The 72,089-nt window shown below is 40.3% G+C and overlaps 2 protein-coding genes across 2 annotated transcripts; both read right to left on the reverse strand.

The window, feature by feature from the left end:
• Positions 1-28,535: 28,535 nt before the first annotated feature.
• On the reverse strand, positions 28,536-34,374 carry LOC136764926 (interferon-inducible GTPase 5). The gene is made up of 3 exons (XM_066719313.1): positions 34,236-34,374; positions 30,641-31,272; positions 28,536-29,994 (listed from the first exon to the last, which is right to left on the reverse strand). The coding sequence occupies exons 2-3, from the start codon at positions 31,264-31,266 to the stop codon at positions 28,794-28,796; spliced, it is 1,827 nt and encodes a 608-aa protein (XP_066575410.1). The 5' UTR covers positions 31,267-31,272; positions 34,236-34,374; the 3' UTR covers positions 28,536-28,793.
• Positions 34,375-65,601: 31,227 nt separating this feature from the next.
• Positions 65,602-71,438, reverse strand: LOC136764927 (interferon-inducible GTPase 5). The gene is made up of 3 exons (XM_066719314.1): positions 71,300-71,438; positions 67,707-68,338; positions 65,602-67,060 (listed from the first exon to the last, which is right to left on the reverse strand). Exons 2-3 carry the CDS (start codon positions 68,330-68,332, stop codon positions 65,860-65,862), a joined length of 1,827 nt encoding a protein of 608 aa, XP_066575411.1. The 5' UTR covers positions 68,333-68,338; positions 71,300-71,438; the 3' UTR covers positions 65,602-65,859.
• Between the last annotated feature and the right edge of the window lie 651 nt (positions 71,439-72,089).

Genomic DNA, 72,089 nt, shown 5'->3' on the forward strand with positions numbered 1-72,089 from the left:
TGAAAATAAAAAGATTGCTGTGGAAAGGGGGTTAGACACAGAAATCCAATTTAATAAGACAATGAATGTCTATATGTATATATGTAGGCCAGTGGCGACTGGTGACTCAAACAATTGGGGAGGACAGGAGGAAAACCAACCCACTGCGTCATGTGATTTTACACTAGTTGGCTACTTATCTCTACTTTCTTATGTTCAAGTTATGTTCTTATGTGTCAAATGGAGCAATAATCCAACTAGCAACCTAATGCAAACTTACCATACAACTAAGGTAAGGTGATGCCTCGTGTGTGCGTAATGTGTCACTATAAGCCTACTATACTTCTCGATCAAAAAGGGAAACCTAAATCTGAAAAATCTAAAAGTGGTTCACAATTTGCACTTATAATTTTTATTTTCTAATATGGTACTGTATCTGTCGCTATCTATCACTTTACCACCAGTTCGTCACACTCACGTACAATACAGTGGTAGAGAATTGAAGATGACATTTGGAAATTATCATTGAACGCGATATCAATATTGTATTCTGGTTGTTGATTGATTAGGGAGGACGTCCTCCCTTGGAGCATCAGTTTTGGCCAATAACAGATTAGAATGAAAAAAAATGAAGTGGATTAAATTGATATAAGAGATCCCGTCCTAATGAGGACAGCAGGAGCCCGTCCTCTGCCCCCCACCACCACTTCACACAGCTGGCCCTTCCCCTCTGCCCCTCTGCCTGTCGCTGTTGAAACATTTGAACAGAATTTCAATAATGGATTTTTTCCAAAGAAAAGATAAATTATTTTATAAATGATACTTAGATTTGGTAATGGTTTATTTCAGACAATTACTTTTTTGTATTTTGATCTCCCTCTTGCCTCTCAAAAATAGAGGAGGGTCAACCTCCTCTGCCTCTATGGACCATCCTCCTCTGCTGTAGGCTAGTTAAAGCAATATATATGCAAATGGTGTTTATTGCTTACGGATTTCTCAAACTATTGGCTAAATATCTTTTTCAAACTACCATAAATACATGTTTATTTGGTTTTACAGTCATTATCATAATTATTTACCATTATTTTTTAACATTGTTATGGTGCTTTAGTTTGCGCTTGAAGCTTACGACTCCACAGTGATTGTCATGCGCAGCGGCACAGTGCACACTACTATTGAGCGCCTTTAGCTTCATTCAATCAGCACAACATCAAGAGAATCATCCACTTGTTGAAGGGTGTAGGGAGCAAGTGTGGAATTTAGGACACACCCAAACACACCCCCATTGAGAAACACAGGGCTCATAATCCAATAAACATGTTTTACTAAAACCCTCATACCAATAGAAAGTGTTTTTGAACGCTGTGTTGCATTTGAGTATCCTTGGTTTTGATTTTTTATTTCCGCTATGACTGAAGACTACCGTATACTATGGCATAGAGGAGCATTTTTAATGAAAAGTTAAATAACTCATTTTTTCAAAACTCACAATAGCAATTAAAATAATGAAAAATAATAAATGTTTGCTGAAGATGTTGACTTGGATATCAGCAAACAAAAAATGTCTCCAAATGATAAGCAAGGTCAGATGATAGTAAAACATCTAAAGAAAATTAGTGAAAAACGCATCTTTCAGACAATGCTGGATAAAATTGAAACTACATGGTATTTATACAACTATTTCAAATCCTACATTGTGTTTTGGCTATGTTTCGTATTGCAATACGTTTAACGTTTTAGTATTAAATAAGTTACACTTTTGAGGGCATTGTTAATTATATATATTTTTAAAATACTGCTGCCTGCATTATAACCTGCCACTGTTTGATCAGCACTATGGAGCACTGAGCAGGACTTGTAAACCTGAGAGAACCTGATGTGTGTAAAATGCAAATATAAGCTAGACCAGCACACTGTTCACACTATCATATTATTTGCTCTAATGTATAGAACATGCATATTTTTCTATTTGTGTGTGAAATTGCTCATATACACCGATCAGCCATAACATTATGACCACTTGCCTAATATTGTGTAGTTCCCCCTTTTGCCACCAAAACAGCCCTGACCCGTCGAGGCATGAACTCCACTAGACCTCTGAAGGTGTGCTGTGGTATCTGGCACCAAGACGTTAGCAGCAGATCCTTTAAGTCCTGTAAGTTGTGAGGTGGGGCCTCCATGGATCGGACTTGTTTGTCCAGCACATCCCACAGATGGATCCATTGGATTGAGATCTGGGGAATTTGCAGGCCAAGTCAACACCTTGAACTCGTGATTCATCAGACCAGGCCACCTTCCTCCATTGTCAGTTCTGATGCTTACGTGCCCATTGTAGGCGCTTTCGGCAGTGGACAGGGGTCAGCATGGGCACCCTGACTGGTCTGCGGCTACGCAGCCCCATACACAACAAACTGCGATGCACTGTGTGTTCTGACACCTTTCTATCAGAACCAGCATTCACTTTTTCAGCAATTTGAGCTACAGTAGCTCGTCTGTTGGATCGGACCACACGGGCCAGCCTTTGCTCCTCACGTGCTTCAATGAGCCTTGGCTGCCCATGACCCTGTCGCCGGTTCACCGCTTTTCCTTCCTTGGACCACTTTTGATAGGTACTGACCACTGCAGACCGGGAACACCCCACAGGAGCTGCAGTTTTGGAGATGCTCTGACCCAGTCGTCTAGTCATCACAATTTGGCCCTTGTCAAAGTCACTCAGATCCTTACGCTTGCCCATTTTTCTTGCTTGTATCACATCAACTTTGAGGACAAAATGTTCACTTGCTGTCTAATATATCCCACCCACCGACAGGTGCCATAATAACGAGATTATCAGTGTTATTCACTTCACCTGTCAGTGTCATAATGTTATGGCTGATTGGTGTACCTTGGTCTTTGTTCTACTGTATAGAACATGCACATTTTTATATATTTCCTGTTTTCTACCAAATTGTATTTAATTTATTTGTACAATGTTTGTTTGTGGTTGTTATTTATGATGAAATGTAATGTTAAGTTTATTATGTAAAATGTAAAAATGTAGAAATCTTGCCTTATTTGACACAATTTCTCTCTGACAGGGAGAGATTTGAGGGATCCATGCTAGATAATTTTTGTTTTGCATGCTAACCAAAAAAAAGTAACTATCGGCAGATATATTGGTAATTGGGAAATTCCATAGTTTATTGTGCATAATTAACCACTCCCAGTATAGCATTCTTTGCCATTGTTTTGGGTAAAATAACTGACTTTAGATTTGGAAAGCAGATGCAATGATTCATTTGTTTCCCTCACAGATTCTTTCACAGAAGCGATTAAAAAAAAAAAAAAAAAAAAAGCAAAAGGTAAACATTTAGTTATTAGAGATACCAAAAATGTAATGATGTATTTATTAAATCAATGTGTGGACATAATCTGAAACTAAAGTCTTAGCAAACAAATGTATTTATTTTCAGTGATAAACTGACAAAAAAGCTTTAATTTCAGTTTCAATTAAATAGAATTATGTGAAATATTCTAAATGATTACACTTCATTGATGTTTATAACCAGTTTCTATGTTTAATCACTTGACATTTTCAAAATTCAGTACCATTCCTAAATTCACTAAAACTTCTATTCACAATCATTGTCTAGTCTTTAGAAAATATGGTATTGGTATTGTAGCAATTAAGAGAAAAAAAAAAAACTAATTTACTAACAGGCTTGGCTGGTTTGACACAATAGGACAAAATTAATAAAAAAACACTGGAATTGTGTGGAATTTAACATGCTTTCCATGGAGGGTAACTAATACATGTAATCTCCGCACACAATGTAGATGTGCTAATCCAGTTGAACTCAATGAATAATAATAACAAAACAAAAGTGTTCTATGGTGCTTACCACAACCCCCTCTGATTATAAACATAAACATACAGACGGGTGACAAATTAAAGGAAAAACCAACATAAAGTGTCTCAGTAAGGTGTTGGGCCAACGTGACCCAACAGAACAGCTTCAATGCGCCTTGGCACAAATTCTACAAGTCTCTGGAACTCTACTGGAGGGATGGAACAAAACTGTGTCTTTGTGAATGAAGCTCCTGCCATTCGTTTCCCAATAATGACCCTCTTTCAAAGTCACTTTCAAAGATCCTTTCCTCTTGCCATCTTGATCCAAAATTGAGGTCAACTGGGCCTGCCCAGAATTTTTATACATCCCACAGAGCATGATAGGATGTTAATTGCTTAATTGTATCATCCCAGTACACCTGTTTGGAGGCATCTGCATTCATTATGTTCCTCCACTGATTTTTTCAGGTTTTTCCTTTGTCACACGTCTGTATATAAGCTACATAAACATACACAAGATACATACATATGATCTCATTCCAATTCTGTAATGTCTTATTCACACATTTTGTTTCCACAATCATTGGCAGCAATTGGATTATATGTATGTATACTGTCTTAATCTATTGATTTAAATATCTCTGTTTTAAAGTAAATATTCTGTAGATAACTGACATATTATTTATCTCCTGAAGTGAACCAAGATTTTAGTAAAGAGGTACATTTTTGAAATTTTGTTTGGCTTTTTTCCTTTGAACTTGTGCATAATACTGCTGCCACTCCTATGGTAACAAATTTTCATTCTTGGAGACTTAGGATATGATCATTGCTTGTTCTTTCATTGCTTGCAGTGACTGAATGCGTTCCAGATACCCATGTTTGGCTTCATACTTCTCTCCTTGTATCAGCAAATCAATGTACTCTGGAGTGGAGAGTGGGTTGGGCTTCAAGGCTATTTCTTGCAGTCGCATGTGTCGCGTTATGTTGGGTGTATTTTGAGAAGAGCATGTTGGGCTCTGAGCTGAAGCACTGATCTAAAGAACTTTGGGGGGGGAGAGGTCTTATCAGATTTCCTTAGCTCATCAGCTTGGAACTGGTTTGCATCAAAGTGACAGTTTTGAGGAGGATGGCACCGAGAAGAGGCCAAATAGTTTGGAATTCTGCTATGAGATGTCTGGAGAAAGGGGCCTGTAGGTGATAAAAACTCTTTGAAGTGGATGAGAGCCGAAATCCCGACATAGAGCTACGAACCCGGGCCAACCGGCATTTCCAAAAGATGGCATGGATTGACATCAGTCATTTCTGTGTACTGGAATGGACGTTAGTAAAAGTTATGATGATCTGGTATCATTTTAAAAGACGAATATCTTTCTGCCTACAACTCACAGCCACGCACACATAAGGAGCACACACAGAGTACACACACACGCACACATAAGGAGCACACACAGAGTACACACACACGCACACATAAGGAGAACACACAGAGTACACACACACACACAGACGTTCTGCACAGTCCTCACAGCCTCAGCTCTCCCAGTCCGGCTGTTATTGGCCCAGCAAGAGTAACTCCCACTTTGGGGCGGCTGGACCATGCACAGCTTGAGTTCTGGGCCCATATGGTGAGTTATGGTTCCATTAACGATACAGCAATAGAGCGCCGGTGGGATGAACTGTGTCGAGCAGGACAGGGTGAAGTCTGAGCCCGCTGGGTACAGACCCTCCAGGCAAGGAGGAGGCGGGGGGGTGGACTGTGAGAGAGAGGCTTTCTGGGCCATCTAGGAACAGACAGGTGTGTTGAATGAGAGAAGAATGCAGCTGTGGGGGAATCAGGCAGTGATCAGTACAGGCTGGCTGGAAGTCAGGAAGCAGCCAGGGAATGGGTAAGCAGAGAGAGGGGAAGGGGGATTGGTGTTTAATATAAACTCAGTGAAACACACAAACTCACACTCAGACAGCGGCCTTTTATGCAGCTCTGTCCATCTCCTGCCAGAGGAGCACAGAGGGAGAAGCGCTGCTGGAGTCTGTCTGAGAGACTCTCTGTATGTTTATATGAAGACCAAGAAAGAAAACAAATGAAGCCAAGGAACTCTTCAGGAATGCCATGACGATGAGGAGCTGCACTGGGGGGGAGCTGTGATGAACTTCTGGACAGACAGAGATAGAGGGACAGAAGGACGGATGGAGCTCAACCTGGGAGCAACACAGCCCCCTGTAGGTGGCCATCTTGGAAAAGAGTGAATAGGAGTCCAGACAGGACAGAAAGTGCACAGGAGCCAGGCACACGGGGATGTATTGCACAATTCGTGGTTATTGACGACAGATAGATGGGTGGATGGATGGAAAAAGGAGATTATCCTGGATACGGTCAAGGACTTTCAAAGTCCTGAAAAATGTATGTGCGTGTGATTGTGTGGGAATATATGAGTGTGTGTTACTTTTGCAAATTAGTACGAGGAAATGTTTGTACACTGACAGGTTTGCTACACAGCACTTGTTCTGTAAGCTATTTGATTGATTTGCATACAAAATAGTTCCTGTATGAATGAGTCACATCAAATATCCTCTCTGCTCTGGGAGTTTACAAGAAATTAACCTGAGATTCCATTGCCAAGCTTTCAGGAGAGCCCCCTTTCTCTACCGCTGCAACTGTGACAAACTTAGTTCAGTTTTAATCACTCAGGGTATAAAAAACACATTGTTTAAATGTCAGTTTATTTGTTTGCAGTTATTCTCATCAGCACACATTGTTCTGCTAAAAAGGTTAGATATGAGGTACCCAAGTTAAGAGGAAATAAACACCCATACTCCAAAATAACATGTATTTCTCCCCATTTCTCTTCATTCATCCACAGTGCAGAAGTAGTAACACACAGAAAGCCCATTGATGTAACCAAACACTGAGCAAACTGCAACCATTTTCTGTGTGACGTTTCCTCAGTAACTCAGTAACATTTAAGCCCCAATATTATAAGCTTCAAAGTATTTATGAGCCAGTTTTACAGTGATAGCTGAAAGTAATCCGTTTTCTGTATTTGATTAGGCGTAGAGGAGATCAGCGCTGGGTGGCAGTATCCCGGTTGCCCCTTCATACAGACCCGACCAGTCGAGCTGAGATGATCGATTCTAGACAGGGTTTCCTCATCCGCAGTTGGGATGAGTGGAGAAGTTAGGAAACTGTTGCCCTGTGACATAAAACGTGCTGCTGTAACTCCCTCACAGGAACAGTGCCCTCTCTAGATAGGACAGACAGATTGAGTCAGAGGCCCCAGGGTGGCTGTGTGGCCCTCCTACAGGACTGCTCTCCATTGTTGGTGTGCCCAAGACCTCTGGATCTCCATTCCCAAAGAACTCAGGGACTGCACTCTTGGTGCAGTTAACTCATCCATAAAGACAAGGCTTGTGTGCAAAGGCAGGTTCTGTGAATGTGTTTGACACCTTGCTGCTGCAAAGCACGTTCAGTGTGTTCTATCATGACTGTAGGCACTATGTAAAATAAATGCTATTATTATGAGGAACCTGACCTGTGGCTTGAGTCCAAACAGGTTGGATGAATCTGAGTGTTCATGCCGCTGGAAGTGTCATCACTTCAGTTGATAGTGGTCTGCGGGATTTTTCAGACTTGGGGGAAACCTGGAGTATAGCTGCTGTCTGGGAAATGCATTGTCCACAGTATTTCTGGAATAACGGTGGTACAATGTGAGGAGACAATTAGGCACTTTAAAATTTTGAAACTCCCCCGCCCGCACGGTAAGATGTGATGACATGTGGGCTGGGAGTTGAGAGACATTGAGACTGCTCAGGAGGAGGGATTACACAATGCTGTCTGCACTTTCTCTTTCATTCTTTACTAGACTCGTGTTTCTTCTGATGTATTGAATGATAGCGCAAGATGTAGTTGTGATCTTAATGTAAGTGACTACTATGAAATTTGAGTCTGTTATGATCTGAGAATAAATATGTTTCACTGCAGGGTGAGGAGACATTGGGGCAGTTCAACACACTGACACACGCTTACTGAATCAAACACAAACACACAGTTACACAGTCACTTACACAAACACACACAGACACCCATATTCAGGGAACATGGGAAAGAACAATAAAGGCATTCATTTGATTAATTGGAAAAGGGGAACTCAGCAATTTAAAATTAATTTTGAACGATTTGGTCTTTCTCTTCTGACACAGCTGTAACCAAGAGGAAATCCAGCGCGGGCCCAACGTTTAAACACCCCTGTAATGATATAGGTTGATATATAGTATATAAGTTGTAAGTAGAACAGTTTAGTGTTTGGCCTTGAAGGAGAGCAGCATATCTGAGTGAAGCAGAATGCGAGACCAGTGATTTGTGCCCCACAAAACTTTCCAGTCGCACTACAAGAAAAAGTAGAGGAAGAGTTAAACAGAATGGAAAGATTGGGTGTAATAGAAAGAGCTGAAGAACCAAGTGCATGGGTTAACAGCATGGTCACAATATGGAAGCCAGAACGTGAAAGAGTGTGAATATGCATGGATCCTAAAGACCTTAATACGGTAACTGAGTGAGAACACTATCCAGTGAGAACAATTGAGAGAGTTGTAGCAAGAATGCCGAAAGCCACAGTATTTAGCACACTCGACGCCCAGTGTGATTACTGGCAAGTACAACTGGATGAGGAGAGCTCAAAACTGTGTACATTTAACAGCCCTATTGGAAGAGATCGCTACAAAAGAATGCCATTTGGCATTAATTCAGCACCAGAAATGTCCTAGAGAATAATGACACACATCCTGGAGGACCTAGAAGGTGTGGAAGTTATTATGGATGACATTCTAGTCTGGAGAGAGAATGAAGATAAGCACGAGAAAAGACTTCAAAACGTATTACAGCATGTGAAAGAAAAGAACATTAAACTCAATCCAAGTTCAGAGTCACAGAAGTAAATTACATGGGACACACACTCACAGTTGAAGGTCTCCAACTAGACGGGAAGAAAGTGGAGGCAGTGAGGAAAAAGCACAAACCCACTAATAAGGCAGAATTACAGCAATATCTAGGAATGGTAACATATTTAGGACAATTTCTCCAGCATCTTTCAATAGTTATGGCCCCTTTGAGGAAACTTCTTGAAAAAAAAATGGAGTGGTGCTGGAATGAAGAACAAGACAGGAGCTTTCATGAGTTGCAATGCTTGGAGACTGAAACACCAGTGTTGAGATACTATGATGTCACAAATCCAGTCAAATTAAGTGTTGATGCTTATAATTTCAAGAAGACCACCCCATAGCCTACGCTTCCAAATCATTCTCAGAAACTCAATGCAAATATGCACAAATTGAAAAGGAACCAGCAGCAATAGTGTTTGGATATGAAAAACTTGATCAGTTTCTGTTTGGAAAAAAATTTGAGGTTGAAACTTCTGTATGAATCCACTGGAATCAATAATGAAAAAGCCATTAGCTGAAACACCACTCCGCCTTCAAAAGATGCCGTTGAATCTTCAGAAATATAGCATGACAATTAAGTACAGAAAAGGCAAGCAACTGTATGTGGCGGACGCCCTGAGTAGAAATTACTTGGACCACACACATGATTAAGAAGAAGAAGAGGATGACATACAAGTGTGAATGGTGTTATGTCTTCCAGTGGCAACTGAGAGGCTACAAGAAATACAGAAAGAAACAGAAAAAGATCAGATCCTGAGAAAAGTGAAGTCCCTCATTTTAGAAGGCTGGTCTGAACAAAGAGTGGAGGTACAAGATGAAGTTCGACTGTACTGGGACAATAGAGGTGAGCTTACCATTGAAGATGACTTAATTTCCAAAGGCAATACATTTGTAATACCAGCCAGTATGAGAACACAGGTGCTACAGAAAATACACACAAGCCACCAAGGTATGAAAAAGTCAAAGAGACTGGCTAGAGATATCATGTATTGGCCAGGTATAGCAGCACAGATAGCAGACATGATAGGAAAGTGCCCCACATGCAATACGTACTGGAGACAAAACTGCAAGGAGCCAATGATAGGACATTAAATACCTGAGAGGCCACGGCAAAACGTGGGCACAGACATTTTTGAGTTTGAGGCAGAGCAGTACTTACTGTTAATGGATTATTACTCAAACTACATTGAAATTAACAAACTAACAAGTACCAAAAATCCAGCAGTAATTAGTTGTTGTAGGCAACAATTTAGTAGACATGGAATTCCAGATGAGGTTATATCTGACAGTGGTCCCCAGCACACTGCTGCACATTTTCAACAATTTAGTAAGGAGTATGGATTCAAGCATATAACAGCCTCACCTACATATCCTCAGTCCAATGGAAGGGCTGAAAAAGCAATGCAAATAGTAAAAAAAAATAAAGAAAGCCAAAGCTGACCATGAAGATCCACATCATGCACTGCTTGACTACCATAACACTCCACTAGATGGACCACCCTCACCAGTTCAGTTACTCATGGGAAGACGGACAAAAACTAGACGTCCTAAATACATCTGCAGTACAGTACATTAAAGCACGACTACACTACAGTGCAGTTCACTAGTGCCTGCCCAGCTAACCGAATAACGTTGTGGCAACATTGCAATCAAATGAACACAGAGCAAAGTGATGTTCTGACCACAGAAACTTGTCGACTTGTCGGGGGATGTTGTCAAAACGCTCAATAATAAGAATAATAACTGAAAAGTATACAGTACAGGAATTCATTAACTACATTACTAGCACAACAACTGCATGTGGTGTTAAAAGTTACAGTCAATGTATCTGTATTGTTTGGTATTTAGCTTCTGTGCCCGGAACTGTGCTGACTCTTCTGTCCACACGGTCTGACACAGTCGCTGTGTTAACAAACGCTGCTCTCGCCTCTCGCACAGGAAGCGTTTCTGCTTCACCAGGAGGCTCCACATGACTGTTTAAGACTTCAGTGACAGTTTTGAAATGATTGCTGTGTCTGTTGTGTGTGTATTGAGTGTCCGGTGAGGGTGTGGGCCGGTACCTGTAGTCAGCGGTGTGTACTGAGTGTCCGGTGAGGGTGTGGGCCGGTACCTGTGGTCAGCGGTGTGTACTGAGTGTCCGGTGAGGGTGTGCGCCGGTACCTGTGGTCAGCGGTGTGTATTGAGTGTCCGGTGAGGGTGTGGGTCGGTACCTGTGGTCAGCTGTGTGTATTGAGTGTCCGGTGAGGGTGTGGGTCGGTACCTGTGGTCAGCGGTGTGTACTGAGTGTCCGGTGAGGGTGTGGGCCGGTACCTGTGGTCAGCGGTTTGTATTGAGTGTCCGGTGAGGGTGTGGGCCGGTACCTGTGGTCAGCGGTGTGTATTGAGTGTCCGGTGAGGGTGTGGGTCGGTACCTGTGGTCAGCGGTGTGTATTGAGTGTCCGGTGAGGGTGTGGGCCGGTACCTGTGGTCAGCGGTGTGTATTGAGTGTCCGGTGAGGGTGTGGGCCAAGGTAAAAATTACAAACGTCACAAAATGCATGAAACTGAATCTCACTCCTTAAGCAAGAAAGATTTAAAGAAAAGATAATTTGAATCTGGCACAGACTGACTGGGACAGTGTAAATTATTCAAATCTAGTAAATCTGATAATGCCACACCTGTAATGTCATGCTTCAATATGTAAGACAGTATAAGAGTAAAACTCTGATTGTAAGTAATTTCGCTTCCATCATACCGTCTGAAAGCACTTCCCTTTCCATGTTATCTAAAGAGTCATTGATATCTAACAATGGCATTCTGCTGGTTTCTAGTGAAGACTCAGTTGAAGTCTGAGGGACATCTTTTGCATGTTAATGAGGGAAATAAGTATTTGATCCCCTATCAATCAGCAAGATTTCTGGCTCCCAGGTGTCTTTTATACAGGTAACGAGCTGAGATTAGGAGCACTCTCTTAAATCTCAGCTCGTTACATGTATAAAAGACACCTGTCCACAGAAGCAATCAATCAATCAGATTCCAATCAAACTCTCCACCATGGCCAAGACCAAAGAGCTGTCCAAGGATGTCAGGGACAAGATTGTAGACCTACACAAGGCTGGAATGGGCTACAAGACCATCGCCAAGCAGCTTGGTGAGAAGGTGACAACAGTTGGTGTGATTATTCGCAAATGGAAGAAACACAAAATAACTGTCAGTCTCCCTCGGTCTGGGGCTCCATGCAAGATCTCACCTCGTGGAGTTTCAATGATCATGAGAATGGTGAGGAATCAGCCCAGAACTACACGGGAGGATCTTGTTAATGATCTCAAGGCAGCTGGGACCATAGTCACCAAGAAAACAATTGGTAACACACCACGCCGTTAAGGACTGAAATCCTGCAGTGCCCGCAAGGTCCCCCTGCTCAAGAAAGCACATGTACAGGCCCGAATGATTCTGAGGAGAACTGGGTGATAGTGTTGTGGTCAGATGAGACCAAAATCGAGCTCTTTGGCATCAACTCAACTTGCCGTGTTTGGAGGAGGAGGAATGACCCCAAGAACACTGTCCCCATCGCCAAACATGGAGGTGGAAACATTATGCTTTGGGGGTGTTTTTCTGCTAAGGGGACAGGACAACTGCACCGCATCAAAGGGACGATGGACGGGGCCATGTACCGTCAAATCTTGGGTGAGAACCTCCTTCCCTCAGCCAGGGCATTGAAAATGGGTCGTGGATGGGTATTCCAGCATGACAATGACCCAAAACACACAGCCAAGGCAACAAAGGAGTGGCTCAAGAAGAAGCACATTAAGGTCCTGGAGTGGCCTAGCCAGTCTCCAGACCTTAATCCCATAGAAAATCTGCAGAGGGAGCTGAAGGTTCGAGTTGCCAAACGTCAGCCTCGAAACCTTAATGACTTGGACTCTGCAAAGAGGAGTGGGACGAAATCCCTCCTGAGATGTGTGCAAACCTGGTAGCCAACTACAAGAAACGTCTGACCTCTGTGATTGCCAACAAGGGTTTTGCCACCAAGTACTAAGTCGAAGGGGTCAAATACTTTTTTCCCTCATTAACATGCAAATCAATTTATAACTTTTTTGAAATGCGTTTTTCTGGATTTTTTTGTTGTTATTCTGTCTCTCACTGTTAAAATACACCTACCATTAAAATTATAGACTGATCATTTCTTTGTCAGTGGGCAAACATACAAAATCAGCAGGGGATCAAATACTTTTTTCCCCCACTGTATATATATATATATATATATATATATACACTCAACTAAAGGATTATTAGGAACACCATACTAATACTGTGTTTGACCCCCTTTCGCCTTCAGAACTGCCTTAATTCTACGTGGCATTGATTCAACAAGGTGCTGAAAGCATTCTTTAGAAATGTTGGCCAATATTGATAGGATAGCATCTTGCAGTTGATGGAGATTTGTGGGATGCACATCCAGGGCACGAAGCTCCCATTCCACCACATCCCAAAGATGCTCTATTGGGTTGAGATCTGGTGACTGTGGGGGCCAGTTTAGTACAGTGAACTCATTGTCATGTTCAAAAAACCAATTTGAAATGATTCGACCTTTGTGACATGGTGCATTATCCTGCTGGAAGTAGCCATCAGAGGATAGGTACATGGTGGTCATAAAGGGATGGACATGGTCAGAAACAATGCTCAGGTAGGCCGTGGCATTTAAACGATGCCCAATTGGCACTAAGGGGCCTAAAGTATGCCAAGAAAACATCCCCCACACCATTACACCACCACCACCAGCCTGCACAGTGGTAACAAGGCATGATGGATCCATGTTCTCATTCTGTTTACGCCAAATTCTGACTCTACCATCTGAATGTCTCAACAGAAATCGAGACTCATCAGACCAGGCAACATTTTTCCAGTCTTCAACTGTCCAATTTTGGTGAGCTTGTGCAAATTGTAGCCTCTTTTTCCTATTTGTAGTGGAGATGAGTGGTACCCGGTGGGGTCTTCTGCTGTTGTAGCCCATCCGCCTCAAGGTTGTACGTGTTGTGGCTTCACAAATGCTTTGCTGCATACCTCGGTTGTAACGAGTGGTTATTTCAGTCAAAGTTGCTCTTCTATCAGCTTGAATCAGTCGGCCCATTCTCCTCTGACCTCTAGCATCAACAAGGCATTTTCGCCCACAGGACTGCCGCATACTGGATGTTTTTCCCTTTTCACACCATTCTTTGTAAACCCTAGAAATGGTTGTGCGTGAAAATCCCAGTAACTGAGCAGATTGTGAAATACTCAGACCGGCCCGTCTGGCACCAACAACCATGCCACGCTCAAAATTGCTTAAATCACCTTTCTTTCCCATTCAGACATTCAGTTTGGAGTTCAGGAGATTGTCCTGACCAGGACCACACCCCTAAATGCATTGAAGCAACTGCCATGTGATTGGTTGGTTAGATAATTGCATTAATGAGAAATTGAACAGGTGTTCCTAATAATCCTTTAGGTGAGTGTATATATATATATATATATATATATATATATATATATATATATATATATATATATATATATATATATATATATATATATTAGTATATATACATCGCATACATACCATTACGTTTAAGACACATTAAAATTTCGATTTATTAAATTCATAGTTTTACAGCTCCATGGGTGATTACATAGCATGGATTTCCATGTAGTCAACCGCACGCTATACATTCTTCATTATAAATACTAGTAGTAGTACGCTACACGTTAAAACATATTGTTTATCTATTTTACTAATTTATATTTTACACCAACTTTGTATTTCTGACACTTTTTCCTAACACCAATAAACGTACAAATAAGCTAAAAAAATTATTCATTCAAGCATAGATATAACTGTATGTGGTGTGATGTAAACATGGCAACTTTAATTGGTATGTTATTCAATTTAGAAAAGTATCAGAAATAACTAACTGGTGAAAACTTTTGATGAATATACCAAAATTAATATTATTCCGAGATGTCGCTAAGATACATGCTTAATATATAGTACAATTTATTTCTTACCTTCTGTTCACGTGCTTCATTTCCATACACGTTCCTTTCAGCAAAAAAAATAAAAAAATCTAAAATCTGACTTTTTAACAATAAAACACCAATTAAATCAAATTACACAGGTGTGTCGACACAATCAATGGTGGGGGAATTGGTGGGGGAGGAAACAAGTAAACACGCATAAGTCCGATCATGTGGATCATTCAGCATGGATTCTGTGCAGACTCTAACCAATTTAGCCGATGATGATCTATGTGGACGCATTTTTTTTATTTTTTATTATTATTATTATTATTTTTATTATTATTATTATTATTATTATTATTATTATTATTATTATTATTTTTATTATTATTATTATTATTATTATTATTATTATTATTGCAGAAAGTGACCAACAAAGCAAAAACTGCAGCAGTAAAAAAAACGCAGAATCCATCATTGCAGCCAGGAGACAGTCTGAGGGTAGTACAAGTTTCCCAGACAGAAGTTATGTAGGAAAAATTGACAGCGAGGATGTTAGTGATGTGCCTCCATACAAATTGAAAGGGAAGATTAAATTGATAGAGAGAGAGAACAAGGATTTGAAAAAGAAAACAAATTGCTTCGGGACAAAGTTCTTGAAGGAAAATTTACATGCATTGATCCATATGTGCATCTTACTTAAAAAACCCAATGGTTGAGAGCTAGTTTGAAAGTAGCAATGTCTTTTGACTGTTGTATTGACAAGTCCTAGCTGGACGTAGGTGCCAACTAAGGTAAGGGCTGATCCGTTTAGGTTTTGTTAAATAATGTATTATGCAGATTATTTAGGTTTTTTTTTTAATGCAAAGTAACTGAACATACTTTCATTTTGTACAACAGTAGGACTATGGATTATCCTACTTCACTGAACATCATATGAAATATAACATTTTTGTCCCTCATTCTTATACCACACACAATTTGTTATAGGTTAAAAATGATGCAAATTTGAGCTTAGTGTGTGACTTTTGCTTTATTAAAATAATTATATTAAGTTGCTAAGGTTTCTCTAAGAATGTATTTTTCAGAATTGTACACTGCTAAAATCCTTGTGTTGACTGGTTGAACTGTCCTGTCAATCCTTAATATTAAATTTAGAAGTTCTAAGTAATTTCAAATTGACTGGTAGCTTTTTAATTAGGGGTTGCTAATGGGGATTAGATAAAGAATGTCCTTTGAAGTATATAGCCTAATATTATTTGAGGTTTTATTTAGCACTTCAGTAAGTATCGTGATTCGGTTGTGATATTGTGATGAATCGAGATGTATTGAATCGTAATGTGTATCGTGATATATATCGTATCTCAAGGTACTTGCCAATACCCACCCCTAGTGAAAAGAGAGAACCTTTGGATCAACACAGACTGGAAGCCATATTCAGTAAGTTTTTAAATACTATTTATAAACATAAATTGTGTTTTATTGCAACTTTTTTTCCCTGCTTATCTCTTCACTGCCACTTTGCAATAAATTAATACATTTGTATTTGATAGAGCACCCTTTGCAACAGTTAATTATCACTACATAGAAAAATACATTGTGCTATCCAAGGGCATACCAAAACTCCAGACTCTACTTCTTTATGAGCACAATTTACATGATATAATTTATTTATTACTGAACTTAATTCTTTTCCAACCTTTTCCATAAGTGCTGGAACCAACTGCTGTACTGAATAACCTCAGGACTTCTGTTTTAGACCATCTGTATACTTTTGCTGTTCACACAAGTTTATATATTTATATTATGTTTTAACAAATATTTTAAGTAAAATTTAAGATGCTGCATTAGTGATACTGAGTTACAGAATATTTGGTATTTTTTGTAAAACTTTATTCAGTTCTTTTGAATGTAGTCTGGGATGTCATATTTATCATTTGTTTTATTTGCCTTTAACTGCAATCCAGACTCTGTTCCCTGGAGTAAAACGTTCCGAAATAGGACGAGTGATGAACGGAAAAATAAACGAACTCCGCTACAAGTCTCGCCAAGTATCACCACCATCAATGTCTTTGGTTTTTAGTGATTGAGGGGACCTTCACATGTTACTTTCAGTTTCAAAAAGCTGTATGACCTTTACATTTATGACTTACACAAGTGGTGACTCCAGGCCTTTTGGACAGCAGTGTATTCTGATTTTCGTAACAACCCAGGTTTCTGTAAGTTAATTGACCAAATTATTTGATAAACCATAACAATAAACACTTACCCCAAAGGCCAAGTAGTTTTTCAGATACTGGACATTGAATCAAGTGGATCTGGAGGACCTCCTACCCTGCTGGGTTTTGTTCCAACCAAGCTCTCAATAACTTAATCAACCCTTAATTGAACTAATTATTTGCCTGTTTAGAGCCTTTTAATTATTCAAAACAGTTGTAGTTTCAAGTTGAATATAACACTGTGTAAGGCACTTGAATTCACCAACTTTTTATGAATTGCACAATTTTTAAAAAGTCAAATGTATGGGTGCAATTAGGTAATTGTGAGCTCAGTTGTGACAAAACAGTATGGTAGGCGGTCCTTCAGGACCAGGATTTGGAACCACTGATCTATATGAAATCTCAAATAAAATGGTCAAATAGATCAGTTAAGTCCTGAAGTTGCAATATCAACCTGAAGATATTGTGGCCCACAAGGCCTGGAGTTGGGCACCATTGACTTAAAGCATCCCATTTGGCCTGAATCCAACCTATTTATACAAGCCACCAAAGTAACCTTATCTTTGCCTGTGGCATTTTTTTATTTATCTGTTCTTACTTTTGGATACCAATTTTTAAGTTATTCATAGTGATATCCCAACTGTAGGAGTATCTGGCATTATTTTTATGAGGAAACTTAGGAAGCAAATTGCTGTTCCTTTATTGAATGGAAAAAACAGTGTCATACAAATCTTACCAATTGACCTAGACATCAATAAATGAATCAATAAAAAGTAACATTGCTTACTGTTTCATGTGTTTGTCAGTTTTTTTATTTTGCATTTTTTGGCAAGTAAAATATCTGTGAACAACTTTTTTTTTGTTCCTTGATAAAGGTGGGACAGAATTATTAACTTCAAATTCCTACAAATCAGGTTTAAAACAAAAAGCATTTAAAAGACAACAGATTTATTTTGTAAATGTTTTTACATTGCATTCCTGAAATTATTTGTAAATGTATTAGATGCTGCTGGTAGAAAACAGTGGCCTGCAATGTATAATACATATATTTTACCAGTATATTTATTATAACATGATATATTTTGCAGTCTGATTAAATATATTAACAGTATCATATGCATACACAATGGCATATATTATTATATATTTTGCAGTATTTAAATTGTAAGTGGACATATATTTAGTAGTATAAAATACTGTCGTAGTATATACAAAATATAATTAAGATGTCAGTTAATGTTACATTAAACAATATACAAAAAATATATAAGAATATACATTTCACTATATTATTCTTATATAAATTAGTATATTTTACCATATATTTAATTATAAAATGACATACTAAAGTGGCAAAAATTGATATATAAAAGTGTATTTTTACCATATATTATAAAATACATTAAATATATTTATAAAATATCTTAAAATAAATTAAATATATTTCAAAAATATATTTTAAATATATTTCATTGTTGTAAGGGAAATATGCCCAAAATAAGGGACACATTCTATAACAACATAACCCACCAAACCTGTGACAAAACTAAGAAAAAAGAAAAACGGTCAGTCCTCCTGGGGGAGGGACACACAGCCACCCTGGCTGCCCAATATGTCAGCGCCTACCACAGCCTGAGGGACACAGTGACACACGAGCACCGGCTGTAAATGTAATGTAAATACTCGTTTGTAATGCATGTCGTTGTATTTCAAAAAAGGAATCTGGAAATAGTAAACCTATTTTCTTTATTTGTATGTATTAAAGATCACATTTTATTACATTGTCTTTTTCTGTACTTCATTACATCTTATTGTGATTCATAATTCTATTTTTTTTTTTCCGTATGTATGTATGTATGTATGTATGTATGTATGTATGTATGTATGTATGTATGTATGTATGTATGTATGTATGTATGAATGTATGTATGTATGTGTGGAAGGAAAGTTAGAAATTCTTTTCTCAGACCTGTTTTTCTCTCTTGTATACTTAAGAAAGATAAGGTCAAGCTAGAAGGTCAGGAGGCCATAAGGTAGTTTGATTTCTCTTTGTTATTTACGATGAGAACCTTGGAGACAATGTCAAACGGTATGACCTACGTGCCTGTTCCCTAAAACCATGTGTAGACCTATGAACTCTGTTCTATAATGATAAATGTTCTGCTTAGTTAGCCTTTAAGATAACATAGTAATGACTTTCTAGCATGTATGTATGTATGTATGTATTTATGTATGTACGTATATGTATATATATGTAGCGTTATGATGGGTTATTTTGATAAGAGCATTTTAGCTCTGAGCTGAAGCACTGATCCAAAGACGACCTCTCCCCCCAAAGTTATCAGATTTCCTTAAAGCGTGGGACTGGTTTGCATCAAAGTGACAGTTTTGGGGAGGATGGCACCGAGAATAGGCCAAATAGTTTGGAATCCTGCTGTGAAATGTCTGGGGAAGGGGGCCTGTAGGTAATAAAAACTCTTTGAAATGGACGAGAGCCGAAATCCAGACACAGAGCTACGAACCTGGGCCAACCGGCATTTCCAAAAGATGGCATGGATTTACATCAGTCATAAATCAAGCCCCCCTCCAATAAGACACTGGGGGCTGAAACCGAAATCCAATCTCAAAAACTCAAAAACCAATCACCTATTGATCTGACAGACTATAAAGAACAGCGCACAGTCTCTCTTTCTCTCTCTCTCTCTCACCTGAACCAGAAACTCGCTGCCACAGCTCAACCTGTAGCTCTGTTGCCCTAACCGGAACCAGAAACCAACCAAGTCTTTGCCGGCAACAGAAGAGTTAAACTGGGAGAAGGAGATTGAGCCGTACAAATAATTTTTTTAAAGGACTTTATTAAATAAAGAACTTTACAGACTGCGCATGCCTGCCTGTGCCCACCTGATCAGTGGAGTTTTACAGCTGGACAAGTCGACTGTATACGAAAGTGTCAGTCATTTAAATAGCTATTTGCGTCTTAAGAAACTTGACCCTTGGAACAAACAGGGCCCTGCTTTCCTCAAAGACTTTGTCTTCAAGTAACTACGGTGGAAACCCTGCCAATTATTACAGAAATTGAGTTCTACAAGATTCCAGGATTTAATTGAAATTTATAAGTGTACCTTACGCTACATAATTGGTGCCCCGTGTGAGGAATCTTAGACTGAAAAGAACTAATTTCTGTAATAGTTATTGGTTAGCTTTGTCCAGAAATCCAGATTCCAAAGTTTTTGAAACAAGAAAACTTTTGTAGGCGCAATACACTGTTTGTACTCTAGAACTGCCCACGTGGTATGTGTATGTTTCCTGAAGACTCTGTATAGGAAGTTGAAGAAAGTGTTTTTGTGATTATTATATAATGTTTTATATTAATACTAGCATTAGAAGTAGTTTTGTATACAGACTGAGCAGATTCGATTTAGCAGGACAAGTAAAGGGTCAACAAGGTCGATTTGTTAGAAACTCCTGTCAGTAATGAAAGATTACACAGTGCCGAAATAGCCTACAGATGTCTGCTGAGAATTTGTTTATGACTTAATCGTTTCTCCAGATAGGCAGGAATTGTTTCTGTTAAAGAACGATTGACACTAGGTAAACGACGATGACCGAGGGATCGCATCTTCCTAGTGCACATCAAAGACTTACATCTGCTTTGGATCCATCACCTCTTCACGGGAGGACAGATCATAAAACGGACCCAGACCTGTATCTTCTGATTGGATGAACGGCCATAAGATGTTACGTCATTTTTCCTATAAAGTTGTACTCATGTTTGTAAACATTAAGTCTCACTGAAGGAATTATTTCTGACGTGGAGCTTCCGAGCCGGCTCGATTAAAGTTCTATTTGCTTTATCTCTGCGACTTCTCCACTTATTTCCGAGACGGTTCTACAGTGCTACTCCAGTTTCCGAAGCCCAAGAAGCATCTTACCATGCTAGTCTGCGCATTGCTAAAACAGGTAAGCCCCACACTATTGGTGAAGAACTTTGTTTACCATTGGCAAAAGAGCTGACGCATATAATGTGTGGAGAAAAAGCTGCTAAACAGCTCGACCTGGTGCCCCTTTCACTCGCAAAATTATTGATATGGCAGATGATGTCAGAAATATGCTGCATTAAGATGAGCAGATGCTTTTCACTACAATTAGTTGAGTTTACTTAGTTGCTGATATGGCCAATTTTCACATTTATATATGAGTTTGAGGGCATGTCCCATGAGGACTTTCTGTTCTGTAAGCCGCTACCAACAAGAACTACAGGGGAGCATATTTTGCTTCTGAATTAATTAATTTATCGAAGAGAATGGCATCGACTGGAAAAATGTGTTGGAGTTTGTACAGACGGTGCCAGAGAGATGACAGGCTGACACAGCGGTAGTTGCACAGATTAGAGAGGTCACTCTGGATATACTTCAGCATCCACTGCAGGGCACCTCAGGATTTCAAATTTGCGCTAGACTCTCACTCATTCACTCAAAGTAGTGAATTTTATCAAAGCCTGACCAATGAATTCACATCTGTCCAGTATGCTTTGTAATGAAATGGGCAGTGAACAGTGGACTCTCAAAAAATCAATCAATCAATCAAGTCATTTGTGAAATGCCTGGTGACAGTGACCGCGGCGTGCTGGCAGGCACTGTCCTGGTGGAGAAATTGGAACAATCTGCACCTCGGCTCCCCCCCTCGGATGCCCGCACAGACGGGAAGTCATCACCACAGACGCCTCCGGAACAGGGTGGGGTGCTGTCTGAAATGGGACAGGAGTCCAAGGATTGTCTCTGGTCAGCTGCACACATCAACGTACAGGAGCTGCAAGCGGTGCGACTGGCGCTGCACCCCTTTCGCCACGGTCTGGCAGACAAACACGTCCTGGTTTGGACAGACAACATGTCAGTGGTGGCTTATATCAACCACCAGGGGGGCCTACACTCCCCCAAACTATATCGTGTGGCATGCAGACTTCTCCTGTGGGCACAAGACAATCTCCGCTCCATACGGGCAATACACCTGATGGGCGTGTCCAATACAGCGGTGGACATTCTTTCCAGTGGAGGTCCGGACAGCTCAGAGTGGAGACTGAATCATCAGGTGGTGGAGCAGATCTGGAAGAGGCTGGGACGAGCTCGGGTCGACCTCTTCGCTACACAAGCAATGACCCACTGTCCAATGTGGTTCTCCCTGGAGACGGGAGGCGGCCCGCTAGGCGTGGACGCCTTTGCTCACCCATTGCCGCAGGAACTGCTGTATGCCTTCCCCCCCACTGCCACTTCTTCCACTGACACTGTAGAGGATTCGCCAGGACGGAGCTCAAGTTCTCCTGATCGCCCCCTGGTGGCTGAGACAATTGTGGTTTGTGACGCTGGCACAGATGATCAGCGCGGATCTGTGGCAGCTTCCGCTTCGACAGGACTCAAGCAGAGGGACTGTTGTACTCTCAGGACGAACCCAGCCTTCCTGCCCAAGGTTGAGTCGGCATTCCATATAAACCAACCTATTGTCCTGGAGTCTTTCCATCCCCCTCCACACGAATCAAATGAGGACCACAGACTACACACACTCTGCCCCGTCCGGGCTTTGTCTGGAACGGTTCCACCACCAGAGGGCGGGCGGTTTCAAAACAGCGACTGGCGCACTGGGTGGTGAATGCGATCCGGCTCACCTATGAGACTGCTAAAGTTCCCATGCCTGAACACATTTCAGCATACTGAACAAGGGGACAAGCCACGTCGTGGACTCTCTTTCACAGTGCCACAATGCAAGAACTGTGCAATGCTGCAACCTGGTCCGGTCAACAGATCTTCACAAGGTTCTATCGCCTCAATGTGGCGGACCACCTGCGCCCAAGCTTGGACTTCCAGGTACTTCAAACTGCTAGCCCTCAGGCACTGTGAGACTCTGCTATCGTTGTCATTGTGGGTTTAGGCTTAGTCAGGTGTCAGGCCTTGCGACAGCTCTGTTATAGTCTTCCCATTCAGTAATGGCTGTCTTTCGATTTTAAAGGGAACGATAGGTTATTATCATAACCCCGGTTCCCTGAAAAAGAAAGACAGCCATTACTCTTCAGGGGTTGCTCAGCCAGACGACCTTCCTGATGAAGAAATGGCAGGGAGGTGCAGTCAGGAGGAGACTTTTCACAGATGCCGGGGGCAGGTTTTCCTCCTGCCAGCAGGGCCCCTATTGGGCAGCTTTGATACATACTTTCACTCATTGACAGGTCAGAAGGCTCTTCCCATTCGATAATGGCTGTCTTTCTTTTTCAGGGAACTGGGGTTATGATAATAACCTATCGTTCTGTGAATGTAGTTTGAAGATTTGGTTTTGTGTTTAAAGTTTTGAGAAAATGGGTGGTTTCAAGAAATGTGTCTTAGCAATTGTGAAACACTGTATTATTTATTTATTGGCAGACACCCTTATCCAGGTCGACTTACAAAACATAAGAGCAATACAAAGTGCAAAAATACAGTACAGTTCAAAGCATAATGTAATTTACAAATTCCAATTTACATTCTTGTATAGGAATTTACAGTAAACAATACAAGTCCTAGATCCAAGATAGTAAAAGCTAGTAAGTGCAGGCATTAAGAGCTAAGGGAAAGGAGCCACAGGGGAAATCAAAATAAACAATACAAGTACTGGTTGTCTTGTTGCTGAGCTCAGTCTTGCCATGGTGTATGACTTTTGACAGTAAACTGTCATCAGCAACCTCACCTTGTTAGCTGAGTTTAGCTGTTCCTCACCCAGTGTTTATTCCTCCTACACGGCTGTTTCTGTTTCAGTTAATGATTGTGTTTCAACCTACATGTTGAATTGATCATTAGCACCTGTTTGGTATAATTGTTTAATCATACACCTGACTACATGCCTACAAAATCCCTGACTGTGTGCAAGTGTACCTAGAAGAATTGATGCTGTTTTGAAGGCAAAGGGTGGTCACACCAAATATGGATTTGATGTAGACTTTTCTTCTGTTCACTGACTTTGCATTTAGTTAATTGATATATATAATCTATTAACATGTCTATTTTTGAAAGCATTCTTCTTCACAGAAGAAACAAAATATTGTAGTAAGAAATTAATTTTGGCAGTACAACAACAATAAAACAATATTATATAAAAAATACTTTCACGAAATACCAAAGTGAATAGGTTAATGAACTCTGCGTTATGTTAGTGTTTTCTGTTTTCTAAAGCTAATTTAAGCATGCATTGGAAATTACTTACCCCCAATAAGGTCTGCAATCACACTAAAGTTGTCTTCATTTTTTGGCAGAGAAATAGTGACTGCAGTTTGATTGACCCTGTTGTGTAGAGTTTCAGTGACACACTCCTAATCGCTGGTCGTTGGTCCGCCATCTTCGTTAGTTATTTTTCCAAATATAAAATAATAAAATAAAAACCTGAATTCTTGCTCATGCTTTGAATGATGCGCGTGAACTTGTCCAGAGCATCGCAAGAGGCAGAGTAGAAAACAATCGACTGAGTTGGCAATGTTTAATTTGTTATATTTTTGAAGCTTTGACTTTGAAAGTGCATGGGTCATATAAATAATATACACTCACATTAACGTTTTTATACAACGTGTAATATAAACCATCCAATACCCCAAAGCGCATTAGTGACCACCACCGACTATTGAATGCCAAGGCACAAGTACAGAAACTGCAATTTTAACTTGAACACAAATGTATATGCTGCGAACAACCACTCGATGTCCTATTTGAGACGATGCCCGGCCCCATAGACAGAGAATAGAGTCATTCTGGACCTGTGCCCAGCCCTCTTCACTGACTTCACTTCTCATTTGGTAGAATAACAACAAACTTAATCCTTAGTACACAACTTAGTACAGTGCTCCGCACTAACTCTGCAAGTTTGCTGCAAGCGACCCTTAGAGTTTGAAAGAAAGAGACAAAACGTGTTGTTGTTTATTCCAATAGATATGTTTCAGTCATTTCATTATGTAATCTACAGAAACAATTAAACCCCACAGAACCTGGCTACACAGTGTACTGTCTAAGCCAACAGTTGGGTTGGCGATTTACAGGATAGGACGGAGTTCCCTACAGCAATTTTCCCGGTATTGGCACAGTGAGAACAACAGGTTATTTTTTCTCTGTGATTGGAAGAAAGGACAATCAAGTAATAGTGTGTCTTGCACAGAAAGCATTTATTTGATAGTTACAGTAACCTTTGCTCAACACTTGTTGTGGCTTCCCTGGATGTTTAATGCAATGCTCCCCTGCAAATAGATAATAATAGAATAACAGCAGAAGAACCTGTTACCTGTGCACTTTATAGTCTTCCTCCATCTCCTTACAAGTATTGCTCCTAAAGAGAGAAACTCTGTGTCTGTGTGGCTCCCCTGTCTCCGGGTGGTACAGCCGGAGAGCGGTGATTGGACGGGAAGGAGTCACCAGATTGAGTGATATATAAGGGTGTGGTGACACACTTGGAGGCTGAGTTGAGTGGGAGCTAATGAGAAAGACAGATTGGTGTGGGGTTTATGAGCATCCTAGAGCAGATAGGGGGAAAGTAGATGTACCTCTGCGAAAAGATCAATAAACAACGGTTTTGTTTTGGAAGACTTCTTTGTTTTTTATTTCATCAGCGACCATTAAAAGGTTAGGTCTCTACAGTATTTTATTGGAAATGTATTCAAATACTGTGATTTTCCCAATTACTGCATATGTGTTGGTGTGTTACAGACTTCGTGCCCTGTCCTGTGCTCTATTATTATATCTTCTGTCTGTAATACTGTACAATAAACCGTTGAACTATATACTGTTGCCTGTGTTGGTGTGCCGAGATCTAGCGATTTGTGAGGGTGAGGGTGTGGGGAGTCCCCCAGCTCCTTAACTTGGGATGGCGTAGTCCGTGTCACAGCTTACTTACACCCAGTAATTTGGAAAGTCACATATAACTTCCTTTATTATGATTAAATAAATACCTACAAATTAATAGCATGTCGGCCTGAAATGCAGCATACAGAGCAATTCTGTTAGTTCAAATGGTTTGATTTCCCATTCAGACCCAGACATTTAGTTACAACCTGTGGCATCAAGCCTAAAGGGACTGATTAAACCCATAAGTAATGTATAATCTGTGGCGGCTGGTCAATACGGGGCGCTGGGGTGCTGCCCCCCCAAGTTATCCAGAGGCTACTTAAACATGTTAAACATAAGTTAAATATATATTGCAAAATAATTATGAAATAAAAGTTGTACAATTTGCCTGGTAGTCATGTTAGCATTTATTAAAAAATAAATAAAAAATAAGAAAAACAACATTGTATTTCGTTCACTTCTGTGTTGCAGGGTGCTGGCCAAATGAGTGTCTATTTAGGTCCTTAAACTTTTGGAAAACAGGTGACTTGAGGCTGCGCTCTAATTGGCTGGCGTCAGATTTTCCTTGGGGCACAGCTCATTGCACCCTGGACACTCCCACTTTTGTTGTTAGCGAATCAATATTGTTTTAATATTTTTTGACCTCACGTGATTGGACCATTCTCAACGACTCTCTTTCCAGCTCAGCTCCATATCAGTTGTCCTTGACCAGAACTGCAAGAGAATTAGCTAACAACAAGTAGAAGTAAGCGCAACATTTCTTCAAAATGAAAGAAAATTCTGTTTTATCTTTACAACAACAACCTTTCAGAATGCATTCAAATGAAGAGAAGAAAAGCTCAACTTGCTATGGGAAACAGAGTTGGCTCGCTGGATGCGAAGTAAGTCATGCATTGTATTGTTTTCCGTGTTTGCTTCAATGTCCTGGCACCAAAACATTGTGGACAATGATGGGGGTACGAGATTTAAAACATCTTTCAGAAAAATGCGAAGGGAATGAAAGTCATCTAGACAATGCTATGAGGCTACCGTTTTTTGGAAAGCTTAGCATTGGTGAACAACTAGATGAAGGCTACGGGATTGGCATTAGAAGAAACAATGAAGAGGTGACAAAAAAATCGACAAATACTGTCTAGTATAATAGATTGTGTGAAATGTTGTGGCGCCTTTGAGCTGGCTTTGCGTGGCCACAATGAGAGTGAGATTTCTGATAATCCGGGATATTCCGTGGCTTGGTGGATTTTGTTGCTTCCCTTGATGGAGTGTTGAAAGAGCACATTGAGACTGCTACTGTGTTCAAAGGAATTTCAAGAACTGTGCAGAATGAGCTATTGGACTGTATGTTGTGAGGGAACACATAATCAACAAAGCACAAAGCAGCAATTTTCTCTCAATCCAGGCAGATGAGACCACGGATATTGCCACAAAGTGCCAATTTGTGCTTGTGCTGCGAAACATTGATGCACAATGCAATGTGCAGTAGAGTTTTTTTGAGTTTATCCCTCTGCAGTCAGCTCCAGCTGATTCCATCACTACAGCACTAAAATAGTGTCTTGCTGCCATCCTTCCTGAGGTACAGAAGAGTAAGCTCATCTGCCAAGTATATGATGGAGCCAGTGTGATGAGGGGTGCCACTGCAGGTGTTCAAAGGAAGATACAAGATGTGTACCCAAATGTAATTACTACATTAGTGACATTACTAACGGTGTGATTATCAGTTTGTGTGCACCCCCCAAAAAAATGTTTGCACCATCCGCCACTGTGTATAATAAAGGTTTAACATGGATTATATATAAAGCATTGCCCTCAGTCAGACTTTAACATGATGTTCAATTTACAAGCCCCTTTTAAAAGATTAGAGCAAACACCCAGTGGTACAACAAAAACATTTGAATGACTTCTATTTACTTTAATTGGCACCCTGAATGTTTTTTAATTTGACACTTCCATACTTACTTATTTCCTCATTTGGAAACAGAAGCATTATCTGAGAATATGGTGAATATTGAATGAAAATGGCTGCAAACCCAGACCCAACACAAGGGCACCCAGTTCAAATCTGTATCAATGTGTTGAAATTAAACAGAAAAGGTTTTCAAATTCCCACACATTTTTCCCTTCAGATTTAGACATTGATGTAATTCCTGCATTATTTAATTACTGTGATACTGTACTGTTTAAAGCTGCCAGGTCTGAAAAACATGACGAGTTAAAACGTTTCTTTATCTGTGAACTACAGAGATTTCCTAACAGGGCAGTGTCTCAGTTCAGCTCTGCTACCATTAACCTTCTTACAAAGCAGCACTTCACACCACATAACATCCTGCAGACAGCTCTAACAATGTGGAACACTTTGTTGTTTAAGCAACACTGCAGCAAATATTGTATAAAACCTTGCAGGAAAACCTAATTGATGAGAAGTCAAAAACTGCTTAGGCAGTTTGCCCAGTCTCTCACCCAACAGCTTACTTTTAGGGGTTTTGCAATTATGCAGTAATACCACAGCTCTACAGATTCACTGTATTAAAATAATTGAATAAACAATAAGATCATACTTACCTTCAATGCAAAACAAAACTAAATATATACATGTTAGGGTTGTGACAAAGGTCGAATCTGCATTCATTGACTTCGAACTTCGCACATTTTTTGCAAATCCAAACTCTGTTGAATACTTTTTTTTTTACAAATTCCAATTTGTAGCTAAATATTTTTGTCTACCCATTGAAACATGCACATGAATAAAGCCAGTCCGCTCATTCAGTCAGTAGGTTACAGATTTTATTCTAAGCTTAATGTGCCATGTCTGTTAACACATCAGTTTGGCCCAAAGTCATTTTGACAAAAATAATTATTTTTATTTCTTAAAAACATGTAGACATAGACTGTGGCTTGTACAAGATGCTGAGTATCACTAAACCATTTACATAGATGCCATTCCAGTTGTATGATCATACTACAGATTAGGTACTTTTTAGAAGTTTTTAATCTATTCTGTATGACTTCTCATCTCACTGTTATTCCCTTTCAAATACCTTCAGCAGCACATTGTGAGCATCAATTGCGAGTTGTTTTAAGGAGCTCATCAACATGCAGTAGGCGGCTCTATAGGAGATGACTCCGGCTGGAACTGATCCCACAATGGGGAAGACACTCAGAGCAATAGCAGTGTTAATGGACCTCTTCCCTGAGGCCTTCTTCATGAGTTCCATGACTGCATCAAAATTGATCCCATCTTTCAGGGGGGATTTAATCACAGCTTTCAGGTCCTCCACTGACTTCCCCACTTCATCAGTCATCCTCTGGAGAGACTCATCATCCAGGTCAAAGGTCGTGTAGTATGTCTCAAGCTCACTAACCAGGCTTGCAGTGTTACACACCACTGTCAGACCTGGGATGGGCACTGCAAAAACTGCAGCAGATAGCAGAGCCACCTTCCACATGCGTTTCCTCAGTTCCTTTTGCTTCTTCTTACACATTTGAAAGGAGATGTTTGGCAAGGCCGTCATGAAAATGTGCTTCTTGTGCTTTGGAAGATCGTCCCTGAAGGTGTCGAGCAGTTTGGGGAAGTCGTACAGACTCATGTCCTTCCCCATGATCAGAAACACTCTGCATGACTTCATCACATCTTTCAAGTGAGTATCGCAGTCAATTCTCATTCTTTTCAGAAACTCAATTTCATTGAAGTTGGATGGCTCCTTATCCTCTCTTTCATTTCGTATATCTTGGTCAATCTTGGATCGGACAAAGTAAAACTTTCTCCCCATCTTGTGGATCTCCTGGGCCAGCATGGTGTGATTGGTGGTGAAGCGCAAAGACGTGATGATGATGAAGAAATCATATGTCTTAAAGTCAAGCCGTGTGAGATACTCCTGTGCTTCATAATTCTTTGTTCCAATTCCTGGGAGATCCCAGAGTTTTACATTGGGGTGCTTAGGATAGGGGTATGCAGTGGGTACCTGGGTTGAGTCAAAAACACCTGCCTTTGCAGCACCTTTATCGTTCTGCTTCAGCCCTCTGATAGTGTTGATAAAGGTGGACTTCCCAGAGCCAGACTCTCCAGTGATGGCAATGTTCAGCTCAGCCTCCTGTACAGTTTTAAAGTGGGACTGCAGTTTAGAAGCCACTGAGTGTAACCCCAGGTTTTTAAAGTGCTTTAAGATCACAGCATCCTCTTCATCAACATCATGAAGTTCTTCAGCACTAAATATGGCATCCCTGCATTATAATGAAACAAGGAACTGTCACTTCTGTTTCTTCACACAATATATAAAGAATGCTGCAAACCTAATTGTACTCCACTTGTGTACATTTTACAGCTAGTGGTTTTTAATTGACCTGCCTTTGTATTTATATCACTAAATTGTTAATATTTTTGGAGTTGTTAATTTTGATTCACTCTGGTAGTGTAATTTGTCTTTACATTTTTCTTGAGCACTGGTTTTGCATTCGTCCTGGGAGACAGCTATACCCAAACGTCTGAAACATTCAGTTGTCTTCACTTATAGAAAATAAGAACTCCAAGGTCCCTAACTGCTTTTCATAGCCTTTCTGATACTAATTGATAAATTAGAAAGAAGGGGTTTGCCGTACTCTGGTGTCTTTAATAATTAGAAGCTTTACAGTACCTATGCAACATTTACATGGAACATTGCAAGACGGGTCATTATTGTGGGTGATTATTGGTTCTGACTCTGACAATCTACCCCATTTCAGCACTAATACTTAATAGATACTTAATAGACTAATACTTAATCACTAACTGTAAGATAGTGATTACTCCGATACTTCAGCTGAGACAAGAATACATTTCCATTGTGATTCATTTTATTACAGGAGGTTTCTTTTTGTGAAATAGACTTACCATTTGCGATTAGTGATATCCTCCTCGAGGGTCTTTTCCAGCTCAGGCAAGTCATAGAGCTGGGGCTGAGTTCCAGAGACGAGGAAGACGCAAGCTGACTCCATCCCTCCTTCCTTCAGACTGTCGATGCATTTCTGTCTGATGGTCTTCAAAACCTCGTCTTCATTATAAACTGCACTCTGAAGTTGTGCAGCCGTGAGATCGCTCTCAATCTTGGAGCGCACAAAGTAAACATTCTTCTCTTTGCTCTGGATTTCCTTGCCAAGCCTGAAGTGAATGTCTCTGAAGTGCTCACTTGTTATGATGATGAAGACATCAAACTCGTCACATTTCATCTGTTTTAAATACTTTTCAGCTGTAGTTTCATGTGTCTTTATTCCTGGGAGCTCCCAGAGACTGACGTTGGGATACTGTCCATAGGGGTATTCAGTGGACTCTGTGGGAATCTCAGTGGGAGCAGCTCTTTCCTCTCCAGTTGTCACCGCCCTGATGGCATTCGCAAAGGTGGACTTCCCTGAGCCCGACTCCCCAATCACAGCAATATTAACTTTCACACAATCAAACTCCTGGGGGTAATGGACAGGAACAGGAGTGGGAGCCTGTAATTCAACTCCAGAGGAAGCCATGTAAACCTGGAAAGGGAAAAAAACAGCAGTTATGTCTGAAAGGAGTCTGTACATATTGCATGCTTAGTTTCAGTTTTAAACACAGACGTTACCTTTGTTTTATTTTCTAGGAATTTGAATATATTGAAGTAAACAACCCGTTAACGAGGTGATCTACAAGCTAACATACCATCCATAACTTCATGACACAACAGAGTACACTATGTTCCATCAACAACAGTGTTAACAGAGGAGTATGGAAGCCGAGGTGAGCAAAGTGAGGAGCTGCAACCGTGGGAGTAAAAAAAAGACGAGAAAACAGCATTTCTGCATTTCTGCATGGAATTCAAATGTTGTGCATATACAACACCCAAGGGAAAAACTGAAACTGAAATGTTAAAGCAGCTTGAACATTTTTGACCAAAAAATTACTCTCTATCAATGCAATTTTGTTTTGTACAAGAACAAAAATGGCTGCCACATGTGAAATTTTTCATAGCCGACACCTTGCAATTGATTATTATTTTTTATTTCTTGGCAGACGCCCTTATCCAGGGTGACTTACAACATAAGTGCAAAACAAAGTGCAAAAATACAGTTAAGTAAAAGGCATCAATCGTTACAAATTCAATTTAACTAAAACATAGCAATTCAAAATAATACATTTTACAAATTACAGTAAGTGAGGTCCTACATCCTGGACGGTGAAAGCTAAGTGCTGTCAAGATGTAGGGTCACAGTCAAGGGCTACAGGAAAGGGAGCAAGGAGGAAAACAATCAAAAGTGCAGGAAGCATAATAAAACTGTGAAGTGCTATCTAGCAGGGATAAAAGGACTAATATTACAAGTACTGTCGGAAAAGATGTGTCTTGAGTAAGCGCCGGAATGAGGTCAAAGACTCTGCCATTTCGACTTCAGAGGGAAGGTCGTTCCACCATTTAGGGGCCAGGGATGAGAAGGAGGAAGGAGAGTGGAGAGGAGGTAGAGTTAGTCTTCTGGCGCTGGAGGAGCGCAGTGGTCTGGAGGGGATGTATGGAGAGACGAGGGTCTGCAGGTAGCTTGGTGCAGTGTGGTCGAGACAGTGGTAGGTGAGGGTCAATGTCTTGAACTGAATGCGTGATGTCATAAATGACACTTATCAGGAGATAGAAAATGTGTTGGATATGTTGGTGTCGGTTATAATTTAGTTGTGTATTTTATTGAATTTCTTAGTTCAATTGCTTGGTAATTAATGTTTTTGTTTGTTTGTGGTTTCTAAAGCCAATTTTAATGTTTGTTATATTATTGGTCCTCTGCTAAAAAACAAGAGAGAGCAACTACAGAAATCAGCCACATTCACTCCACCTGACACACCACAGTAATCACCACCAGAGCCTGCAAGACTGAATTATGTTAGTGTACAGAGGCCATCAGCATCTAACAAAAAAGTCTGTTAGATCTGCAAAATAAACCAACATCCTAAAAGAAAAGATAACTGGCCAAGATTTGGAGATCAGGATAAAATGATGTCTTGGGTCTAAATTTACAGGATTTTATGCTACCAGCCCAAAACAGTGCCTGCCATTCAAAACTTGAACAAAACCTTTATGAACAAATAAATGCTAGGAAAGTGAATCAACCTCATTTCATGAGATTCTGATTGTTGTTACCACTGTAAATACAATTTCAATCATATTTTCTGCAAAAAACTTAAAGTTGATTCTGAGCTACCAAGCATTCATTATAACAGGTTAAATACAACATTTTTATAGCATAACCAGAAGGCTAGTCTGTGATATCTCTTAGACTTCCCATTCCATCTGTGGTTAAACATGTAAGAATCCCATTCCATAACAGTTTAATTAATTTCAGTATGTTTAATATAATGTAGGGATTTACAACTCTACAATTTATAAACCTCATGTATATCCAGAATGCATGAGCGTGCAACACAACACTGTAAATAGCATGAGGTAATCTTTTCATGCAGAACCATCAGATTTTATTGTTAATAAGTGTTGATTATGAACTTCAGGTAGGACTGGGTAAACTTTACGTGAAAATATGGGAATGTTTCTACAAATATATATATATATATATATATATATACACACCGATCAGCCATAACATTATTAACACTGACAGGTGAAGTGAATAACACTGATAATCTGGTTATCATGGCACCTGTCAGTGGGTGGGATATATTAGGCAGCAAGTGAACATTTTGTCCTCAAAGTTGATGTGTTAGAAGCAGGAAAAATGGGCAAGCGTAAGGATCTGAGCGACTTTGCAAGGGCCAAATTGTGATGGCTAGACGACTGGGTCAGAGCATCTCCAAAACTGCAGCTCTTGTGGGGTGTTCCCGGTCCGCAGTGGTCAGTACCTATCAAAAGTGGTCCAAGGAAGGAAAAGCGGTGAACCGGTGACAGGGTCATGGGCGGCCAAGACTCATTGATGCACGTGGGGAGCGAAGGCTGGCCCGTGTGGTCCGATCCAACAGACGAGCTACTGTAGCTCGAGTATTGGATAGATCTCCTCTCACTCTCACTTTCAGTATTATCCACCCTGCTTGTCTCTATCCTATCTTTGCAAATGCATGTTGTCTATTTTCATTTTTAATAAACCTATATCTGTCTAAAATGCAACAGCCTCAAGGTCAATTCATGCAGATCAACCTCACCACTAATCTGAATTCGTATTAGTTAAAGTATTGTGGTAACTTGCACATCAACCCGACCTTGTTTTCAGAGGATTTGATCACTGTTTGTTGTATGTGTTGGCATCTCTAGACAACAGGACTTTATTCAGCAAATATTATTTCTTCTGATATTTGATACCAGATAAAAATGAAAACTCCAGTTTAAAGTCCTAGACCAATCGAAAGTACTTACTAATAAAACAATAACTGTAATGACAAATTAAAACAATTTGTCCACCGCAACATTTTAACTGTATGTTATCAGAAGAGCATCCTTTCATTTCATTAAACTATTTACATGTCTTCCCCTTACCTTTTCTGTGACACAGAGCTGCTTAGCCGTTCAGACCACTTGAATAAAGTCGCAGTCAGAAGTCAAAACGCTCAGGTCCTTGTCTAAGTACAGACAGATAATATGGGTATGAATGCAAACACAGCCCTTCCCATACTGGAAATCCCCCTTCCACCCTAGTTTCCTGTAAGTCGTCATCTGGCTGTTTTGAAAGGAAACCTCTTTTGGTTTCTTCTTAACTGTAGTTTTATTTTTAACTCTAATAGTGTGTGAGAAGATATCACTATATAATTTTCTCTTCTTCAAAAGTATTACCTGAATATAACAGTATAATTAATCACAATTAAAACTATTAGATAGGTACATCACAATTTAGTTATAACCCAAATTAGTGCCATAAGAAACAAATTAAAAATTAAAAATCCAGTAAACAAAAAAAGTTGAGAAAAAATGTATGTTGAGATAAAAAAATACGAAAGCAAAATGTATAGAATTGTAAACAAAAAAATATATATTGAAACCAAAAAAATAACTTGAAAGCAAATAATGTTAAATCGAGAGCAAAACTCTGATGTGCTCTCCTGCAGTCCCTGTCTGCAATCTTTGCCACCAGTTTCTTTGCTTTTTTTTTTTTTTCAGTTTATGAGTTTTGGCACTGTTTTGCCATTAGGGTGGGATTTATAGGGAGGGGTGGATCCTGACTCTCCATTGGTCCAGCAGGTTTGAGTTATGGTTCTTCCTAACCCAGTCAGTGAGCAGGGCTGGTCTGACAGTCACCACTCTGCAACACATCTTTGACTTCAGCACTGACTGACCCATAGATTGAGTGGGTGCAACTACATGACTTCGGAATTGAATTATAAACAAAGCATGTTTTTAATTAAAGTTGTGGACAATCGCTTTCTACATATTACACGTGTTTATTTTATACAGCCTTTATTCTCATATTTATCAATGGCGCCAGTAATTTAATAGGTGACTGTGCATATGCATATAGTGTGTATGTGTGCATGTATGTATGTATGTATGTATGTATGTATGTATGCGTGTGTGTATGTTTCTTACCTAAACATAAACTGGGACATCACATGATCTTAATGAATACGATGCCCCTCCATTGCCTCTTGCTAAATGATGTGAGGTCCATCAGTCTGGCACTGTGTTGTCTGAGGAGCTGAATTAAAGTGCTTGTGCAGGTTACATTAATATGAACATGATTTTAAACATGTTACTGTGCACGTAGCAGGTGAATCCTGTGTTTTGTTTCAGTGCTGTATGTATGGGTTAAAATGGCAGTGGGATCCAGTGATTGTCCAGCTTTTGACTACAGGTCTATGCGCACACAGGATGTATAAGCAGCTGCTGAATCGGCGCTGCTGTTGAAACCGAGACAGTCGAGTCCCATCCCACACAGAGATCACCCAGACCAGCCCACCTAATCACTGATTGGGTTAAGAAGAACCGTCACTCAAACCTGCTGGACCAATGGAGACTCATGATCCACGCCTCCCTGTAAATCCCGCCCTCACGACAAAACAGTATCAAAAAAACACCAAAAGCAAAGAAACTGGTGGCGAAACCAAAGATTGCAGCATCGCAACCAAAGACAGGGACTGCAGGCGAGCATGTCAGAGTTTTTCTCCCGATTTAACATTATTTGCTTTCAAGTTTTTTTTTTTCTTTTGATATAATTATTTTTGTTTACAATTTTATACATTTTGCTTTTGATTGTTTTATTTTTGATCTCAAACATCAATTTTTTGATAGAACAAATAAACAACTGGAGATAAGAAAGAAATCATGGAATTGTTCTGTTTAGCACAATTTAACCCCTTAAGCTGACAAACCCCTCTGGTACCCTAATATTAAAATAAAAATATTGACAATTATGACATATTCTGGAACTAGACAGTCTACTGATCAAAACAAGACCATCTACGTTTTAGTAGAAGTAACACACACCCGTAGAGAGTTCAAAATGTCAAGATGGAAAACTCTGTTTACAGTGTACTAATGTCACACCCTAGTGGGTGCTTAGGGGTGACTACGCTACCCGACCATGCCACCTCCTTTGATATACGAGGGAGGAGCTCGTCTACCCACTCCAATACTTTCCCCGGCAGGCTCGACTGAACTCCACACAGGCAGGTAAGGTAAAATATAACAATATTTATTTGACAAGCTCCAGACACGGCATGAAGATTTTCCTGGATAAACGTACAGGATGATAAAAAGTAACTATGTAAAACCTGACTAAAACCGCCTTTAATTAATAGGGGCAATAAAACGCTAAAACCCTATCCAAACAAATAACCAAAAATAAGATAGAAAAAGGAAACTATTAAAATCCTATAAAACTACCTTTTCTTAAGAATTATATCTCCTGTAAAAAAGACACTAATAACTCTTCTTCCTCTCACAGATATCATCCACACTCCAATAACACAGGTAAGTCGGTTCTAATTCCTCATCCTCTTTCTCGCAGCCCGACAACACCCCGCTGGCCAGATGGACAGCCGCAGACTGGGAATGGAAGATCTCAGGCAAGGAGAAAAACAATTAATGTTCACAATCAGTTCCTTGCCACGACTCTGCAATATGACCCACAATAATATTCTCTTTTCTCCAGATATAGCTGAACGTGGCGAATACCAGGGGAGAGGGGATGCACCCAGTTACAAATAAAGCCGAGTTCAATAGTACTAATGCGTATGGCTCTTAATTTCCGTGTTCCAAGATGCTTCACTCGTGCTCTCACTAATTACCACTCTGTTGCACATACAGTCAACAAAAACCTATGGACTTAGCTGCTCGAAGCTCTCGCCGTCACTGCTCTGCTGCCAAGTCCTTAATATATCTCATCGCCGTCTCCGGATTCGGAGTCTCCGTTGTATTATTTGTAATCCACTGGAGGATAAAGAGTTCATCAGCCCCGCAAAAGCCTCCTCTCCTCTGCTCCCCTCTCCAGCACCAGCTTTATTTTCGCGTCCTGCTGTTCACCACCTGCAAGCCGTTCTGTCTGTGAACCTCTGTGTCCTGCCCCGCTGAAGGATCCCTCTCAGCTTATCTGTCAAAGCAGAGAACCCGGGTGCAGGTGAAGGTGATTCGGAGAGATTATGCAGGTAGGTCCAGGTGAGAATGTATCTGGTGGCATGTGCTGGGCCGGACAAACAATAAAATAATTAAAAAACCCAATAACCCAATTAAACACCGAAAATAATAGAACCAAAATAAGGAAGATCACCCCAGCTTTGAATGACGGCAGGCGAAATGGAAACTGTAAATCGGATGTGTTTGAGAATGAAATGCGCTGGTAGCCAAGAGAATAAGCTTTCAAACGGAATACAGGAATACAGTGTAACTTCTATCCACAGGAGATACACGTAACACTGCCAAATAATGCTTAAGAGGGTGTAGTAACACAGTATATAACTATGAAATGTACAGTATGTTTCAGTTTTTGGTAACCGAAACTGTTTTTTTTTTAACTCTGGCAGATTACCACTTATGAGTACTGCAACCTCGTAGAGGGAGCCCTCACTGATTGTATAGTAGCTACCTCTGTCTCCGAAAGCTCTAGGGCTGAGAAGGGTTCCCATTCAGGGGCCAGACCCAGAGCTGCAGGAGGACCCAGGATATTAACTGCCTGGAGTGAGCAGAATAGAGGATGCATCCAGAGCAACAGGGAGCGAACCAGGCAATTGAGCGTGATCAATTGCAGTCCACCCTGCCTGTTGATGTAGGCCACCGCCGCCGTGTTGTCCATCCGGATCATCACATGGCAGTTCCACAGGACTGGTTCAAAATGTCTTATGGCCAGGCAGATGGCCCGGAGTTCGAGCAGATTGATGTGGAGGGCTCGGTGAGCCTCGCCCCACACTCCCCTGACTCTGTGACCATTGCAGATGTCGCCCCAGCCGTGGTCTGAGGCATCTGTTGTTACAATCACTTGGTAGCAAACCGGCCTGAGGGGCACACCGAGGGTCAAATTCGCAGGGCTCTGCTACCAATAGAGCACCTTCCAACGTGCCGGAGTGACACACACTCGGTGGAGGCAACCGCATCGTGGAGGCATGTGAAGAACACCAAACCAACGCTGCAGGGGCCTCAACCACAGTAGGCCCAGAAGGCAGGGCTTGAGGCCCATGCTCGATTGCCTGAAAATAAAAAGATTGCTGTGGAAAGGGGGTTAGACACAGAAATCCAATTTAATAAGACAATGAATGTCTATATGTATATATGTAGGCCAGTGGCGACTGGTGACTCAAACAATTGGGGAGGACAGGAGGAAAACCAACCCACTGCGTCATGTGATTTTACACTAGTTGGCTACTTATCTCTACTTTCTTATGTTCAAGTTATGTTCTTATGTGTCAAATGGAGCAATAATCCAACTAGCAACCTAATGCAAACTTACCATACAACTAAGGTAAGGTGATGCCTCGTGTGTGCGTAATGTGTCACTATAAGCCTACTATACTTCTCGATCAAAAAGGGAAACCTAAATCTGAAAAATCTAAAAGTGGTTCACAATTTGCACTTATAATTTTTATTTTCTAATATGGTACTGTATCTGTCGCTATCTATCACTTTACCACCAGTTCGTCACACTCACGTACAATACAGTGGTAGAGAATTGAAGATGACATTTGGAAATTATCATTGAACGCGATATCAATATTGTATTCTGGTTGTTGATTGATTAGGGAGGACGTCCTCCCTTGGAGCATCAGTTTTGGCCAATAACAGATTAGAATGAAAAAAAATGAAGTGGATTAAATTGATATAAGAGATCCCGTCCTAATGAGGACAGCAGGAGCCCGTCCTCTGCCCCCCACCACCACTTCACACAGCTGGCCCTTCCCCTCTGCCCCTCTGCCTGTCGCTGTTGAAACATTTGAACAGAATTTCAATAATGGATTTTTTCCAAAGAAAAGATAAATTATTTTATAAATGATACTTAGATTTGGTAATGGTTTATTTCAGACAATTACTTTTTTGTATTTTGATCTCCCTCTTGCCTCTCAAAAATAGAGGAGGGTCAACCTCCTCTGCCTCTATGGACCATCCTCCTCTGCTGTAGGCTAGTTAAAGCAATATATATGCAAATGGTGTTTATTGCTTACGGATTTCTCAAACTATTGGCTAAATATCTTTTTCAAACTACCATAAATACATGTTTATTTGGTTTTACAGTCATTATCATAATTATTTACCATTATTTTTTAACATTGTTATGGTGCTTTAGTTTGCGCTTGAAGCTTACGACTCCACAGTGATTGTCATGCGCAGCGGCACAGTGCACACTACTATTGAGCGCCTTTAGCTTCATTCAATCAGCACAACATCAAGAGAATCATCCACTTGTTGAAGGGTGTAGGGAGCAAGTGTGGAATTTAGGACACACCCAAACACACCCCCATTGAGAAACACAGGGCTCATAATCCAATAAACATGTTTTACTAAAACCCTCATACCAATAGAAAGTGTTTTTGAACGCTGTGTTGCATTTGAGTATCCTTGGTTTTGATTTTTTATTTCCGCTATGACTGAAGACTACCGTATACTATGGCATAGAGGAGCATTTTTAATGAAAAGTTAAATAACTCATTTTTTCAAAACTCACAATAGCAATTAAAATAATGAAAAATAATAAATGTTTGCTGAAGATGTTGACTTGGATATCAGCAAACAAAAAATGTCTCCAAATGATAAGCAAGGTCAGATGATAGTAAAACATCTAAAGAAAATTAGTGAAAAACGCATCTTTCAGACAATGCTGGATAAAATTGAAACTACATGGTATTTATACAACTATTTCAAATCCTACATTGTGTTTTGGCTATGTTTCGTATTGCAATACGTTTAACGTTTTAGTATTAAATAAGTTACACTTTTGAGGGCATTGTTAATTATATATATTTTTAAAATACTGCTGCCTGCATTATAACCTGCCACTGTTTGATCAGCACTATGGAGCACTGAGCAGGACTTGTAAACCTGAGAGAACCTGATGTGTGTAAAATGCAAATATAAGCTAGACCAGCACACTGTTCACACTATCATATTATTTGCTCTAATGTATAGAACATGCATATTTTTCTATTTGTGTGTGAAATTGCTCATATACACCGATCAGCCATAACATTATGACCACTTGCCTAATATTGTGTAGTTCCCCCTTTTGCCACCAAAACAGCCCTGACCCGTCGAGGCATGAACTCCACTAGACCTCTGAAGGTGTGCTGTGGTATCTGGCACCAAGACGTTAGCAGCAGATCCTTTAAGTCCTGTAAGTTGTGAGGTGGGGCCTCCATGGATCGGACTTGTTTGTCCAGCACATCCCACAGATGGATCCATTGGATTGAGATCTGGGGAATTTGCAGGCCAAGTCAACACCTTGAACTCGTGATTCATCAGACCAGGCCACCTTCCTCCATTGTCAGTTCTGATGCTTACGTGCCCATTGTAGGCGCTTTCGGCAGTGGACAGGGGTCAGCATGGGCACCCTGACTGGTCTGCGGCTACGCAGCCCCATACACAACAAACTGCGATGCACTGTGTGTTCTGACACCTTTCTATCAGAACCAGCATTCACTTTTTCAGCAATTTGAGCTACAGTAGCTCGTCTGTTGGATCGGACCACACGGGCCAGCCTTTGCTCCTCACGTGCTTCAATGAGCCTTGGCTGCCCATGACCCTGTCGCCGGTTCACCGCTTTTCCTTCCTTGGACCACTTTTGATAGGTACTGACCACTGCAGACCGGGAACACCCCACAGGAGCTGCAGTTTTGGAGATGCTCTGACCCAGTCGTCTAGTCATCACAATTTGGCCCTTGTCAAAGTCACTCAGATCCTTACGCTTGCCCATTTTTCTTGCTTGTATCACATCAACTTTGAGGACAAAATGTTCACTTGCTGTCTAATATATCCCACCCACCGACAGGTGCCATAATAACGAGATTATCAGTGTTATTCACTTCACCTGTCAGTGTCATAATGTTATGGCTGATTGGTGTACCTTGGTCTTTGTTCTACTGTATAGAACATGCACATTTTTATATATTTCCTGTTTTCTACCAAATTGTATTTAATTTATTTGTACAATGTTTGTTTGTGGTTGTTATTTATGATGAAATGTAATGTTAAGTTTATTATGTAAAATGTAAAAATGTAGAAATCTTGCCTTATTTGACACAATTTCTCTCTGACAGGGAGAGATTTGAGGGATCCATGCTAGATAATTTTTGTTTTGCATGCTAACCAAAAAAAAGTAACTATCGGCAGATATATTGGTAATTGGGAAATTCCATAGTTTATTGTGCATAATTAACCACTCCCAGTATAGCATTCTTTGCCATTGTTTTGGGTAAAATAACTGACTTTAGATTTGGAAAGCAGATGCAATGATTCATTTGTTTCCCTCACAGATTCTTTCACAGAAGCGATTAAAAAAAAAAAAAAAAAAAGCAAAAGGTAAACATTTAGTTATTAGAGATACCAAAAATGTAATGATGTATTTATTAAATCAATGTGTGGACATAATCTGAAACTAAAGTCTTAGCAAACAAATGTATTTATTTTCAGTGATAAACTGACAAAAAAGCTTTAATTTCAGTTTCAATTAAATAGAATTATGTGAAATATTCTAAATGATTACACTTCATTGATGTTTATAACCAGTTTCTATGTTTAATCACTTGACATTTTCAAAATTCAGTACCATTCCTAAATTCACTAAAACTTCTATTCACAATCATTGTCTAGTCTTTAGAAAATATGGTATTGGTATTGTAGCAATTAAGAGAAAAAAAAAAAACTAATTTACTAACAGGCTTGGCTGGTTTGACACAATAGGACAATATTAATAAAAAAACACTGGAATTGTGTGGAATTTAACATGCTTTCCATGGAGGGTAACTAATACATGTAATCTCCGCACACAATGTAGATGTGCTAATCCAGTTGAACTCAATGAATAATAATAACAAAACAAAAGTGTTCTATGGTGCTTACCACAACCCCCTCTGATTATAAACATAAACATACAGACGGGTAACAAATTAAAGGAAAAACCAACATAAAGTGTCTCAGTAAGGTGTTGGGCCAACGTGACCCAACAGAACAGCTTCAATGCGCCTTGGCACAAATTCTACAAGTCTCTGGAACTCTACTGGAGGGATGGAACAAAACTGTGTCTTTGTGAATGAAGCTCCTGCCATTCGTTTCCCAATAATGACCCTCTTTCAAAGTCACTTTCAAAGATCCTTTCCTCTTGCCATCTTGATCCAAAATTGAGGTCAACTGGGCCTGCCCAGAATTTTTATACATCCCACAGAGCATGATAGGATGTTAATTGCTTAATTGTATCATCCCAGTACACCTGTTTGGAGGCATCTGCATTCATTATGTTCCTCCACTGATTTTTTCAGGTTTTTCCTTTGTCACACGTCTGTATATAAGCTACATAAACATACACAAGATACATACATATGATCTCATTCCAATTCTGTAATGTCTTATTCACACATTTTGTTTCCACAATCATTGGCAGCAATTGGATTATATGTATGTATACTGTCTTAATCTATTGATTTAAATATCTCTGTTTTAAAGTAAATATTCTGTAGATAACTGACATATTATTTATCTCCTGAAGTGAACCAAGATTTTAGTAAAGAGGTACATTTTTGAAATTTTGTTTGGCTTTTTTCCTTTGAACTTGTGCATAATACTGCTGCCACTCCTATGGTAACAAATTTTCATTCTTGGAGACTTAGGATATGATCATTGCTTGTTCTTTCATTGCTTGCAGTGACTGAATGCGTTCCAGATACCCATGTTTGGCTTCATACTTCTCTCCTTGTATCAGCAAATCAATGTACTCTGGAGTGGAGAGTGGGTTGGGCTTCAAGGCTATTTCTTGCAGTCGCATGTGTAGCGTTATGTTGGGTGTATTTTGAGAAGAGCATGTTGGGCTCTGAGCTGAAGCACTGATCTAAAGAACTTTGGGGGGGGAGAGGTCTTATCAGATTTCCTTAGCTCATCAGCTTGGAACTGGTTTGCATCAAAGTGACAGTTTTGAGGAGGATGGCACCGAGAAGAGGCCAAATAGTTTGGAATTCTGCTATGAGATGTCTGGAGAAAGGGGCCTGTAGGTGATAAAAACTCTTTGAAGTGGATGAGAGCCGAAATCCCGACATAGAGCTACGAACCCGGGCCAACCGGCATTTCCAAAAGATGGCATGGATTGACATCAGTCATTTCTGTGTACTGGAATGGACGTTAGTAAAAGTTATGATGATCTGGTATCATTTTAAAAGACGAATATCTTTCTGCCTACAACTCACAGCCACGCACACATAAGGAGCACACACAGAGTACACACACACGCACACATAAGGAGCACACACAGAGTACACACACACGCACACATAAGGAGAACACACAGAGTACACACACACACACAGACGTTCTGCACAGTCCTCACAGCCTCAGCTCTCCCAGTCCGGCTGTTATTGGCCCAGCAAGAGTAACTCCCACTTTGGGGCGGCTGGACCATGCACAGCTTGAGTTCTGGGCCCATATGGTGAGTTATGGTTCCATTAACGATACAGCAATAGAGCGCCGGTGGGCTGAACTGTGTCGAGCAGGACAGGGTGAAGTCTGAGCCCGCTGGGTACAGACCCTCCAGGCAAGGAGGAGGCGGGGGGGTGGACTGTGAGAGAGAGGCTTTCTGGGCCATCTAGGAACAGACAGGTGTGTTGAATGAGAGAAGAATGCAGCTGTGGGGGAATCAGGCAGTGATCAGTACAGGCTGGCTGGAAGTCAGGAAGCAGCCAGGGAATGGGTAAGCAGAGAGAGGGGAAGGGGGATTGGTGTTTAATATAAACTCAGTGAAACACACAAACTCACACTCAGACAGCGGCCTTTTATGCAGCTCTGTCCATCTCCTGCCAGAGGAGCACAGAGGGAGAAGCGCTGCTGGAGTCTGTCTGAGAGACTCTCTGTATGTTTATATGAAGACCAAGAAAGAAAACAAATGAAGCCAAGGAACTCTTCAGGAATGCCATGACGATGAGGAGCTGCACTGGGGGGGAGCTGTGATGAACTTCTGGACAGACAGAGATAGAGGGACAGAAGGACGGATGGAGCTCAACCTGGGAGCAACACAGCCCCCTGTAGGTGGCCATCTTGGAAAAGAGTGAATAGGAGTCCAGACAGGACAGAAAGTGCACAGGAGCCAGGCACACGGGGATATATTGCACAATTCGTGGTTATTGACGACAGATAGATGGGTGGATGGATGGAAAAAGGAGATTATCCTGGATACGGTCAAGGACTTTCAAAGTCCTGAAAAATGTATGTGCGTGTGATTGTGTGGGAATATATGAGTGTGTGTTACTTTTGCAAATTAGTACGAGGAAATGTTTGTACACTGACAGGTTTGCTACACAGCACTTGTTCTGTAAGCTATTTGATTGATTTGCATACAAAATAGTTCCTGTATGAATGAGTCACATCAAATATCCTCTCTGCTCTGGGAGTTTACAAGAAATTAACCTGAGATTCCATTGCCAAGCTTTCAGGAGAGCCCCCTTTCTCTACCGCTGCAACTGTGACAAACTTAGTTCAGTTTTAATCACTCAGGGTATAAAAAACACATTGTTTAAATGTCAGTTTATTTGTTTGCAGTTATTCTCATCAGCACACATTGTTCTGCTAAAAAGGTTAGATATGAGGTACCCAAGTTAAGAGGAAATAAACACCCATACTCCAAAATAACATGTATTTCTCCCCATTTCTCTTCATTCATCCACAGTGCAGAAGTAGTAACACACAGAAAGCCCATTGATGTAACCAAACACTGAGCAAACTGCAACCATTTTCTGTGTGACGTTTCCTCAGTAACTCAGTAACATTTAAGCCCCAATATTATAAGCTTCAAAGTATTTATGAGCCAGTTTTACAGTGATAGCTGAAAGTAATCCGTTTTCTGTATTTGATTAGGCGTAGAGGAGATCAGCGCTGGGTGGCAGTATCCCGGTTGCCCCTTCATACAGACCCGACCAGTCGAGCTGAGATGATCGATTCTAGACAGGGTTTCCTCATCCGCAGTTGGGATGAGTGGAGAAGTTAGGAAACTGTTGCCCTGTGACATAAAACGTGCTGCTGTAACTCCCTCACAGGAACAGTGCCCTCTCTAGATAGGACAGACAGATTGAGTCAGAGGCCCCAGGGTGGCTGTGTGGCCCTCCTACAGGACTGCTCTCCATTGTTGGTGTGCCCAAGACCTCTGGATCTCCATTCCCAAAGAACTCAGGGACTGCACTCTTGGTGCAGTTAACTCATCCATAAAGACAAGGCTTGTGTGCAAAGGCAGGTTCTGTGAATGTGTTTGACACCTTGCTGCTGCAAAGCACGTTCAGTGTGTTTTATCATGACTGTAGGCACTATGTAAAATAAATGCTATTATTATGAGGAACCTGACCTGTGGCTTGAGTCCAAACAGGTTGGATGAATCTGAGTGTTCATGCCGCTGGAAGTGTCATCACTTCAGTTGATAGTGGTCTGCGGGATTTTTCAGACTTGGGGGAAACCTGGAGTATAGCTGCTGTCTGGGAAATGCATTGTCCACAGTATTTCTGGAATAACGGTGGTACAATGTGAGGAGACAATAGGCACTTTAAAATTTTGAAACTCCCCCGCCCGCACGGTAAGATGTGATGACATGTGGGCTGGGAGTTGAGAGACATTGAGACTGCTCAGGAGGAGGGATTACACAATGCTGTCTGCACTTTCTCTTTCATTCTTTACTAGACTCGTGTTTCTTCTGATGTATTGAATGATAGCGCAAGATGTAGTTGTGATCTTAATGTAAGTGACTACTATGAAATTTGAGTCTGTTATGATCTGAGAATAAATATGTTTCACTGCAGGGTGAGGAGACATTGGGGCAGTTCAACACACTGACACACGCTTACTGAATCAAACACAAACACACAGTTACACAGTCACTTACACAAACACACACAGACACCCATATTCAGGGAACATGGGAAAGAACAATAAAGGCATTCATTTGATTAATTGGAAAAGGGGAACTCAGCAATTTAAAATTAATTTTGAACGATTTGGTCTTTCTCTTCTGACACAGCTGTAACCAAGAGGAAATCCAGCGCGGGCCCAACGTTTAAACACTCCTGTAATGATATAGGTTGATATATAGTATATAAGTTGTAAGTAGAACAGTTTAGTGTTTGGCCTTGAAGGAGAGCAGCATATCTGAGTGAAGCAGAATGCGAGACCAGTGATTTGTGCCCCACAAAACTTTCCAGTCGCACTACAAGAAAAAGTAGAGGAAGAGTTAAACAGAATGGAAAGATTGGGTGTAATAGAAAGAGCTGAAGAACCAAGTGCATGGGTTAACAGCATGGTCACAATATGGAAGCCAGAACGTGAAAGAGTGTGAATATGCATGGATCCTAAAGACCTTAATACGGTAACTGAGTGAGAACACTATCCAGTGAGAACAATTGAGAGAGTTGTAGCAAGAATGCCGAAAGCCACAGTATTTAGCACACTCGACGCCCAGTGTGATTACTGGCAAGTACAACTGGATGAGGAGAGCTCAAAACTGTGTACATTTAACAGCCCTATTGGAAGAGATCGCTACAAAAGAATGCCATTTGGCATTAATTCAGCACCAGAAATGTCCTAGAGAATAATGACACACATCCTGGAGGACCTAGAAGGTGTGGAAGTTATTATGGATGACATTCTAGTCTGGAGAGAGAATGAAGATAAGCACGAGAAAAGACTTCAAAACGTATTACAGCATGTGAAAGAAAAGAACATTAAACTCAATCCAAGTTCAGAGTCACAGAAGTAAATTACATGGGACACACACTCACAGTTGAAGGTCTCCAACTAGACGGGAAGAAAGTGGAGGCAGTGAGGAAAAAGCACAAACCCACTAATAAGGCAGAATTACAGCAATATCTAGGAATGGTAACATATTTAGGACAATTTCTCCAGCATCTTTCAATAGTTATGGCCCCTTTGAGGAAACTTCTTGAAAAAAAAATGGAGTGGTGCTGGAATGAAGAACAAGACAGGAGCTTTCATGAGTTGCAATGCTTGGAGACTGAAACACCAGTGTTGAGATACTATGATGTCACAAATCCAGTCAAATTAAGTGTTGATGCTTATAATTTCAAGAAGACCACCCCATAGCCTACGCTTCCAAATCATTCTCAGAAACTCAATGCAAATATGCACAAATTGAAAAGGAACCAGCAGCAATAGTGTTTGGATATGAAAAACTTGATCAGTTTCTGTTTGGAAAAAAATTTGAGGTTGAAACCTCTGTATGAATCCACTGGAATCAATAATGAAAAAGCCATTAGCTGAAACACCACTCCGCCTTCAAAAGATGCCGTTGAATCTTCAGAAATATAGCATGACAATTAAGTACAGAAAAGGCAAGCAACTGTATGTGGCGGACGCCCTGAGTAGAAATTACTTGGACCACACACATGATTAAGAAGAAGAAGAGGATGACATACAAGTGTGAATGGTGTTATGTCTTCCAGTGGCAACTGAGAGGCTACAAGAAATACAGAAAGAAACAGAAAAAGATCAGATCCTGAGAAAAGTGAAGTCCCTCATTTTAGAAGGCTGGTCTGAACAAAGAGTGGAGGTACAAGATGAAGTTCGACTGTACTGGGACAATAGAGGTGAGCTTACCATTGAAGATGACTTAATTTCCAAAGGCAATACATTTGTAATACCAGCCAGTATGAGAACACAGGTGCTACAGAAAATACACACAAGCCACCAAGGTATGAAAAAGTCAAAGAGACTGGCTAGAGATATCATGTATTGGCCAGGTATAGCAGCACAGATAGCAGACATGATAGGAAAGTGCCCCACATGCAATACATACTGGAGACAAAACTGCAAGGAGCCAATGATAGGACATTAAATACCTGAGAGGCCACGGCAAAACGTGGGCACAGACATTTTTGAGTTTGAGGCAGAGCAGTACTTACTGTTAATGGATTATTACTCAAACTACATTGAAATTAACAAACTAACAAGTACCAAAAATCCAGCAGTAATTAGTTGTTGTAGGCAACAATTTAGTAGACATGGAATTCCAGATGAGGTTATATCTGACAGTGGTCCCCAGCACACTGCTGCACATTTTCAACAATTTAGTAAGGAGTATGGATTCAAGCATATAACAGCCTCACCTACATATCCTCAGTCCAATGGAAGGGCTGAAAAAGCAATGCAAATAGTAAAAAAAAATAAAGAAAGCCAAAGCTGACCATGAAGATCCACATCATGCACTGCTTGACTACCATAACACTCCACTAGATGGACCACCCTCACCAGTTCAGTTACTCATGGGAAGACGGACAAAAACTAGACGTCCTAAATACATCTGCAGTACAGTACATTAAAGCACGACTACACTACAGTGCAGTTCACTAGTGCCTGCCCAGCTAACCGAATAACGTTGTGGCAACATTGCAATCAAATGAACACAGAGCAAAGTGATGTTCTGACCACAGAAACTTGTCGACTTGTCGGGGGATGTTGTCAAAACGCTCAATAATAAGAATAATAACTGAAAAGTATACAGTACAGGAATTCATTAACTACATTACTAGCACAACAACTGCATGTGGTGTTAAAAGTTACAGTCAATGTATCTGTATTGTTTGGTATTTAGCTTCTGTGCCCGGAACTGTGCTGACTCTTCTGTCCACACGGTCTGACACAGTCGCTGTGTTAACAAACGCTGCTCTCGCCTCTCGCACAGGAAGCGTTTCTGCTTCACCAGGAGGCTCCACATGACTGTTTAAGACTTCAGTGACAGTTTTGAAATGATTGCTGTGTCTGTTGTGTGTGTATTGAGTGTCCGGTGAGGGTGTGGGCCGGTACCTGTAGTCAGCGGTGTGTACTGAGTGTCCGGTGAGGGTGTGGGCCGGTACCTGTGGTCAGCGGTGTGTACTGAGTGTCCGGTGAGGGTGTGCGCCGGTACCTGTGGTCAGCGGTGTGTATTGAGTGTCCGGTGAGGGTGTGGGTCGGTACCTGTGGTCAGCTGTGTGTATTGAGTGTCCGGTGAGGGTGTGGGTCGGTACCTGTGGTCAGCGGTGTGTACTGAGTGTCCGGTGAGGGTGTGGGCCGGTACCTGTGGTCAGCGGTGTGTACTGAGTGTCCGGTGAGGGTGTGGGCCGGTACCTGTGGTCAGCGGTGTGTACTGAGTGTCCGGTGAGGGTGTGGGCCGGTACCTGTGGTCAGCGGTGTGTATTGAGTGTCCGGTGAGGGTGTGGGTCGGTACCTGTGGTCAGCGGTGTGTATTGAGTGTCCGGTGAGGGTGTGGGCCGGTACCTGTGGTCAGCGGTGTGTATTGAGTGTCCGGTGAGGGTGTGGGCCAAGGTAAAAATTACAAACGTCACAAAATGCATGAAACTGAATCTCACTCCTTAAGCAAGAAAGATTTAAAGAAAAGATAATTTGAATCTGGCACAGACTGACTGGGACAGTGTAAATTATTCAAATCTAGTAAATCTGATAATGCCACACCTGTAATGTCATGCTTCAATATGTAAGACAGTATAAGAGTAAAACTCTGATTGTAAGTAATTTCGCTTCCATCATACCGTCTGAAAGCACTTCCCTTTCCATGTTATCTAAAGAGTCATTGATATCTAACAATGGCATTCTGCTGGTTTCTAGTGAAGACTCAGTTGAAGTCTGAGGGACATCTTTTGCATGTTAATGAGGGAAATAAGTATTTGATCCCCTATCAATCAGCAAGATTTCTGGCTCCCAGGTGTCTTTTATACAGGTAACGAGCTGAGATTAGGAGCACTCTCTTAAATCTCAGCTCGTTACATGTATAAAAGACACCTGTCCACAGAAGCAATCAATCAATCAGATTCCAATCAAACTCTCCACCATGGCCAAGACCAAAGAGCTGTCCAAGGATGTCAGGGACAAGATTGTAGACCTACACAAGGCTGGAATGGGCTACAAGACCATCGCCAAGCAGCTTGGTGAGAAGGTGACAACAGTTGGTGTGATTATTCGCAAATGGAAGAAACACAAAATAACTGTCAGTCTCCCTCGGTCTGGGGCTCCATGCAAGATCTCACCTCGTGGAGTTTCAATGATCATGAGAATGGTGAGGAATCAGCCCAGAACTACACGGGAGGATCTTGTTAATGATCTCAAGGCAGCTGGGACCATAGTCACCAAGAAAACAATTGGTAACACACCACACCGTTAAGGACTGAAATCCTGCAGTGCCCGCAAGGTCCCCCTGCTCAAGAAAGCACATGTACAGGCCCGAATGATTCTGAGGAGAACTGGGTGATAGTGTTGTGGTCAGATGAGACCAAAATCGAGCTCTTTGGCATCAACTCAACTTGCCGTGTTTGGAGGAGGAGGAATGACCCCAAGAACACTGTCCCCATCGCCAAACATGGAGGTGGAAACATTATGCTTTGGGGGTGTTTTTCTGCTAAGGGGACAGGACAACTGCACCGCATCAAAGGGACGATGGACGGGGCCATGTACCGTCAAATCTTGGGTGAGAACCTCCTTCCCTCAGCCAGGGCATTGAAAATGGGTCGTGGATGGGTATTCCAGCATGACAATGACCCAAAACACACAGCCAAGGCAACAAAGGAGTGGCTCAAGAAGAAGCACATTAAGGTCCTGGAGTGGCCTAGCCAGTCTCCAGACCTTAATCCCATAGAAAATCTGCAGAGGGAGCTGAAGGTTCGAGTTGCCAAACGTCAGCCTCGAAACCTTAATGACTTGGAGAGGATCTGCAAAGAGGAGTGGGACGAAATCCCTCCTGAGATGTGTGCAAACCTGGTAGCCAACTACAAGAAACGTCTGACCTCTGTGATTGCCAACAAGGGTTTTGCCACCAAGTACTAAGTCGAAGGGGTCAAATACTTTTTTCCCTCATTAACATGCAAATCAATTTATAACTTTTTTGAAATGCGTTTTTCTGGATTTTTTTGTTGTTATTCTGTCTCTCACTGTTAAAATACACCTACCATTAAAATTATAGACTGATCATTTCTTTGTCAGTGGGCAAACATACAAAATCAGCAGGGGATCAAATACTTTTTTCCCCCACTGTATATATATATATATATATATATATATATTAGTATATATACATCGCATACATACCATTACGTTTAAGACACATTAAAATTTCGATTTATTAAATTCATAGTTTTACAGCTCCATGGGTGATTACATAGCATGGATTTCCATGTAGTCAACCGCACGCTATACATTCTTCATTATAAATACTAGTAGTAGTACGCTACACGTTAAAACATATTGTTTATCTATTTTACTAATTTATATTTTACACCAACTTTGTATTTCTGACACTTTTTCCTAACACCAATAAACGTACAAATAAGCTAAAAAAATTATTCATTCAAGCATAGATATAACTGTATGTGGTGTGATGTAAACATGGCAACTTTAATTGGTATGTTATTCAATTTAGAAAAGTATCAGAAATAACTAACTGGTGAAAACTTTTGATGAATATACCAAAATTAATATTATTCCGAGATGTCGCTAAGATACATGCTTAATATATAGTACAATTTATTTCTTACCTTCTGTTCACGTGCTTCATTTCCATACACGTTCCTTTCAGCAAAAAAAATAAAAAAATCTAAAATCTGACTTTTTAACAATAAAACACCAATTAAATCAAATTACACAGGTGTGTCGACACAATCAATGGTGGGGGAATTGGTGGGGGAGGAAACAAGTAAACGCGCATAAGTCCGATCATGTGGATCATTCAGCATGGATTCTGTGCAGACTCTAACCAATTTAGCCGATGATGATCTATGTGGACGCATTTTTTTTATTTTTTATTATTATTATTATTATTTTTATTATTATTATTATTATTATTATTATTATTGCAGAAAGTGACCAACAAAGCAAAAACTGCAGCAGTAAAAAAAACGCAGAATCCATCATTGCAGCCAGGAGACAGTCTGAGGGTAGTACAAGTTTCCCAGACAGAAGTTATGTAGGAAAAATTGACAGCGAGGATGTTAGTGATGTGCCTCCATACAAATTGAAAGGGAAGATTAAATTGATAGAGAGAGAGAACAAGGATTTGAAAAAGAAAACAAATTGCTTCGGGACAAAGTTCTTGAAGGAAAATTTACATGCATTGATCCATATGTGCATCTTACTTAAAAAACCCAATGGTTGAGAGCTAGTTTGAAAGTAGCAATGTCTTTTGACTGTTGTATTGACAAGTCCTAGCTGGACGTAGGTGCCAACTAAGGTAAGGGCTGATCCGTTTAGGTTTTGTTAAATAATGTATTATGCAGATTATTTAGGTTTTTTTTTTAATGCAAAGTAACTGAACATACTTTCATTTTGTACAACAGTAGGACTATGGATTATCCTACTTCACTGAACATCATATGAAATATAACATTTTTGTCCCTCATTCTTATACCACACACAATTTGTTATAGGTTAAAAATGATGCAAATTTGAGCTTAGTGTGTGACTTTTGCTTTATTAAAATAATTATATTAAGTTGCTAAGGTTTCTCTAAGAATGTATTTTTCAGAATTGTACACTGCTAAAATCCTTGTGTTGACTGGTTGAACTGTCCTGTCAATCCTTAATATTAAATTTAGAAGTTCTAAGTAATTTCAAATTGACTGGTAGCTTTTTAATTAGGGGTTGCTAATGGGGATTAGATAAAGAATGTCCTTTGAAGTATATAGCCTAATATTATTTGAGGTTTTATTTAGCACTTCAGTAAGTATCGTGATTCGGTTGTGATATTGTGATGAATCGAGATGTATTGAATCGTAATGTGTATCGTGATATATATCGTATCTCAAGGTACTTGCCAATACCCACCCCTAGTGAAAAGAGAGAACCTTTGGATCAACACAGACTGGAAGCCATATTCAGTAAGTTTTTAAATACTATTTATAAACATAAATTGTGTTTTATTGCAACTTTTTTTCCCTGCTTATCTCTTCACTGCCACTTTGCAATAAATTAATACATTTGTATTTGATAGAGCACCCTTTGCAACAGTTAATTATCACTACATAGAAAAATACATTGTGCTATCCAAGGGCATACCAAAACTCCAGACTCTACTTCTTTATGAGCACAATTTACATGATATAATTTATTTATTACTGAACTTAATTCTTTTCCAACCTTTTCCATAAGTGCTGGAACCAACTGCTGTACTGAATAACCTCAGGACTTCTGTTTTAGACCATCTGTATACTTTTGCTGTTCACACAAGTTTATATATTTATATTATGTTTTAACAAATATTTTAAGTAAAATTTAAGATGCTGCATTAGTGATACTGAGTTACAGAATATTTGGTATTTTTTGTAAAACTTTATTCAGTTCTTTTGAATGTAGTCTGGGATGTCATATTTATCATTTGTTTTATTTGCCTTTAACTGCAATCCAGACTCTGTTCCCTGGAGTAAAACGTTCCGAAATAGGACGAGTGATGAACGGAAAAATAAACTAACTCCGCTACAAGTCTCGCCAAGTATCACCACCATCAATGTCTTTGGTTTTTAGTGATTGAGGGGACCTTCACATGTTACTTTCAGTTTCAAAAAGCTGTATGACCTTTACATTTATGACTTACACAAGTGGTGACTCCAGGCCTTTTGGACAGCAGTGTATTCTGATTTTCGTAACAACCCAGGTTTCTGTAAGTTAATTGACCAAATTATTTGATAAACCATAACAATAAACACTTACCCCAAAGGCCAAGTAGTTTTTCAGATACTGGACATTGAATCAAGTGGATCTGGAGGACCTCCTACCCTGCTGGGTTTTGTTCCAACCAAGCTCTCAATAACTTAATCAACCCTTAATTGAACTAATTATTTGCCTGTTTAGAGCCTTTTAATTATTCAAAACAGTTGTAGTTTCAAGTTGAATATAACACTGTGTAAGGCACTTGAATTCACCAACTTTTTATGAATTGCACAATTTTTAAAAAGTCAAATGTATGGGTGCAATTAGGTAATTGTGAGCTCAGTTGTGACAAAACAGTATGGTAGGCGGTCCTTCAGGACCAGGATTTGGAACCACTGATCTATATGAAATCTCAAATAAAATGGTCAAATAGATCAGTTAAGTCCTGAAGTTGCAATATCAACCTGAAGATATTGTGGCCCACAAGGCCTGGAGTTGGGCACCATTGACTTAAAGCATCCCATTTGGCCTGAATCCAACCTATTTATACAAGCCACCAAAGTAACCTTATCTTTGCCTGTGGCATTTTTTTATTTATCTGTTCTTACTTTTGGATACCAATTTTTAAGTTATTCATAGTGATATCCCAACTGTAGGAGTATCTGGCATTATTTTTATGAGGAAACTTAGGAAGCAAATTGCTGTTCCTTTATTGAATGGAAAAAACAGTGTCATACAAATCTTACCAATTGACCTAGACATCAATAAATGAATCAATAAAAAGTAACATTGCTTACTGTTTCATGTGTTTGTCAGTTTTTTTATTTTGCATTTTTTGGCAAGTAAAATATCTGTGAACAACTTTTTTTTTGTTCCTTGATAAAGGTGGGACAGAATTATTAACTTCAAATTCCTACAAATCAGGTTTAAAACAAAAAGCATTTAAAAGACAACAGATTTATTTTGTAAATGTTTTTACATTGCATTCCTGAAATTATTTGTAAATGTATTAGATGCTGCTGGTAGAAAACAGTGGCCTGCAATGTATAATACATATATTTTACCAGTATATTTATTATAACATGATATATTTTGCAGTCTGATTAAATATATTAACAGTATCATATGCATACACAATGGCATATATTATTATATATTTTGCAGTATTTAAATTGTAAGTGGACATATATTTAGTAGTATAAAATACTGTCGTAGTATATACAAAATATAATTAAGATGTCAGTTAATGTTACATTAAACAATATACAAAAAATATATAAGAATATACATTTCACTATATTATTCTTATATAAATTAGTATATTTTACCATATATTTAATTATAAAATGACATACTAAAGTGGCAAAAATTGATATATAAAAGTGTATTTTTACCATATATTATAAAATACATTAAATATATTTATAAAATATCTTAAAATAAATTAAATATATTTCAAAAATATATTTTAAATATATTTCATTGTTGTAAGGGAAATATGCCCAAAATAAGGGACACATTCTATAACAACATAACCCACCAAACCTGTGACAAAACTAAGAAAAAAGAAAAACGGTCAGTCCTCCTGGGGGAGGGACACACAGCCACCCTGGCTGCCCAATATGTCAGCGCCTACCACAGCCTGAGGGACACAGTGACACACGAGCACCGGCTGTAAATGTAATGTAAATACTCGTTTGTAATGCATGTCGTTGTATTTCAAAAAAGGAATCTGGAAATAGTAAACCTATTTTCTTTATTTGTATGTATTAAAGATCACATTTTATTACATTGTCTTTTTCTGTACTTCATTACATCTTATTGTGATTCATAATTCTATTTTTTTTTTTCCGTATGTATGTATGTATGTATGTATGTATGTATGTATGTATGTATGTATGTATGTATGTATGTATGAATGTATGTATGTATGTGTGGAAGGAAAGTTAGAAATTCTTTTCTCACACCTGTTTTTCTCTCTTGTATACTTAAGAAAGATAAGGTCAAGCTAGAAGGTCAGGAGGCCATAAGGTAGTTTGATTTCTCTTTGTTATTTACGATGAGAACCTTGGAGACAATGTCAAACGGTATGACCTACGTGCCTGTTCCCTAAAACCATGTGTAGACCTATGAACTCTGTTCTATAATGATAAATGTTCTGCTTAGTTAGCCTTTAAGATAACATAGTAATGACTTTCTAGCATGTATGTATGTATGTATGTATGTATGTATTTATGTATGTACGTATATGTATATATATGTAGCGTTATGATGGGTTATTTTGATAAGAGCATTTTAGCTCTGAGCTGAAGCACTGATCCAAAGACGACCTCTCCCCCCAAAGTTATCAGATTTCCTTAAAGCGTGGGACTGGTTTGCATCAAAGTGACAGTTTTGGGGAGGATGGCACCGAGAATAGGCCAAATAGTTTGGAATCCTGCTGTGAAATGTCTGGGGAAGGGGGCCTGTAGGTAATAAAAACTCTTTGAAATGGACGAGAGCCGAAATCCAGACACAGAGCTACGAACCTGGGCCAACCGGCATTTCCAAAAGATGGCATGGATTTACATCAGTCATAAATCAAGCCCCCCTCCAATAAGACACTGGGGGCTGAAACCGAAATCCAATCTCAAAAACTCAAGAACCAATCACCTATTGATCTGACAGACTATAAAGAACAGCGCACAGTCTCTCTTTCTCTCTCTCTCTCTCACCTGAACCAGAAACTCGCTGCCACAGCTCAACCTGTAGCTCTGTTGCCCTAACCGGAACCAGAAACCAACCAAGTCTTTGCCGGCAACAGAAGAGTTAAACTGGGAGAAGGAGATTGAGCCGTACAAATAATTTTTTTAAAGGACTTTATTAAATAAAGAACTTTACAGACTGCGCATGCCTGCCTGTGCCCACCTGATCAGTGGAGTTTTACAGCTGGACAAGTCGACTGTATACGAAAGTGTCAGTCATTTAAATAGCTATTTGCGTCTTAAGAAACTTGACCCTTGGAACAAACAGGGCCCTGCTTTCCTCAAAGACTTTGTCTTCAAGTAACTACGGTGGAAACCCTGCCAATTATTACAGAAATTGAGTTCTACAAGATTCCAGGATTTAATTGAAATTTATAAGTGTACCTTACGCTACATAATTGGTGCCCCGTGTGAGGAATCTTAGACTGAAAAGAACTAATTTCTGTAATAGTTATTGGTTAGCTTTGTCCAGAAATCCAGATTCCAAAGTTTTTGAAACAAGAAAACTTTTGTAGGCGCAATACACTGTTTGTACTCTAGAACTGCCCACGTGGTATGTGTATGTTTCCTGAAGACTCTGTATAGGAAGTTGAAGAAAGTGTTTTTGTGATTATTATATAATGTTTTATATTAATACTAGCATTAGAAGTAGTTTTGTATACAGACTGAGCAGATTCGATTTAGCAGGACAAGTAAAGGGTCAACAAGGTCGATTTGTTAGAAACTCCTGTCAGTAATGAAAGATTACACAGTGCCGAAATAGCCTACAGATGTCTGCTGAGAATTTGTTTATGACTTAATCGTTTCTCCAGATAGGCAGGAATTGTTTCTGTTAAAGAACGATTGACACTAGGTAAACGACGATGACCGAGGGATCGCATCTTCCTAGTGCACATCAAAGACTTACATCTGCTTTGGATCCATCACCTCTTCACGGGAGGACAGATCATAAAACGGACCCAGACCTGTATCTTCTGATTGGATGAACGGCCATAAGATGTTACGTCATTTTTCCTATAAAGTTGTACTCATGTTTGTAAACATTAAGTCTCACTGAAGGAATTATTTCTGACGTGGAGCTTCCGAGCCGGCTCGATTAAAGTTCTATTTGCTTTATCTCTGCGACTTCTCCACTTATTTCCGAGACGGTTCTACAGTGCTACTCCAGTTTCCGAAGCCCAAGAAGCATCTTACCATGCTAGTCTGCGCATTGCTAAAACAGGTAAGCCCCACACTATTGGTGAAGAACTTTGTTTACCATTGGCAAAAGAGCTGACGCATATAATGTGTGGAGAAAAAGCTGCTAAACAGCTCGACCTGGTGCCCCTTTCACTCGCAAAATTATTGATATGGCAGATGATGTCAGAAATATGCTGCATTAAGATGAGCAGATGCTTTTCACTACAATTAGTTGAGTTTACTTAGTTGCTGATATGGCCAATTTTCACATTTATATATGAGTTTGAGGGCATGTCCCATGAGGACTTTCTGTTCTGTAAGCCGCTACCAACAAGAACTACAGGGGAGCATATTTTGCTTCTGAATTAATTAATTTATCGAAGAGAATGGCATCGACTGGAAAAATGTGTTGGAGTTTGTACAGACGGTGCCAGAGAGATGACAGGCTGACACAGCGGTAGTTGCACAGATTAGAGAGGTCACTCTGGATATACTTCAGCATCCACTGCAGGGCACCTCAGGATTTCAAATTTGCGCTAGACTCTCACTCATTCACTCAAAGTAGTGAATTTTATCAAAGCCTGACCAATGAATTCACATCTGTCCAGTATGCTTTGTAATGAAATGGGCAGTGAACAGTGGACTCTCAAAAAATCAATCAATCAATCAAGTCATTTGTGAAATGCCTGGTGACAGTGACCGCGGCGTGCTGGCAGGCACTGTCCTGGTGGAGAAATTGGAACAATCTGCACCTCGGCTCCCCCCCTCGGATGCCCGCACAGACGGGAAGTCATCACCACAGACGCCTCCGGAACAGGGTGGGGTGCTGTCTGAAATGGGACAGGAGTCCAAGGATTGTCTCTGGTCAGCTGCACACATCAACGTACAGGAGCTGCAAGCGGTGCGACTGGCGCTGCACCCCTTTCGCCACGGTCTGGCAGACAAACACGTCCTGGTTTGGACAGACAACATGTCAGTGGTGGCTTATATCAACCACCAGGGGGGCCTACACTCCCCCAAACTATATCGTGTGGCATGCAGACTTCTCCTGTGGGCACAAGACAATCTCCGCTCCATACGGGCAATACACCTGATGGGCGTGTCCAATACAGCGGTGGACATTCTTTCCAGTGGAGGTCCGGACAGCTCAGAGTGGAGACTGAATCATCAGGTGGTGGAGCAGATCTGGAAGAGGCTGGGACGAGCTCGGGTCGACCTCTTCGCTACACAAGCAATGACCCACTGTCCAATGTGGTTCTCCCTGGAGACGGGAGGCGGCCCGCTAGGCGTGGACGCCTTTGCTCACCCATTGCCGCAGGAACTGCTGTATGCCTTCCCCCCCACTGCCACTTCTTCCACTGACACTGTAGAGGATTCGCCAGGACGGAGCTCAAGTTCTCCTGATCGCCCCCTGGTGGCTGAGACAATTGTGGTTTGTGACGCTGGCACAGATGATCAGCGCGGATCTGTGGCAGCTTCCGCTTCGACAGGACTCAAGCAGAGGGACTGTTGTACTCTCAGGACGAACCCAGCCTTCCTGCCCAAGGTTGAGTCGGCATTCCATATAAACCAACCTATTGTCCTGGAGTCTTTCCATCCCCCTCCACACGAATCAAATGAGGACCACAGACTACACACACTCTGCCCCGTCCGGGCTTTGTCTGGAACGGTTCCACCACCAGAGGGCGGGCGGTTTCAAAACAGCGACTGGCGCACTGGGTGGTGAATGCGATCCGGCTCACCTATGAGACTGCTAAAGTTCCCATTCCTGAACACATTTCAGCATACTGAACAAGGGGACAAGCCACGTCGTGGACTCTCTTTCACAGTGCCACAATGCAAGAACTGTGCAATGCTGCAACCTGGTCCGGTCAACAGATCTTCACAAGGTTCTATCGCCTCAATGTGGCGGACCACCTGCGCCCAAGCTTGGACTTCCAGGTACTTCAAACTGCTAGCCCTCAGGCACTGTGAGACTCTGCTATCGTTGTCATTGTGGGTTTAGGCTTAGTCAGGTGTCAGGCCTTGCGACAGCTCTGTTATAGTCTTCCCATTCAGTAATGGCTGTCTTTCGATTTTAAAGGGAACGATAGGTTATTATCATAACCCCGGTTCCCTGAAAAAGAAAGACAGCCATTACTCTTCAGGGGTTGCTCAGCCAGACGACCTTCCTGATGAAGAAATGGCAGGGAGGTGCAGTCAGGAGGAGACTTTTCACAGATGCCGGGGGCAGGTTTTCCTCCTGCCAGCAGGGCCCCTATTGGGCAGCTTTGATACATACTTTCACTCATTGACAGGTCAGAAGGCTCTTCCCATTCGATAATGGCTGTCTTTCTTTTTCAGGGAACTGGGGTTATGATAATAACCTATCGTTCTGTGAATGTAGTTTGAAGATTTGGTTTTGTGTTTAAAGTTTTGAGAAAATGGGTGGTTTCAAGAAATGTGTCTTAGCAATTGTGAAACACTGTATTATTTATTTATTGGCAGACACCCTTATCCAGGTCGACTTACAAAACATAAGAGCAATACAAAGTGCAAAAATACAGTACAGTTCAAAGCATAATGTAATTTACAAATTCCAATTTACATTCTTGTATAGGAATTTACAGTAAACAATACAAGTCCTAGATCCAAGATAGTAAAAGCTAGTAAGTGCAGGCATTAAGAGCTAAGGGAAAGGAGCCACAGGGGAAATCAAAATAAACAATACAAGTACTGGTTGTCTTGTTGCTGAGCTCAGTCTTGCCATGGTGTATGACTTTTGACAGTAAACTGTCATCAGCAACCTCACCTTGTTAGCTGAGTTTAGCTGTTCCTCACCCAGTGTTTATTCCTCCTACACGGCTGTTTCTGTTTCAGTTAATGATTGTGTTTCAACCTACATGTTGAATTGATCATTAGCACCTGTTTGGTATAATTGTTTAATCATACACCTGACTACATGCCTACAAAATCCCTGACTGTGTGCAAGTGTACCTAGAAGAATTGATGCTGTTTTGAAGGCAAAGGGTGGTCACACCAAATATGGATTTGATGTAGACTTTTCTTCTGTTCACTGACTTTGCATTTAGTTAATTGATATATATAATCTATTAACATGTCTATTTTTGAAAGCATTCTTCTTCACAGAAGAAACAAAATATTGTAGTAAGAAATTAATTTTGGCAGTACAACAACAATAAAACAATATTATATAAAAAATACTTTCACGAAATACCAAAGTGAATAGGTTAATGACCTCTGCGTTATGTTAGTGTTTTCTGTTTTCTAAAGCTAATTTAAGCATGCATTGGAAATTACTTACCCCCAATAAGGTCTGCAATCACACTAAAGTTGTCTTCATTTTTTGGCAGAGAAATAGTGACTGCAGTTTGATTGACCCTGTTGTGTAGAGTTTCAGTGACACACTCCTAATCGCTGGTCGTTGGTCCGCCATCTTCGTTAGTTATTTTTCCAAATATAAAATAATAAAATAAAAACCTGAATTCTTGCTCATGCTTTGAATGATGCGCGTGAACTTGTCCAGAGCATCGCAAGAGGCAGAGTAGAAAACAATCGACTGAGTTGGCAATGTTTAATTTGTTATATTTTTGAAGCTTTGACTTTGAAAGTGCATGGGTCATATAAATAATATACACTCACATTAACGTTTTTATACAACGTGTAATATAAACCATCCAATACCCCAAAGCGCATTAGTGACCACCACCGACTATTGAATGCCAAGGCACAAGTACAGAAACTGCAATTTTAACTTGAACACAAATGTATATGCTGCGAACAACCACTCGATGTCCTATTTGAGACGATGCCCGGCCCCATAGACAGAGAATAGAGTCATTCTGGACCTGTGCCCAGCCCTCTTCACTGACTTCACTTCTCATTTGGTAGAATAACAACAAACATAATCCTTAGTACACAACTTAGTACAGTGCTCCGCACTAACTCTGCAAGTTTGCTGCAAGCGACCCTTAGAGTTTGAAAGAAAGAGACAAAACGTGTTGTTGTTTATTCCAATAGATATGTTTCAGTCATTTCATTATGTAATCTACAGAAACAATTAAACCCCACAGAACCTGGCTACACAGTGTACTGTCTAAGCCAACAGTTGGGTTGGCGATTTACAGGATAGGACGGAGTTCCCTACAGCAATTTTCCCGGTATTGGCACAGTGAGAACAACAGGTTATTTTTTCTCTGTGATTGGAAGAAAGGACAATCAAGTAATAGTGTGTCTTGCACAGAAAGCATTTATTTGATAGTTACAGTAACCTTTGCTCAACACTTGTTGTGGCTTCCCTGGATGTTTAATGCAATGCTCCCCTGCAAATAGATAATAATAGAATAACAGCAGAAGAACCTGTTACCTGTGCACTTTATAGTCTTCCTCCATCTCCTTACAAGTATTGCTCCTAAAGAGAGAAACTCTGTGTCTGTGTGGCTCCCCTGTCTCCGGGTGGTACAGCCGGAGAGCGGTGATTGGACGGGAAGGAGTCACCAGATTGAGTGATATATAAGGGTGTGGTGACACACTTGGAGGCTGAGTTGAGTGGGAGCTAATGAGAAAGACAGATTGGTGTGGGGTTTATGAGCATCCTAGAGCAGATAGGGGGAAAGTAGATGTACCTCTGCGAAAAGATCAATAAACAACGGTTTTGTTTTGGAAGACTTCTTTGTTTTTTATTTCATCAGCGACCATTAAAAGGTTAGGTCTCTACAGTATTTTATTGGAAATGTATTCAAATACTGTGATTTTCCCAATTACTGCATATGTGTTGGTGTGTTACAGACTTCGTGCCCTGTCCTGTGCTCTATTATTATATCTTCTGTCTGTAATACTGTACAATAAACCGTTGAACTATATACTGTTGCCTGTGTTGGTGTGCCGAGATCTAGCGATTTGTGAGGGTGAGGGTGTGGGGAGTCCCCCAGCTCCTTAACTTGGGATGGCGTAGTCCGTGTCACAGCTTACTTACACCCAGTAATTTGGAAAGTCACATATAACTTCCTTTATTATGATTAAATAAATACCTACAAATTAATAGCATGTCGGCCTGAAATGCAGCATACAGAGCAATTCTGTTAGTTCAAATGGTTTGATTTCCCATTCAGACCCAGACATTTAGTTACAACCTGTGGCATCAAGCCTAAAGGGACTGATTAAACCCATAAGTAATGTATAATCTGTGGCGGCTGGTCAATACGGGGCGCTGGGGTGCTGCCCCCCCAAGTTATCCAGAGGCTACTTAAACATGTTAAACATAAGTTAAATATATATTGCAAAATAATTATGAAATAAAAGTTGTACAATTTGCCTGGTAGTCATGTTAGCATTTATTAAAAAATAAATAAAAAATAAGAAAAACAACATTGTATTTCGTTCACTTCTGTGTTGCAGGGTGCTGGCCAAATGAGTGTCTATTTAGGTCCTTAAACTTTTGGAAAACAGGTGACTTGAGGCTGCGCTCTAATTGGCTGGCGTCAGATTTTCCTTGGGGCACAGCTCATTGCACCCTGGACACTCCCACTTTTGTTGTTAGCGAATCAATATTGTTTTAATATTTTTTGACCTCACGTGATTGGACCATTCTCAACGACTCTCTTTCCAGCTCAGCTCCATATCAGTTGTCCTTGACCAGAACTGCAAGAGAATTAGCTAACAACAAGTAGAAGTAAGCGCAACATTTCTTCAAAATGAAAGAAAATTCTGTTTTATCTTTACAACAACAACCTTTCAGAATGCATTCAAATGAAGAGAAGAAAAGCTCAACTTGCTATGGGAAACAGAGTTGGCTCGCTGGATGCGAAGTAAGTCATGCATTGTATTGTTTTCCGTGTTTGCTTCAATGTCCTGGCACCAAAACATTGTGGACAATGATGGGGGTACGAGATTTAAAACATCTTTCAGAAAAATGCGAAGGGAATGAAAGTCATCTAGACAATGCTATGAGGCTACCGTTTTTTGGAAAGCTTAGCATTGGTGAACAACTAGATGAAGGCTACGGGATTGGCATTAGAAGAAACAATGAAGAGGTGACAAAAAAATCGACAAATACTGTCTAGTATAATAGATTGTGTGAAATGTTGTGGCGCCTTTGAGCTGGCTTTGCGTGGCCACAATGAGAGTGAGATTTCTGATAATCCGGGATATTCCGTGGCTTGGTGGATTTTGTTGCTTCCCTTGATGGAGTGTTGAAAGAGCACATTGAGACTGCTACTGTGTTCAAAGGAATTTCAAGAACTGTGCAGAATGAGCTATTGGACTGTATGTTGTGAGGGAACACATAATCAACAAAGCACAAAGCAGCAATTTTCTCTCAATCCAGGCAGATGAGACCACGGATATTGCCACAAAGTGCCAATTTGTGCTTGTGCTGCGAAACATTGATGCACAATGCAATGTGCAGTAGAGTTTTTTTGAGTTTATCCCTCTGCAGTCAGCTCCAGCTGATTCCATCACTACAGCACTAAAATAGTGTCTTGCTGCCATCCTTCCTGAGGTACAGAAGAGTAAGCTCATCTGCCAAGTATATGATGGAGCCAGTGTGATGAGGGGTGCCACTGCAGGTGTTCAAAGGAAGATACAAGATGTGTACCCAAATGTAATTACTACATTAGTGACATTACTAACGGTGTGATTATCAGTTTGTGTGCACCCCCCAAAAAAATGTTTGCACCATCCGCCACTGTGTATAATAAAGGTTTAACATGGATTATATATAAAGCATTGCCCTCAGTCAGACTTTAACATGATGTTCAATTTACAAGCCCCTTTTAAAAGATTAGAGCAAACACCCAGTGGTACAACAAAAACATTTGAATGACTTCTATTTACTTTAATTGGCACCCTGAATGTTTTTTAATTTGACACTTCCATACTTACTTATTTCCTCATTTGGAAACAGAAGCATTATCTGAGAATATGGTGAATATTGAATGAAAATGGCTGCAAACCCAGACCCAACACAAGGGCACCCAGTTCAAATCTGTATCAATGTGTTGAAATTAAACAGAAAAGGTTTTCAAATTCCCACACATTTTTCCCTTCAGATTTAGACATTGATGTAATTCCTGCATTATTTAATTACTGTGATACTGTACTGTTTAAAGCTGCCAGGTCTGAAAAACATGACGAGTTAAAACGTTTCTTTATCTGTGAACTACAGAGATTTCCTAACAGGGCAGTGTCTCAGTTCAGCTCTGCTACCATTAACCTTCTTACAAAGCAGCACTTCACACCACATAACATCCTGCAGACAGCTCTAACAATGTGGAACACTTTGTTGTTTAAGCAACACTGCAGCAAATATTGTATAAAACCTTGCAGGAAAACCTAATTGATGAGAAGTCAAAAACTGCTTAGGCAGTTTGCCCAGTCTCTCACCCAACAGCTTACTTTTAGGGGTTTTGCAATTATGCAGTAATACCACAGCTCTACAGATTCACTGTATTAAAATAATTGAATAAACAATAAGATCATACTTACCTTCAATGCAAAACAAAACTAAATATATACATGTTAGGGTTGTGACAAAGGTCGAATCTGCATTCATTGACTTCGAACTTCGCACATTTTTTGCAAATCCAAACTCTGTTGAATACTTTTTTTTTTACAAATTCCAATTTGTAGCTAAATATTTTTGTCTACCCATTGAAACATGCACATGAATAAAGCCAGTCCGCTCATTCAGTCAGTAGGTTACAGATTTTATTCTAAGCTTAATGTGCCATGTCTGTTAACACATCAGTTTGGCCCAAAGTCATTTTGACAAAAATAATTATTTTTATTTCTTAAAAACATGTAGACATAGACTGTGGCTTGTACAAGATGCTGAGTATCACTAAACCATTTACATAGATGCCATTCCAGTTGTATGATCATACTACAGATTAGGTACTTTTTAGAAGTTTTTAATCTATTCTGTATGACTTCTCATCTCACTGTTATTCCCTTTCAAATACCTTCAGCAGCACATTGTGAGCATCAATTGCGAGTTGTTTTAAGGAGCTCATCAACATGCAGTAGGCGGCTCTATAGGAGATGACTCCGGCTGGAACTGATCCCACAATGGGGAAGACACTCAGAGCAATAGCAGTGTTAATGGACCTCTTCCCTGAGGCCTTCTTCATGAGTTCCATGACTGCATCAAAATTGATCCCATCTTTCAGGGGGGATTTAATCACAGCTTTCAGGTCCTCCACTGACTTCCCCACTTCATCAGTCATCCTCTGGAGAGACTCATCATCCAGGTCAAAGGTCGTGTAGTATGTCTCAAGCTCACTAACCAGGCTTGCAGTGTTACACACCACTGTCAGACCTGGGATGGGCACTGCAGAAACTGCAGCAGATAGCAGAGCCACCTTCCACATGCGTTTCCTCAGTTCCTTTTGCTTCTTCTTACACATTTGAAAGGAGATGTTTGGCAAGGCCGTCATGAAAATGTGCTTCTTGTGCTTTGGAAGATCGTCCCTGAAGGTGTCGAGCAGTTTGGGGAAGTCGTACAGACTCATGTCCTTCCCCATGATCAGAAACACTCTGCATGACTTCATCACATCTTTCAAGTGAGTATCGCAGTCAATTCTCATTCTTTTCAGAAACTCAATTTCATTGAAGTTGGATGGCTCCTTATCCTCTCTTTCATTTCGTATATCTTGGTCAATCTTGGATCGGACAAAGTAAAACTTTCTCCCCATCTTGTGGATCTCCTGGGCCAGCATGGTGTGATTGGTGGTGAAGCGCAAAGACGTGATGATGATGAAGAAATCATATGTCTTAAAGTCAAGCCGTGTGAGATACTCCTGTGCTTCATAATTCTTTGTTCCAATTCCTGGGAGATCCCAGAGTTTTACATTGGGGTGCTTAGGATAGGGGTATGCAGTGGGTACCTGGGTTGAGTCAAAAACACCTGCCTTTGCAGCACCTTTATCGTTCTGCTTCAGCCCTCTGATAGTGTTGATAAAGGTGGACTTCCCAGAGCCAGACTCTCCAGTGATGGCAATGTTCAGCTCAGCCTCCTGTACAGTTTTAAAGTGGGACTGCAGTTTAGAAGCCACTGAGTGTAACCCCAGGTTTTTAAAGTGCTTTAAGATCACAGCATCCTCTTCATCAACATCATGAAGTTCTTCAGCACTAAATATGGCATCCCTGCATTATAATGAAACAAGGAACTGTCACTTCTGTTTCTTCACACAATATATAAAGAATGCTGCAAACCTAATTGTACTCCACTTGTGTACATTTTACAGCTAGTGGTTTTTAATTGACCTGCCTTTGTATTTATATCACTAAATTGTTAATATTTTTGGAGTTGTTAATTTTGATTCACTCTGGTAGTGTAATTTGTCTTTACATTTTTCTTGAGCACTGGTTTTGCATTCGTCCTGGGAGACAGCTATACCCAAACGTCTGAAACATTCAGTTGTCTTCACTTATAGAAAATAAGAACTCCAAGGTCCCTAACTGCTTTTCATAGCCTTTCTGATACTAATTGATAAATTAGAAAGAAGGGGTTTGCCGTACTCTGGTGTCTTTAATAATTAGAAGCTTTACAGTACCTATGCAACATTTACATGGAACATTGCAAGACGGGTCATTATTGTGGGTGATTATTGGTTCTGACTCTGACAATCTACCCCATTTCAGCACTAATACTTAATAGATACTTAATAGACTAATACTTAATCACTAACTGTAAGATAGTGATTACTCCGATACTTCAGCTGAGACAAGAATACATTTCCATTGTGATTCATTTTATTACAGGAGGTTTCTTTTTGTGAAATAGACTTACCATTTGCGATTAGTGATATCCTCCTCGAGGGTCTTTTCCAGCTCAGGCAAGTCATAGAGCTGGGGCTGAGTTCCAGAGACGAGGAAGACGCAAGCTGACTCCATCCCTCCTTCCTTCAGACTGTCGATGCATTTCTGTCTGATGGTCTTCAAAACCTCGTCTTCATTATAAACTGCACTCTGAAGTTGTGCAGCCGTGAGATCGCTCTCAATCTTGGAGCGCACAAAGTAAACATTCTTCTCTTTGCTCTGGATTTCCTTGCCAAGCCTGAAGTGAATGTCTCTGAAGTGCTCACTTGTTATGATGATGAAGACATCAAACTCGTCACATTTCATCTGTTTTAAATACTTTTCAGCTGTAGTTTCATGTGTCTTTATTCCTGGGAGCTCCCAGAGACTGACGTTGGGATACTGTCCATAGGGGTATTCAGTGGACTCTGTGGGAATCTCAGTGGGAGCAGCTCTTTCCTCTCCAGTTGTCACCGCCCTGATGGCATTCGCAAAGGTGGACTTCCCTGAGCCCGACTCCCCAATCACAGCAATATTAACTTTCACACAATCAAACTCCTGGGGGTAATGGACAGGAACAGGAGTGGGAGCCTGTAATTCAACTCCAGAGGAAGCCATGTAAACCTGGAAAGGGAAAAAAACAGCAGTTATGTCTGAAAGGAGTCTGTACATATTGCATGCTTAGTTTCAGTTTTAAACACAGACGTTACCTTTGTTTTATTTTCTAGGAATTTGAATATATTGAAGTAAACAACCCGTTAACGAGGTGATCTACAAGCTAACATACCATCCATAACTTCATGACACAACAGAGTACACTATGTTCCATCAACAACAGTGTTAACAGAGGAGTATGGAAGCCGAGGTGAGCAAAGTGAGGAGCTGCAACCGTGGGAGTAAAAAAAAGACGAGAAAACAGCATTTCTGCATTTCTGCATGGAATTCAAATGTTGTGCATATACAACACCCAAGGGAAAAACTGAAACTGAAATGTTAAAGCAGCTTGAACATTTTTGACCAAAAAATTACTCTCTATCAATGCAATTTTGTTTTGTACAAGAACAAAAATGGCTGCCACATGTGAAATTTTTCATAGCCGACACCTTGCAATTGATTATTATTTTTTATTTCTTGGCAGACGCCCTTATCCAGGGTGACTTACAACATAAGTGCAAAACAAAGTGCAAAAATACAGTTAAGTAAAAGGCATCAATCGTTACAAATTCAATTTAACTAAAACATAGCAATTCAAAATAATACATTTTACAAATTACAGTAAGTGAGGTCCTACATCCTGGACGGTGAAAGCTAAGTGCTGTCAAGATGTAGGGTCACAGTCAAGGGCTACAGGAAAGGGAGCAAGGAGGAAAACAATCAAAAGTGCAGGAAGCATAATAAAACTGTGAAGTGCTATCTAGCAGGGATAAAAGGACTAATATTACAAGTACTGTCGGAAAAGATGTGTCTTGAGTAAGCGCCGGAATGAGGTCAAAGACTCTGCCATTTCGACTTCAGAGGGAAGGTCGTTCCACCATTTAGGGGCCAGGGATGAGAAGGAGGAAGGAGAGTGGAGAGGAGGTAGAGTTAGTCTTCTGGCGCTGGAGGAGCGCAGTGGTCTGGAGGGGATGTATGGAGAGACGAGGGTCTGCAGGTAGCTTGGTGCAGTGTGGTCGAGACAGTGGTAGGTGAGGGTCAATGTCTTGAACTGAATGCGTGATGTCATAAATGACACTTATCAGGAGATAGAAAATGTGTTGGATATGTTGGTGTCGGTTATAATTTAGTTGTGTATTTTATTGAATTTCTTAGTTCAATTGCTTGGTAATTAATGTTTTTGTTTGTTTGTGGTTTCTAAAGCCAATTTTAATGTTTGTTATATTATTGGTCCTCTGCTAAAAAACAAGAGAGAGCAACTACAGAAATCAGCCACATTCACTCCACCTGACACACCACAGTAATCACCACCAGAGCCTGCAAGACTGAATTATGTTAGTGTACAGAGGCCATCAGCATCTAACAAAAAAGTCTGTTAGATCTGCAAAATAAACCAACATCCTAAAAGAAAAGATAACTGGCCAAGATTTGGAGATCAGGATAAAATGATGTCTTGGGTCTAAATTTACAGGATTTTATGCTACCAGCCCAAAACAGTGCCTGCCATTCAAAACTTGAACAAAACCTTTATGAACAAATAAATGCTAGGAAAGTGAATCAACCTCATTTCATGAGATTCTGATTGTTGTTACCACTGTAAATACAATTTCAATCATATTTTCTGCAAAAAACTTAAAGTTGATTCTGAGCTACCAAGCATTCATTATAACAGGTTAAATACAACATTTTTATAGCATAACCAGAAGGCTAGTCTGTGATATCTCTTAGACTTCCCATTCCATCTGTGGTTAAACATGTAAGAATCCCATTCCATAACAGTTTAATTAATTTCAGTATGTTTAATATAATGTAGGGATTTACAACTCTACAATTTATAAACCTCATGTATATCCAGAATGCATGAGCGTGCAACACAACACTGTAAATAGCATGAGGTAATCTTTTCATGCAGAACCATCAGATTTTATTGTTAATAAGTGTTGATTATGAACTTCAGGTAGGACTGGGTAAACTTTACGTGAAAATATGGGAATGTTTCTACAAATATATATATATATATATATATATACACACCGATCAGCCATAACATTATTAACACTGACAGGTGAAGTGAATAACACTGATAATCTGGTTATCATGGCACCTGTCAGTGGGTGGGATATATTAGGCAGCAAGTGAACATTTTGTCCTCAAAGTTGATGTGTTAGAAGCAGGAAAAATGGGCAAGCGTAAGGATCTGAGCGACTTTGCAAGGGCCAAATTGTGATGGCTAGACGACTGGGTCAGAGCATCTCCAAAACTGCAGCTCTTGTGGGGTGTTCCCGGTCCGCAGTGGTCAGTACCTATCAAAAGTGGTCCAAGGAAGGAAAAGCGGTGAACCGGTGACAGGGTCATGGGCGGCCAAGACTCATTGATGCACGTGGGGAGCGAAGGCTGGCCCGTGTGGTCCGATCCAACAGACGAGCTACTGTAGCTCGAGTATTGGATAGATCTCCTCTCACTCTCACTTTCAGTATTATCCACCCTGCTTGTCTCTATCCTATCTTTGCAAATGCATGTTGTCTATTTTCATTTTTAATAAACCTATATCTGTCTAAAATGCAACAGCCTCAAGGTCAATTCATGCAGATCAACCTCACCACTAATCTGAATTCGTATTAGTTAAAGTATTGTGGTAACTTGCACATCAACCCGACCTTGTTTTCAGAGGATTTGATCACTGTTTGTTGTATGTGTTGGCATCTCTAGACAACAGGACTTTATTCAGCAAATATTATTTCTTCTGATATTTGATACCAGATAAAAATGAAAACTCCAGTTTAAAGTCCTAGACCAATCGAAAGTACTTACTAATAAAACAATAACTGTAATGACAAATTAAAACAATTTGTCCACCGCAACATTTTAACTGTATGTTATCAGAAGAGCATCCTTTCATTTCATTAAACTATTTACATGTCTTCCCCTTACCTTTTCTGTGACACAGAGCTGCTTAGCCGTTCAGACCACTTGAATAAAGTCGCAGTCAGAAGTCAAAACGCTCAGGTCCTTGTCTAAGTACAGACAGATAATATGGGTATGAATGCAAACACAGCCCTTCCCATACTGGAAATCCCCCTTCCACCCTAGTTTCCTGTAAGTCGTCATCTGGCTGTTTTGAAAGGAAACCTCTTTTGGTTTCTTCTTAACTGTAGTTTTATTTTTAACTCTAATAGTGTGTGAGAAGATATCACTATATAATTTTCTCTTCTTCAAAAGTATTACCTGAATATAACAGTATAATTAATCACAATTAAAACTATTAGATAGGTACATCACAATTTAGTTATAACCCAAATTAGTGCCATAAGAAACAAATTAAAAATTAAAAATCCAGTAAACAAAAAAAGTTGAGAAAAAATGTATGTTGAGATAAAAAAATACGAAAGCAAAATGTATAGAATTGTAAACAAAAAAATATATATTGAAACCAAAAAAATAACTTGAAAGCAAATAATGTTAAATCGAGAGCAAAACTCTGATGTGCTCTCCTGCAGTCCCTGTCTGCAATCTTTGCCACCAGTTTCTTTGCTTTTTTTTTTTTTTCAGTTTATGAGTTTTGGCACTGTTTTGCCATTAGGGTGGGATTTATAGGGAGGGGTGGATCCTGACTCTCCATTGGTCCAGCAGGTTTGAGTTATGGTTCTTCCTAACCCAGTCAGTGAGCAGGGCTGGTCTGACAGTCACCACTCTGCAACACATCTTTGACTTCAGCACTGAC

Source organism: Amia ocellicauda, chromosome 12 (genome assembly GCF_036373705.1).
Source record: "Amia ocellicauda isolate fAmiCal2 chromosome 12, fAmiCal2.hap1, whole genome shotgun sequence".
In the NCBI taxonomy this organism is placed as follows: domain Eukaryota; kingdom Metazoa; phylum Chordata; class Actinopteri; order Amiiformes; family Amiidae; genus Amia; species Amia ocellicauda.

Bases quoted from the DNA above. Each gene is read 5' to 3' on its own strand.
- LOC136764926 (XM_066719313.1), bottom strand. From the start codon at position 31,266: ATGGCTTCCTCTGGAGTTGAATTACAGGCTCCCACTCCTGTTCCTGTC. The intron at 29,995-30,640 runs GTAAGTCTATTT...ATTATAATGCAG, and splicing joins GATATCACTAATCGCAAATG to GGATGCCATATTTAGTGCTG.
- LOC136764927 (XM_066719314.1), bottom strand. From the start codon at position 68,332: ATGGCTTCCTCTGGAGTTGAATTACAGGCTCCCACTCCTGTTCCTGTC. The intron at 67,061-67,706 runs GTAAGTCTATTT...ATTATAATGCAG, and splicing joins GATATCACTAATCGCAAATG to GGATGCCATATTTAGTGCTG.